This window comes from Salvelinus namaycush, chromosome 39, assembly GCF_016432855.1.
Source record: "Salvelinus namaycush isolate Seneca chromosome 39, SaNama_1.0, whole genome shotgun sequence".
Classification (NCBI taxonomy): Eukaryota; Metazoa; Chordata; class Actinopteri; order Salmoniformes; family Salmonidae; genus Salvelinus; species Salvelinus namaycush.
In genome coordinates, this window is record NC_052345.1 from 1,444,266 (window position 1) to 1,513,605 (window position 69,340).

The following is a 69,340-nucleotide window of genomic DNA, read 5'->3' on the forward strand; positions in this document are numbered from 1 at the left end:
CACTGTCACGGTCTCTGACTGACAACCACCCCACTGTCACGGTCTCTGATTGACATCCACCCCACTGTCACGGTCTCTGACTGACATCCAACCCACTGTCACGGTCTCTGGCTGACATCCACCCCACTGTCACGGTCTCTGGCTGACATCCACCCCACTGTCACGGTCTCTGACTGACATCCACCCACTGTCACGGTCTCTGATAGACATCCACTCCACTGTCACGGTCTCTGACTGACAACCACCCCACTGTCACGGTCTCTGACTGACATCCACCCCACTGTCACGGTCTCTGATTGACATCCACCCCACTGTCACGGTCTCTGACTGACATCCACCCCACTGTCACGGTCTCTGACATCCACCCCACTGTCACGGTCTCTGATTGACATCCACCCCACTGTCACGGTCTCTGACTGACATCCACCCCACTGTCACGGTCTCTGACATCCACCCCACTGTCACGGTCTCTGATTGACATCCACCCCACTGTCACGGTCTCTGACTGACATCCACCCCACTGTCACGGTCTCTGACTGACAACCACCCCACTGTCACGGTCTCTGATTGACATCCACCCCACTGTCACGGTCTCTGATTGACATCCACCCCACTGTCACGGTCTCTGATTGACATCCACCCCACTGTCACGGTCTCTGAGTGACAACCACCCCACTGTCACGGTCTCTGACTGACATCCACCCCACTGTCACGGTCTCTGATTGACATCCACCCCACTGTCACGGTCTCTGACTGACATCCACCCCACTGTCACGGTCTCTGACATCCACCCCACTGTCACGGTCTCTGATTGACATCCATCCCACTGTCACGGTCTCTGACTGACAACCACCCCACTGTCACGGTCTCTGATTGACATCCACCCCACTGTCACGGTCTCTGACTGACATCCACCCCACTGTCACGGTCTCTGACTGACAACCACCCCACTGTCACGGTCTCTGATTGACATCCACCCCACTGTCACGGTCTCTGATTGACATCCACCCCACTGTCACGGTCTCTGATTGACATCCACCCCACTGTCACGGTCTCTGACTGACAACCACCCCACTGTCACGGTCTCTGACATCCACCCCACTGTCACGGTCTCTGATTGACATCCACCCCACTGTCACGGTCTCTGACTGACATCCACCCCACTGTCACGGTCTCTGACATCCACCCCACTGTCACAGTCTCTGATTGACATCCACCCCACTGTCACGGTCTCTGGCTGACATCCACCCCACTGTCACGGTCTCTTACTGACATCCACCCCACTGTCATGGTCTCTGACTGACATCCACCCCACTGTCACGGTCTCTGATTGACATCCACCCCACTGTCACGGTCTCTGACATCCACCCCACTGTCACGGTCTCTGATTGACATCCACCCCACTGTCACGGTCTCTGACTGACATCCACCCCACTGTCACGGTCTCTGACATCCACCCCACTGTCACGGTCTCTGACTGACATCCACCCCACTGTCACGGTCTCTGATTGACATCCACCCCACTGTCACGGTCTCTGACTGACATCCACCCCACTGTCACGGTCTCTGACATCCACCCCACTGTCACGGTCTCTGACTGCACTGTCATTTAGGAATCAGTCACCCAACACTGCTGGCCTCTGACACACACCCAGGCACGCACACACACACACACTTAGGAACAGCGAAGAACTCAATGATATTAGCAGGAACCTTCATAACCTGTCTAACATTTTTGCATGAACGCTTGTAAAAGAGCTTGTATTGTTGCCAAGTCAATATGATTCTGTTTTAAACAGGCCATATAAAATATGTGCTTACAGGCCTTTTATACTTGCCAAGAGAAAATACATAAAGAGCTTGAAACAAATTAGCCAGAAAACTAAATGAACATGTTTCATAATTATGAATACTTTTATGATTTATTGTCATTTGTTAATTTTTTATGGAAAGATGGAGTGTAGAAAATGAAAGAGTGCAGCTTTATGGAATGATGCTGTCGGTTTTGTCTTTCATGAGGCTGGAAAAGTCACATGCATGTTTTTATGTATGGGAAACAGAGTGAATGGAAAAACAATGCCAACCAACCTACCATGACTACATCTTAATGATAGGCTGATAGTTTTAGCTCAACCAAACATAGTTGTCATCGTCTCCTAACCACACACCGGGTATCGACGTTGCCCTTTTAGGCACCGATCTAGGATCAGCTTACTCTTCCCCAATCCCAACCTTATCATTAGGACAACCACAAAACTGACCTTAGATCAGTGTCGGAACAACATCATCCTACTCCTTGTCCCACAGACCCACTCCGTATAGAAGTTCCCATAGACACAGATCTAGGATCAGTTTACCGACACTAAACCCAAACCATCAGGGAGAGAAGTCAAGCTGAACTGAGTATCTAGGGGCAACTTCATCCTCCTCTTATAACTCAAGCGGTAACCGCCCACGTTATGCCACACACACACCTGGCACACACACACACCTGGCACACACACACACCTGGCACACACACACCTGGCACACACACACACCTGGCACACACACACACACACCTGACACACACCTAACACACACACACACACACACCTGACACACACACACAAACACACACATCTGACACCTCCCACCCTTCATTTGTCCTCTGTCCCTCCCTGCAGGTGGAAGTGAACCCCTCGTTGGACATGGCTGAGTCAGACTTCCAGAACAACGTGATGCGTTGCCGCTGCAAGTACGATGGGGGACGCGTCTTCATGTTCGGCTGCCACGCAGGTGAGGGGGCTGCTTTACCCACACTGACCAACCACAGGACTTCCATCCCTCCTTCACTCCGTTACTTCTCACAATCAATTTCTACTTCATATCCACACAAAGATGTTATTCTTAAATATTTGTCGCGCTCCCTCTCTCTCACTCTCTCTTCCCTCCCTCTCCCTCCCTCCCTCCCTCCCTCTCCCTCTCTCTCTCTCTCTCTCTCTCTCTCTCTCTCTCAGGTGATGCATACAGTCCAGAGGTGGAGGATCTGTTTGAGCACCAGCGTCAGATCACCAACAACTTCCTCTAACCAACGGAACAACAGAATAACTAATGGGGGATCTCCATCCAACAGAACAACGAATGAGAGACTTCAGAACAACCAATCAACCAATGGGAGTTCTCAGGGCAGAGCTTCGGAACCACAGCTCATCTCAACTCACCCAATCAGGGGAGAGGAGCCGGAGGAGAACCAGGAAGCCGGGGTTGGAATGGACTGTGGGAGGGAGGGGGGAGGAAGGAAGAGGGGAGGGAGGGGGGGAATTGTTTCTGAAAAGGTCAAAGAAAGAATCACCTGAACGTCAAGCAATCATCGCACCTTCACCATCGCTAACCATATCTCTGAGAGAGTATGGACAAAGACGTATACAGGACTTATGGATAGTTGTGACACGTTTCTCAGTTGGAATCGGTCCGTATCAAGCTGTCACGTGTCACCATGGCAACATGGAGTTATTTACAGATTTGAAATGACGGAAAAACAACAAGGTAGTTCCCTAAGATTCAGACATACTATGGTTATGTAGCACAGGAGGCTGGTGGCATCTTAATTGGGGAGGATGGGCTGATAGTAATGGCTGCAACTGAATTAAATGGAACGGAATCAAACATATCAAACACGTGGTTTCCATGTGTTTAATACCATTCCATTCACTCCATTCCAGCCACTATTATGAGCCGTCCTCCCCTCACCAGCCTCCTGCGATACGTAGGAAGGTTACACTAAGGTAAATGAATGAGTATTACATGTATGTTCATCAAATCACAAACTGTGTATATTGTATAAGATGGTTGTACCTATTTAGTGACAATGGGGCAAAGCTACCTTGTTTAAAGGTACACTCAGTAAGATGGCATTGGCATATATTTTCATACAAAAAATTAGGACCTAAGGCTCTTTACCAAATGATACAACATAAATATACACATTAAACACAAAATATGTATACACACATTAGAATACAAGAACACAGTCATGGGAAGCACAAATAAAACATCACAAATCACCCAGAAAAACGGTTACATTCATCCACAAATAAAACCCCAATCAATACTTTCAATTGCCCGAACGGCACCAGAACATCAAGATGAAATGTATTTAGAATTTTGTTCCAGCAATACGGTGCATTAAAAACGAAAAGCCGATTTACCTAGCTTGCTGGAGACTCGAGGAACCTCAAGAGTTAACCAAGCCTGTGAACGGGTTAAATAACTCAGGTGTTAGATAAGACGGAAGTTTATGAAGTAGGGCCTTGTAAACAACAAGGGTGTCTTCCTGCTTGCAGACATTTTGAATTCTGTTTATATCTGTGTATGTGTATGTTATATGGCTGAGTCTACCTTTAAGTTGTCTATTGTCTTCTCAATCTCAGTCATGATCTTATAAGATAGTATAACAGAGGCATGGAAACGTATGACATTAGATTCGCATTTATGGTTGTCCGTTTTTGTCTGTCAAAAGTTCAACTCAAGTCAACTATTTTTGGAGGAGTTTTATACGCACAAAGGCCGTCATCTTGTACGTTTTCTTTCTAAAGACAATCATCTCGGTTGTCCATTTTCCATCAACGGGATGCCCTCCATTGAAAAACCATTGGCTCAAGCCATAGTTTTCTCACGCAAACTTTCTGTCTGGCCACAGCCTTAGTGATCAGGGCCCGGTTTCCCAAAAGCATCAAACCTTCCGTCTGGCCACAGCCTTAGTGATTGATCAGGGCCCGGTTTCCCAAAAGCAGTTTATCGTAGAACCGTAGGATCCTTGAGATGTTTTGGGGAAACCGGGCCTTGGTAGATTCTCTCGTCCTCTTGCCTGTTGTCCATCCATCATCAAATCAGATCACCTACTTCCTTTAAAAACTATCCTTCATGTGCTTTCATATATCTACTTCACAAATGCAGTATTTATGCAATACAAATGCAGTATTCGCTGTAAAAAAAAAAACGGTGTGTTTTTTGTTATATGGAAATTACATTGACAAGTATTTTTCATGGTGCTAACGTTTAGCCTTTAAAAAAAAATCTATATTGTAATGTTTTGCAAATGTTGTTTAAAATGACCTCTCTAGAGTATTGTCCTGTAGGTTTGTAATTTATACTTTAATATTATGTACTTTTGACTTCAAACGTTTTGTCCCTTTTGTAGTTGTGTTTTTCATAAGGTTGCAAAATTCTGGTAACTTTCCCACGAGTCCCAGGTTTTCCAGCAACCCCGGTTGGAAGATTCCTGGAATCAGCAGGAAATCTGGGAAATATAGGATTCCTACAACCGGGAATTTTGGAAAAGTTACCAGATTTTTTTATTTGTTTTTGCAACGCTAGTTTTGTATTGTTTATGTTTTATTACGATAAATCCTATAGTTGCTGTCATCAGTCTGTTTTAACACCAGTGAACCTCATCATACAGGTAGATATATTGGGACCATTGCACATAGGGCTCTGGTTAAAAGTAGTGCACTTTGTTTTGGGAATAGGGTGCCATTTGGAAGGCACAGTGGTTGTACCTAATAAGTAGTGCACCTGATACTTGGCAATGGTGGAGAACAATAAACATCAGATTTCCAAACGAAATGGCTCTTTTGGTACCTGGTCATTTGAGTGTATAACATTTGATGATTAATACTATCATTAGCTATATAAATGTACATTTAAACTCCTCATAATAAACCATGAGAAACCTTTCATTCATTCAAAAAGAGCCATGTGGATATAGAGCCCTGACCTCCATCCAGACCTAGGGAACATAGAGGCTTTACTGCCGTTTCCAACCTCAGACACACTGGGACATGTCCGCTTTTACTCAACCAATTAGGGCACGCACTCAATATGCTGCTTATTTTAGCTGCGGCATGCTGAGATGAGTGTGTTTAAGTTTTAGTCAGTGTCTAACTATAGCTGAAATGCTGTAGTCAGAAAAGGCTTATTTAGGCCATATTCAAATAAACAACCGCCAGAGGCTAAGAATACACATCAGGCCTCCCGTGTATTCAACAAGCCCCAGATCTGATTCATATTCATTCAGCGCCAAAACGGAAGAAAACAGACCGAAATAGTGAGGCGCAAACTGAACTTGTCCAATGAGGAATCTACATCGTTGATTTCCGTTGCAAAACGTTATGCACTAATGAATACGACCCTGGTCATTACATTAATTGGAGAAGCATCACAAAGGATATTGACTGGCAGAGCAACGTGAGTCCGATTCAACCTCCTCTCCTTCCTATTGCTTTCTCTTTCCCTCCTCCTATTCCCTCTCCTCCCAGTCTTCCTCTTCCCATCCCCCATCACCTCCTCCTCCTCCTATTCCCTCTCCTCCCAGTCTTCCTCTCCCGTCCCCCATCACCTCCTCCTCCTCCTATTCCCTCTCCTCCCAGTCTTCCTCTTCCCGTCCCCCATCACCTCCTCCTCCTCCTATTCCCTCTCCTCCCAGTCTTCCTCTTCCCGTCCCCATCACCTCCTCCTCCTCCTCCTATTCCCTCTCCTCCCAGTCTTCCTCTCCCGTCCCCCATCACCTCCTCCTATTCCCTCTCCTCCCAGTCTTCCTCTTCCCGTCCCCCATCACCTCCTCCTCCTCCTCCTATTCCCTCTCCTCCCAGTCTTCCTCTCCCGTCCCCCATCACCTCCCCCTATTCCCTCTCCTCCCAGTCTTCCTCTTCCCGTCCCCCATCACCTCCTCCTCCTCCCTCTCCTCCCAGTCTTCCTCTCCCCTCCCCCATCACCTCCTCCTATTCCCTCTCCTCCCAGTCTTCCTCTTCCCGTCCCCCATCACCTCCTCCTCCTCCTCCTATTCCCTCTCCTCCCAGTCTTCCTCTCCCGTCCCCCATCACCTCCTCCTATTCCCTCTCCTCCCAGTCTTCCTCTTCCCGTCCCCCATCACCTCCTCCTCCTCCTCCTATTCCCTCTCCTCCCAGTCTTCCTCTCCCATCCCCCATCACCTCCCCCTATTCCCTCTCCTCCCAGTCTTCCTCTTCCCGTCCCCCATCACCTCCTCCTCCTCCCTCTCCTCCCAGTCTTCCTCTTCCCGTCCCCCATCAGCTCCTCCTCCTCCTATTCCCTCTCCTTTTCTCTTCGAGGTGATTGATTAGGATCACCATGGCGACAGCTAGTCTTACTGGGGTCCGACACATAACGAAAAAAGACATTACAGATAAAATACATTACAATTTACATACATAAATCCTCATCTTAGCAGTATTAGGGATCTCTCACCAGAAACGCCATGACTCCGCGCACTACACTATATGGGCACTAGTCAAAGGTAGCGCACACCATAGGGAATAGGGTGACATTTGGGACTCAGTCGTCCTCTTCCTCCCTCCAGTCTTAAACACATGGTTGACACTGTGGTTAAACGGTTGCTTGGTAACTACTGTGTGTTCCAACCTACCAACCTCCACACCATGACACGTGGGCATTGGGTTGGCATGACAGCTGGCATCTCTCCCTATAAAGACCTCCACCACGTATGTGTGTGTGTCTGTGGTTCTCAAGACTGAAGATGAAAGTGTGGATTGGGACAAGCCCGAAGCAGCCCGGCTGGAGGGCCCGTTAGAGTGTGATTGCCAAGCTGGCAGCCCCGTGGCACGTTACCTCCTCATAAAGCCTAAAGCTCTGATATTACCATGGTCTGACCACAGATCTCACATCACGCTATGGCAGGGCAGGGCTGGGTGGGTGGGTGTCATAGTGGCTGTTTCCTTCAGTTCTATGTTTATTCTCTTGTTCCGTTTCCATAGTGTTTCTGGCTTACAGACGGACTCGGCATCACTGTCGAGGGTCCGTACGGGCCGGGATTCAATCCCATCGCGCTTTTTCATCTATGCACCTTTTAAAGGGCAATGTTCAACCAATGACAGGAGTTGACAGGAGTTGGAATGGAATTGCTCCCAACTCAAACAAAATATGCACAAACAGACAGGCAGCAAGGAGAGAGAGAGGGGCAGCAAGGAGAGAGAGAGAGGCAGCAAGGAGCAAGAGAGAGAGAGGCAGCAAGGAGCAAGAGAGAGAGAGGCAGCAAGGAGAGAGAGACAGCAAGGAGAGAGAGGCAGCAAGGAGCGAGAGAGGCAGCAAGGAGCAAGAGAGAGGCAGCAAGGAGAGAGAGAGAGGCAGCTAGGAGCGAGAGAGAGAGCGAGAGAGGCAGCAAGGAGCAAGAGAGAGGCAGCAAGGAGAGAGAGAGGCAGCAAGGAGAGAGAGAGAGAGAGAGAGAGGCAGCAAGGAGAGAGAGAGAGGCAGCAAGGAGAGAGAGAGAGGCAGCAAGGAGCGAGAGAGGCAGCAAGGAGCAAGAGAGAGGCAGCAAGGAGAGAGAGAGAGGCAGCTAGGAGCGAGAGAGAGCGAGAGAGGCAGCAAGGAGCAAGAGAGAGAGAGCGAGAGGCAGCAAGGAGCGAGAGAGAGAGAGAGAGAGCGAGAGGCAGCAAGGAGCGAGTAATATGGCCAAATGTATGACCATATTAGACACATATTTCCTTCAGATTACACAGATCCACAAAGAATTCAAAAACAAACCCAATTTTGATAAACTCCCATATCTACTGGGTGAAATACCATAGTAGCAAGATTTGTGACCTGTTGCCACAAGAAAAGGGCAACCAATGAAGAACAAACACCATTGCAAATACAACCCATATTTATGTTGATTCATTTTCCCTTTTGTACTTTAACTATTTGAAATGTCTTTATTGTTTTGGAACTTATGTGAGTGTAATGTTTACTGTTAATTTATTATTGTTAATTTCACTTTTGTTTATTATCTACTTCACTTGCTTTGCCAATGTTAACATGTTTCCCATGCCAATAAAGCCCCTTGAATTGAAATTGAGAGGCAACAAGCAGAGAGAGGCAGGACGGAGAGAGAGAGAGAGGCAGGGTGCAGAGAGAGAGAGAGGCAGGGCGGAGAGAGAGAGGCAGGGCGGAGAGGGAGAGGCAGGGCGGAGAGAGAGAGAGGCAGGGCACAGAGAGGGAGAGAGGCAGGGCGGAGAGGGAGAGAGAGGCAGGGCGGAGAGGGAGAGGCAGGGCGGAGAGAGAGAGAGAGGCAGGGCGGAGAGGGAGAGAGAGAGGCAGGGCGGAGAGGGAGAGAGAGAGGCAGGGCGGAGAGGGAGAGAGAGGGAGAGAGAGAGGCAGGGCGGAGAGGGAGAGAGAGAGAGAGAGAGAGAGAGGCAGGGCGCAGAGAGACAGAGAGGCAGGGCGGAGAGAGAGAGGCAGGGCGGAGAGAGAGAGGCAGGGCGGAGGGAGAGAGAGAGAGGCAGGGCGGAGAGAGAGAGAGAGAGGCAGGCGGAGAGAGAGAGAGAGAGGCAGGGCGGAGAGAGAGAGACGCAGGGCGGAGAGAGAGAGAGGGGCAGGGCGGAGAGAGAGAGAGGGGCAGGGCGGAGAGAGAGAGAGGGGCAGGGCGGAGAGAGAGAGAGGCAGGGCGGAGAGAGAGAGAGGGGCAGGGCGGAGAGAGAGAGAGGCAGGGCGGAGAGAGAGAGGCAGGGCGGAGAGAGAGAGGCAGGGCTGAGAGAGAGAGAGAGGCAGGGCGGAGAGCGAGAGAGGCAGGGCGGAGAGAGGCAGGGCGGAGAGAGGCAGGGCGGAGAGAGAGGCAGGGCGGAGAGAGAGGCAGGGCGGAGAGAGAGGCAGTGCGGAGAGGCAGGGCGGAGAGGCAGGGCGGAGAGAGGCAGGGCGGAGAGAGAGAGAGAGAGAGGCAGGGCGGAGAGAGGCAGGGCGGAGAGAGAGAGAGAGGCAGGACAAAGAGTTTAAAAATGATTTATTAAACCACCAATAAGAGAAAAACAGTGACAAACCCTGTTCACTGAACAATACAATAGGAAAAGAAAATACATTGTTTTTACAAAAACATTTTTACAAACGTTAGGGTGCAACGGAGACGTCATCATAATGTTATTTGGTGTATCGGTCCTCTCGTCATTATTAAGCCGTTAGATAGCTGGGCCCCGATGTCTCATTCGTCTCAGGGTAGAAGTGTTGATCTAGGATCAGTTTTGCCTTTTAGAACACAATGAATAAGATTATATGGACAGGTTGGGTCCTGGTCCTAGATCAGCTCTCCTACTCAGACGCTTGACACACTGCCCCTAAACAGTGTGCTTTAACACGAGCAGAAACTGGGGGAGGATGATTCAAGATACACTTCCTGACTGAGATTTTTTTTTTATAAGATTAATACATGTAACATAAATTAGGTCATAATTAGCTCCTCCCCATCAGCTGGTAATAAAACAATATAAAAAGTAAATAAAAACAGAATAGGATGGTATCAGGGTTGGGGTCAGTTTCATTTGAATTCCTGTCAATTCAGGAAGTACAGCGAAAATCCAATTCGACCTCTCCTCAATGCTTTTCAATGAGGATCATGTGGAATTGGAAAGCGATTCAGTTTCTGAACTGACTGGAATCTAAATGGGACTGACCCCAACCCTGGAGGGTACATCACCTTACTGTTTAACTGTCACTGTCTAGCATCCGCTGGTGGTTATGGACAACATCACGTCTTACACAGGGCCAACAGTGTGCCTTATGTGTGCAGGGTTTTGTTCCAGCCCACCACTAAAAAAAACAAATGAAACTATTCTTCATGAATTAGTTGAATCAGCACAGCAAGTGTTTTAGTGCTGGGCGGGTGCAAAACCCTGCAGCGCATCCCTGTACAATACGCTCATCCATAATAACCCTGGCTACTCTGCATGGGACCTCTCTGAACACATACTAGATTCTCCCCCCTTTACGTTGTATGATGGGAGCCTCTCTGAACACATACTAGATTCTCCCCCTTTACGTTGTATGGACCCGGGTTGTATTCATTAGTGCACACCGTAGCAAAACGTTTTGAAACGGAAATCCAAAACAAGCGTTCAGGTAGACCCCATATGACCACTAACCTCCATATGACCCCTTACCGCCATATGACCCCTAACCTCCATATGACCCCTAACCTCCATATGACCCCTAACCTCCATATGACCCCTAACCTCCATATGACCCCTAACCTCCATATGACTCTGTTATCAATATTAGTAGTGATGATTAATCTAAAGCTGACCAGGTTTCAAGAGAAAAACTTCTGCCAACAAACTCTGGGCTTTGGCTGAGTTCAGTTCTGTTCAGTCCAGTGTGGCTTCAGTACAGCTGCCCTGTGTAGGGGGGGGGGGGGGGACAGAGGTGTGTCTAGTCCCTACAGTGAAGGGAGGATGGGATGGAGGACAGAGGGAACAGAGGTGTGTCTAGTCCCTACGGTGAAGGGAGGATGGGATGGAGGGCAGAGGGAACAGAGGTGTGTCTAGTCCCTACGGTGAAGGGAGGATGGGATGGAGAACAGAGGGAACAGAGGTGTGTCTAGTCCCTACAGTGAAGGGAGGATGGGATGGAGGACAGAGGGAACAGAGGTGTGTCTAGTCCCTACGGTGAAGGGAGGATGGGATGGAGGACAGAGGAAACAGAGGTGTCTAGTCCCTACGGTGAAGGGAGGATGGGATGGAGGACAGAGGAAACAGAGGTGTGTCTAGTCCCTACGGTGAAGGGAGGATGGGATGGAGGGCAGAGGGAACAGAGGTGTGTCTAGTCCCTACGGTGAAGGGAGGATGGGATGGAGGACAGGGGGAACAGAGGTGTGTCTAGTCCCTACAGTGAAGGGAGGATGGGATGGAGGGCAGAGGGAACAGAGGTGTGTCTAGTCCCTACGGTGAAGGGGGGATGGGATGGAGGGCAGAGGGAACAGAGGTGTGTCTAGTCCCTACGGTGAAGGGAGGATGGGATGGAGGGCAGAGGGAACAGAGGTGTGTCTAGTCCCTACGGTGAAGGGAGGATGGGATGGAGGGCAGAGGGAACAGAGGTGTGTCTAGTCCCTACGGTGAAGGGAGGATGGGATGGAGGACAGAGGGAACAGAGGTGTGTCTAGTCCCTACGGTGAAGGGAGGATGGGATGGAGGGCAGAGGGAACAGAGGTGTGTCTAGTCCCTACGGTGAAGGGAGGATGGGATGGAGGGCAGAGGGAACAGAGGTGTGTCTAGTCCCTACGGTGAAGGGAGGATGGGATGGAGGACAGGGGGAACAGAGGTGTGTCTAGTCCCTACAGTGAAGGGAGGATGGGATGGAGGGCAGAGGGAACAGAGGTGTGTCCAGTCCCTACGGTGAAGGGGGGATGGGATGGAGGGCAGAGGGAACAGAGGTGTGTCTAGTCCCTACGGTGAAGGGAGGATGGGATGGAGGGCAGAGGGAACAGAGGTGTGTCTAGTCCCTACGGTGAAGGGAGGATGGGATGGAGGGCAGAGGGAACAGAGGTGTGTCTAGTCCCTACGGTGAAGGGAGGATGGGATGGAGGACAGAGGGAACAGAGGTGTGTCTAGTCCCTACGGTGAAGGGAGGATGGGATGGAGGGCAGAGGGAACAGAGGTGTGTCTAGTCCCTACGGTGAAGGGAGGATGGGATGGAGGACAGAGGGAACAGAGGTGTGTCTAGTCCCTACGGTGAAGGGAGGATGGGATGGAGGACAGAGGAAACAGAGGTGTGTCTAGTCCCTACGGTGAAGGGAGGATGGGATGGAGGGCAGAGGGAACAGAGGTGTGTCTAGTCCCTACGGTGAAGGGAGGATGGGATGGAGGGCAGAGGAAACAGAGGTGTGTCTAGTCCCTACGGTGAAGGGAGGATGGGATGGAGGGCAGAGGGAACAGAGGTGTGTCTAGTCCCTACGGTGAAGGGAGGATGGGATGGAGGACAGAGGAAACAGAGGTGTCTAGTCCCTACGGTGAAGGGAGGATGGGATGGAGGACAGAGGAAACAGAGGTGTGTCTAGTCCCTACGGTGAAGGGAGGATGGGATGGAGGGCAGAGGGAACAGAGGTGTGTCTAGTCCCTACGGTGAAGGGAGGATGGGATGGAGGACAGGGGGAACAGAGGTGTGTCTAGTCCCTACAGTGAAGGGAGGATGGGATGGAGGGCAGAGGGAACAGAGGTGTGTCTAGTCCCTACGGTGAAGGGGGGATGGGATGGAGGGCAGAGGGAACAGAGGTGTGTCTAGTCCCTACGGTGAAGGGAGGATGGGATGGAGGGCAGAGGGAACAGAGGTGTGTCTAGTCCCTACGGTGAAGGGAGGATGGGATGGAGGGCAGAGGGAACAGAGGTGTGTCTAGTCCCTACGGTGAAGGGAGGATGGGATGGAGGACAGAGGGAACAGAGGTGTGTCTAGTCCCTACGGTGAAGGGAGGATGGGATGGAGGGCAGAGGGAACAGAGGTGTGTCTAGTCCCTACGGTGAAGGGAGGATGGGATGGAGGGCAGAGGGAACAGAGGTGTGTCTAGTCCCTACGGTGAAGGGAGGATGGGATGGAGGACAGGGGGAACAGAGGTGTGTCTAGTCCCTACAGTGAAGGGAGGATGGGATGGAGGGCAGAGGGAACAGAGGTGTGTCTAGTCCCTACGGTGAAGGGGGGATGGGATGGAGGGCAGAGGGAACAGAGGTGTGTCTAGTCCCTACGGTGAAGGGAGGATGGGATGGAGGGCAGAGGGAACAGAGGTGTGTCTAGTCCCTACGGTGAAGGGAGGATGGGATGGAGGGCAGAGGGAACAGAGGTGTGTCTAGTCCCTACGGTGAAGGGAGGATGGGATGGAGGACAGAGGGAACAGAGGTGTGTCTAGTCCCTACGGTGAAGGGAGGATGGGATGGAGGGCAGAGGGAACAGAGGTGTGTCTAGTCCCTACGGTGAAGGGAGGATGGGATGGAGGACAGAGGGAACAGAGGTGTGTCTAGTCCCTACGGTGAAGGGAGGATGGGATGGAGGACAGAGGAAACAGAGGTGTGTCTAGTCCCTACGGTGAAGGGAGGATGGGATGGAGGGCAGAGGGAACAGAGGTGTGTCTAGTCCCTACGGTGAAGGGAGGATGGGATGGAGGGCAGAGGAAACAGAGGTGTGTCTAGTCCCTACGGTGAAGGGAGGATGGGATGGAGGGCAGAGGGAACAGAGGTGTGTCTAGTCCCTACGGTGAAGGGAGGATGGGATGGAGGGCAGAGGGAACAGAGGTGTGTCTAGTCCCTACGGTGAAGGGAGGATGGGATGGAGGACAGAGGAAACAGAGGTGTGTCTAGTCCCTACGGTGAAGGGAGGATGGGATGGAGGACAGAGGGAACAGAGGTGTGTCTAGTCCCTACGGTGAAGGGAGGATGGGATGGAGGACAGAGGGAACAGAGGTGTGTCTAGTCCCTACGGTGAAGGGAGGATGGGATGGAGGGCAGAGGGAACAGAGGTGTGTCTAGTCCCTACGGTGAAGGGAGGATGGGATGGAGGGCAGAGGGAACAGAGGTGTGTCTAGTCCCTACGGTGAAGGGAGGATGGGATGGAGGGCAGAGGGAACAGAGGTGTGTCTAGTCCCTACGGTGAAGGGAGGATGGGATGGAGGGCAGAGGGAACAGAGGTGTGTCTAGTCCCTACGGTGAAGGGAGGATGGGATGGAGGGCAGAGGGAACAGAGGTGTGTCTAGTCCCTACGGTGAAGGGAGGATGGGATGGAGGGCAGAGGGAACAGAGGTGTGTCTAGTCCCTACGGTGAAGGGAGGATGGGATGGAGGGCAGAGGGAACAGAGGTGTGTCTAGTCCCTACGGTGAAGGGAGGATGGGATGGAGGGCAGAGGGAACAGAGGTGTGTCTAGTCCCTACGGTGAAGGGAGGATGGAGGGCAGAGGGAACAGAGGTGTGTCTAGTCCCTACGGTGAAGGGAGGATGGGATGGAGGGCAGAAGCCAGGAAGTGGTTCCTCTCCGTCAGGCTTTCCCTTCCCAGGCGTCGTCTCTCTGTTTAGCTGCCAGACGCTTCTGCTCTGAAAGACAGGACAGACAGGTTGATAGGAGAGCAGATCAATACTACTAGTAGTAGTCAATACTATCATAAAGACAAAGACTAGTTCCACTTTAAAGGAGCAACATGTAATATATTAGCCATCGTTTCTTCACGGTTTTGTGAAAGACACTTAGAGAAGTCCCAAAAGGCTCAGCACTGCCTCTTCCCGTATCATTATCCAAAACACATCTGTCGCATGGACGTGAAGAAACGTATTACTCATGTTTTTGTCAACTTCTTGAAAAATAACTAATCTTAACACAGGAAGTTGTACAAAACAGCCAGACTGGCTAGTCGCGGTAAAAAAATATATCTAAATTCGCAAGCGTTGAAAAAGTATGTTTCTCTCTCGTGGAGTTGTATTCCTTTGCTGGTTCTGGTATGTCATGTTTCTCTCTCGTGGAGTTGTATTCCTTTGCTGGTTCTGGTATGTCATGTCTCTCGTGGAGTTGTATTCCTTTGCTGGTTCTGGTATGTCATGTTTCTCTCTCATGGAGTTGTATTCCTTTGCTGGTTCTGGTATGTCATGTTTCTCTCTCGTGGAGTTGTATTCCTTTGCTGGTTCTGGTATGTCATGTTTCTCTCTCGTGGAGTTGTATTCCTTTGCTGGTTCTGGTATGTCATGTCTCTCGTGGAGTTGTATTCCTTTGCTGGTTCTGGTATGTCATGTTTCTCTCTCGTGCACTTGTATTCCTTTGCTGGTTCTCTCTCGTGGAGTTGTATTCCTTTGCTGGTTCTGGTACGTCATGTTTCTCTCTCGTGGAGTTGTATTCCTTTGCTGGTACTGGTATGTCATGTCTCTCATGGAGTTGTATTCCTTTGCTGGTTCTGGTATGTCATGTCTCTCGTGGAGTTGTATTCCTTTGCTGGTTCTGGTATGTCATGTTTCTCTCTCGTGGAGTTGTATTCCTCTGCTGGTTCTGGTATGTCATGTTTCTCTCTCGTGGAGTTGTATTCCTTTGCTGGTTCTGGTATGTCATGTCTCTCGTGGAGTTGTATTCCTCTGCTGGTACTGGTATGTCATGTTTCTCGTGGAGTTGTATTCCTTTGCTGGTTCTGGTATGTCATGTTTCTCTCTCGTGGACTTGTATTCCTTTGCTGGTTCTGGTATGTCATGTTTCTCTCTCGTGGAGTTGTATTCCTCTGCTGGTTCTGGTATGTCATGTCTCTCGTGGAGTTGTATTCCTCTGCTGGTTCTGGTATGTCATGTCTCTCGTGGAGTTGTATTCCTCTGCTGGTTCTGGTATGTCATGTCTCTCGTGGAGTTGTATTCCTCTGCTGGTTCTGGTATGTCATGTCTCTCGTGGAGTTGTATTCCTCTGCTGGTACTGGTATGTCATGTCTCTCGTGGAGTTGTATTCCTTTGCTGGTTCTGGTATGTCATGTTTCTCGTGGAGTTGTATTCCTTTGCTGGTTCTGGTACGTCATGTTTCTCTCTCGTGGAGTTGTATTCCTCTGCTGGTTCTGGTATGTCATGTCTCTCGTGGAGTTGTATTCCTTTGCTGGTTCTGGTATGTCATGTTTCTCTCTCGTGGAGTTGTATTCCTCTGCTGGTTCTGGTATGTCATGTTTCTCTCTCGTGGAGTTGTATTCCTTTGCTGGTTCTGGTATGTCATGTTTCTCTCTCGTGGAGTTGGATTCCTTTGCTGGTTCTGGTATGTCATGTCTCTCGTGGAGTTGTATTTCTTTGCTGGTTCTGGTATGTCATGTTTCTCTCTCGTGGAGTTGTATTCCTTTGCTGGTTCTGGTATGTCATGTTTCTCTCTCGTGGACTTGTATTCCTTTGCTGGTTCTGGTATGTCATGTTTCTCTCTCGTGGAGTTGTATTCCTTTGCTGGTTCTGGTATGTCATGTCTCTCGTGGAGTTGTATTCCTCTGCTGGTTCTGGTATGCCATGTCTCTCGTGGAGTTGTATTCCTCTGCTGGTTCTGGTATGTCATGTCTCTCGTGGAGTTGTATTCCTCTGCTGGTACTGGTATGTCATGTCTCTCGTGGAGTTGTATTCCTTTGCTGGTTCTGGTATGTCATGTTTCTCTCTCGTGGAGTTGTATTCCTCTGCTGGTTCTGGTATGTCATGTTTCTCTCTCGTGGAGTTGTATTCCTTTGCTGGTTCTGGTACGTCATGTTTCTCTCTCGTGGAGTTGTATTCCTTTGCTGGTTCTGGTATGTCATGTTTCTCTCTCGTGGAGTTGTATTCCTTTGCTGGTTCTGGTATGTCATGTTTCTCTCTCGTGGAGTTGTATTCCTTTGCTGGTACTGGTATGTCATGTCTCTCATGGAGTTGTATTCCTTTGCTGGTTCTGGTATGTCATGTCTCTCGTGGAGTTGTATTCCTTTGCTGGTTCTGGTATGTCATGTTTCTCTCTCGTGGAGTTGTATTCCTTTGCTGGTTCTGGTATGTCATGTCTCTCGTGGAGTTGTATTCCTTTGCTGGTTCTGGTATGTCATGTCTCTCGTGGAGTTGTATTCCTTTGCTGGTTCTGGTATGTCATGTTTCTCTCCCGTGGAGTTGTATTCCTTTGCTGGTTCTGGTATGTCATGTTTCTCTCTCGTGGAGTTGTATTCCTTTGCTGGTTCTGGTATGTCATGTCTCTCGTGGAGTTGTATTCCTTTGCTGGTTCTGGTATGTCATGTCTCTCGTGGAGTTGTATTCCTTTGCTGGTTCTGGTATGTCATGTTTCTCTCTCGTGGAGTTGTATTCCTTTGCTGGTTCTGGTATGTCATGTCTCTCGTGGAGTTGTATTCCTTTGCTGGTTCTGGTATGTCATGTTTCTCTCTCGTGGAGTTGTATTCCTTTGCTGGTTCTGGTATGTCATGTCTCTCGTGGAGTTGTATTCCTTTGCTGGTTCTGGTATGTCATGTTTCTCTCTCGTGGAGTTGTATTCCTTTGCTGGTTCTGGTATGTCATGTCTCTCGTGGAGTTGTATTCCTTTGCTGGTTCTGGTATGTCATGTTTCTCTCTCGTGGAGTTGTATTCCTTTGCTGGTTCTGGTATGTCATGTCTCTCGTGGAGTTGTATTCCTTTGCTGGTTCTGGTATGTCATGTCTCTCGTGGAGTTGTATTCCTTTCCTTTGCTGGTTCTGGTATGTCATGTCTCTCGTGGAGTTGTATTCCTTTGCTGGTTCTGGTATGTCATGTTTCTCGTGGAGTTGTATTCCTTTGCTGGTTCTGGTATGTCATGTTTCTCTCTCGTGGAGTTGTATTCCTTTGCTGGTTCTGGTATGTCATGTCTCTCGTGGAGTTGTATTCCTTTGCTGGTTCTGGTATGTCATGTTTCTCTCTCGTGGAGTTGTATTCCTTTGCTGGTTCTGGTATGTCATGTCTCTCGTGGAGTTGTATTCCTTTGCTGGTTCTGGTATGTCATGTTTCTCTCTCGTGGAGTTGTATTCCTTTGCTGGTTCTGGTATGTCATGTCTCTCGTGGAGTTGTATTCCTTTGCTGGTTCTGGTATGTCATGTTTCTCTCTCGTGGAGTTGTATTCCTTTGCTGGTTCTGGTATGTCATGTCTCTCGTGGAGTTGTATTCCTTTGCTGGTTCTGGTATGTCATGTTTCTCTCTCGTGGAGTTGTATTCCTTTGCTGGTTCTGGTATGTCATGTCTCTCGTGGAGTTGTATTCCTTTGCTGGTTCTGGTATGTCATGTCTCTCGTGGAGTTGTATTCCTTTGCTGGTTCTGGTATGTCATGTCTCTCGTGGAGTTGTATTCCTTTGCTGGTTCTGGTATGTCATGTCTCTCGTGGAGTTGTATTCCTTTGCTGGTTCTGGTATGTCATGTTTCTCTCCCGTGGAGTTGTATTCCTTTGCTGGTTCTGGTATGTCATGTTTCTCTCTCGTGGAGTTGTATTCCTTTGCTGGTTCTGGTATGTCATGTTTCTCTCGTGGAGTTGTATTCCTCTGCTGGTTCTGGTATGTCATGTTTCTCTCTCGTGGAGTTGTATTCCTTTGCTGGTTCTGGTATGTCATGTCTCTCGTGGAGTTGTATTCCTTTGCTGGTTCTGGTATGTCATGTTTCTCTCCCGTGGAGTTGTATTCCTCTGCTGGTTCTGGTATGTCATGTCTCTCGTGGAGTTGTATTCCTTTGCTGGTTCTGGTATGTCATGTCTCTCGTGGAGTTGTATTCCTTTGCTGGTACTGGTATGTCATGTCTCTCGTGGAGTTGTATTCCTTTGCTGGTTCTGGTATGTCATGTTTCTCTCCCGTGGAGTTGTATTCCTTTGCTGGTTCTGGTATGTCATGTTTCTCTCCCGTGGAGTTGTATTCCTTTGCTGGTTCTGGTATGTCATGTCTCTCGTGGAGTTGTATTCCTTTGCTGGTTCTGGTATGTCATGTTTCTCTCTCGTGGACTTGTATTCCTTTGCTGGTTCTGGTATGTCATGTTTCTCTCTCGTGGACTTGTATTCCTTTGCTGGTTCTGGTATGTCATGTCTCTCGTGGAGTTGTATTCCTTTGCTGGTTCTGGTATGTCATGTTTCTCTCTCGTGGAGTTGTATTCCTTTGCTGGTTCTGGTATGTCATGTTTCTCTCTCGTGGAGTTGTATTCCTTTGCTGGTTCTGGTATGTCATGTTTCTCTCTCGTGGAGTTGTATTCCTCTGCTGGTTCTGGTATGTCATGTACATTTGGCGCTAGTTACAAGATGAAATGTTCCATGTATAACCTTTAAGTCAGCAGAGAGAACAGCTCCACGTCTCCATGGTAACACAGGTGTTTAACTGACAAACACACAGGACATGTTCATGTCTTTAAAATGTCAACTGTAAAGTCGTGTTTGGTCTGTAATGTATTTTTCATGATGTGTCCGACCCCAGTCAGACTAGTTGTCTCCATTGGTGTCGGCTAACGGGGATCCTAATCAATCTAATCACCACACTGAAGTACACATAGAATATACAACGTATATGGTGACGTCTACTGTATGAATCATAGAAGACTGTATATGATTACAGGATGTTACTGTATAGAAAACACATCCCACCTTATAATATCTTTTTGGGGTTGAAAATATGTTGAAAATATGTATTTTCTGGTTGAAAATATTGAAAATATGTATTTTATGGCTGAAAATATGTCTTCTTTGGTCAAAAATACGTATTTTTGGGGTTGAAAAGACATCTTTTCAATGTGTTGTGCTCACTGGGCACCAGGGGGAGGGAGCGCTAGTTGTCTAGAACAATCTAAACAGAGCTTCACACAGACACATAATGTCTATGATCACATATCGACCTGTTCACCTGAGAACAGTAGAGCACAACAGTTATCCAGGCCACAAAACAAAGTCAGTTCCATAAGCAGCCATCCGTCTGTCTCCCTCCCGACCAGGTGAATGTCTCCTCCCTTATTGGTGTCACTTGTTAAATCCACTTCAGTGTAGATGAAGGGGAGGAGACAGGTTACAGAAGGATTTCTAAGCTTTGAGACATGGATTGTGTTTGTGTGTCATTCAGAGGGTGAATGGGCAAGACAAAATATTTCAGTGCCTTTGGTAGTAGGTGCCAACTGCACCAGAGTGGACTGGTCCTCCCGGCTGAATGTGTCCACTTATAAATCCTCTGGGAGGGGAAATAACACCAGAGAGACTGGTCCTCCCGGCTGAATGTGTCCACTTATAAATCCTCTGGGAGGGGAAATAACACCAGAGAGACTGGTCCTCCTGGCTGAATGTGTCCACTTATAAATCCTCTGGGAGGGGAAATAACACCAGAGAGACTGGTCCTCCCGGCTGAATGTGTCCACTTATAAATCCTCTGGGAGGGGAAATAACACCAGAGAGACTGGTCCTCCCGGCTGAATGTGTCCACTTATAAATCCTCTGGGAGGGGAAATAACACCAGAGAGACTGGTCCTCCCGGCTGAATGTGTCCACTTATAAATCCTCTGGGAGGGGAAATAACACCAGAGACTGGTCCTCCTGACTGAATGTGTCCACTTATAAATCCTCTGGGAGGGGAAATAACACCAGAGAGACTGGTCCTCCTGGCTGAATGTGTCCACTTATAAATCCTCTGGGAGGGGAAATAACACCAGAGAGACTGGTCCTCCTGGCTGAATGTGTCCACTTATAAATCCTCTAGGAGGGGAAATAACACCAGAGAAATTATAGAGTAGAGGTTCTGCCCGGCAACACAGGGCGTGAGGAGAACTCAAGGAAACTTTTAGCCAGAGAGACGGGAGAGTGTGTGTGTCAGCTGTCTAACCAGAAACCAAACCTCTCAGGACTCTCTCACACACACACACACACACACACGTGTCTCCTCTCTCTCTCAGTGAAAGAAGAGGTCACCACCAGCAAACATCTATAGTTGTCAGTTCTTCCTGACAATCTGTTCTATATTTGTATCTCGTCAGGACACTACTTTCCCCCCAATAGCTGGTCTTTGGAAGCAAGGCTACACTTAAAACAACATGACTGGCAGCTATTTCCAGGACGACGTGCAGTGTGTGTGTGTGTGTTTATAGAACACTAGATGAGGGCATTGTCCTCAGTCTCTCTGAGGCTGAGACTCTTCTTCGGGTTCATGGTCCTGAAAAGACATCACTGATAGAACACCACCCCCTAGTGGTAGCAACACTCTACGACAGCTTACCTCAACCGTCTTACTAATGATGTATATAAACCCTGAATTGCTGACGCTATGTATTGGCTAATTACTTGCTTTGATGCCACCGGTCGGCCATGTTGGCACTTCCCAGAGGGATCAGTCCTCCATAGGAATGAATGAATTCTACAATATTTTAATTAAATGTTTCAAGGACAAAATTACATGTATTTAAATATTTTGTTGCTATATTAGGGACAGAAAGATTAGTACACTAATCTAAAAAACATTTTTATTCTATTATTTTTATGTTCCTGTTTGAATAATCTAATTTAAAAGTATGCATTAAGGTTTCTGTAATAGATTCTGCTTGTCAGAAACTAATGTAGACATTAATAAATGCATTTCCATAGCTTCCAATATATATATATTTTTACAATGCAGGAGTACCAAGACGGCTTTGCAGTGGCTTCCAAACAGCACCCCCTGTCAGTCACCCAGGGTTACCCCCTTCATTGGTCGTACCCCATCAAAACCCCTTATTCTAAAAGAGTTTAAATAAATAGATCTATAAATAACACCCCATAATTACAATGCATTTTTTTTTTACATTTTTGCAAATTGAATAAATTGCACATTTTTTGTTTTTATATATACACATTTTAGAAAAAGGCTGTAACGTAACAAAATGTTGAAAAAGTCAAGGGATCTGAATACTTTCTGAATGCACCGTAATGCTTCAAAATATGGTTAAAACGATCAGTCCGATGTCACGGATGGTTAAAACGATCAGTCCGATGTCACAGATGGTTAAAACGATCAGTCCGATGTCACGGATGGTTAAAACGATCAGTCTGATGTCATGGATGGACAGTCCTTGCATAAATAGCTGTCTATGAATTGGAGAGTGGTTACATTTCTCAAGCCCCATCCCTCAGCCGTTTACTAAAACAAGTGGCGGGGTCACCTCTGTTGTTATTATTTCCTGAATTCCAGATTGCCCCTTTAAATCACGTACCTTTGGCATCTTGCAGTTTTTTTCTCTCTGCTTCACGGTGCTCTTTGCTCTGGGGACTCTTGACGCCCAGCGCCCCCATCACCAGCCTGCGGGCCAACACTGCACTTGTCTGGGGACGCTCCTTAGTAGGGAGCAGGTAGTCTGGAGGAGAAGGGGAGAGTGTTGAGGGAATGAAAGAGAAAGGGGGGGGGGGGGGGGGGGCAAAGAAAGTAAAAGAAAGCAAGGAAGAAGGACAAAGAATACACAACAGGTGACAAGAAATCAAGGAAGAGAATGAAATGGGGTGAAGGAGAGAGAATACAGGAGAAATGAGAGAGAGAGAATACAGGAGATATGAGAGAGAGAGAGAATACAGGAGATATGAGAGAGAGAGAGAGAGAGAATACAGGAGAAATGAGAGAGAGAGAGAGAGAGAGAATACAGGAGAAATGAGAGAGAGAGAGAGAGAGAATACAGGAGAAATGAGAGAGAGAGAGAGAATACAGGAGAAATGAGAGAGAGAGAGAGAATACAGGAGAAATGAGAGAGAGAGAGAGAATACAGGAGAAATGAGAGAGAGAGAGAGAATACAGGAGAAATGAGAGAGAGAGAGAGAATACAGGAGAAATGAGAGAGAGAGAATACAGGAGAAATGAGAGAGAGAGAATACAGGAGAAATGAGAGAGAGAGAATACAGGAGAAATGAGAGAGAGAGAATACAGGAGAAATGAGAGAGAGCGAATACAGGAGAAATGAGAGAGAGCGAATACAGGAGAAATGAGAGAGAGCGAATACAGGAGAAATGAGAGAGCGAATACAGGAGAAATGAGAGAGCGAATACAGGAGAAATGAGAGAGAGAATACAGGAGAAATGAGAGAGAGAATACAGGAGAAATGAGAGAGAGAAGACAGACAGACAGACAGACAGACAGACAGACAGACAGACAGACAGACAGACAGACAGACAGACAGACAGACAGACAGACAGACAGACAGACAGAGACAGAGACAGAGACAGAGACAGAGACAGAGACAGAGACAGAGACAGAGACAGAGACAGACAGAGGAAGAGAGAACAGGTCAAAAATGAAGGAGTTCCAGAAATACTCAGAGTCAGATGATGGAGGATAAAGGAAAGGATGGACAGATGAATGAAAGACAGGATAGTCAGTACCTGAGCAGCTGCGAGCCTTGGCCCTGGTGGTGACGGAGGCTTTAGCCAGAGACCTGACCTTCAACAGCGGGTGCTTGGTCCTCAGAGCCTCCCGAGCTGACACACACGCGCGCACACACACACACACACACACACGTGCACAATAACCCACGTGCACAGACAGAAAGAGAGAGAGTTCAGTTGCTAAATGTTTAGCTCAGATGGTGACTTGAGTGTTGACTGAGAAGACAGCTAAGTCAGCTCCACTATTAAAACACGTTGACCACTACTTCATTTGACCATCCAAACATGTTCAGTAAAGTTTGACAGAAGAGAGACACGCGGTGTTTTTGATAAGGTATGAAACATGTTCAGCTGTATCCCTCCCCTGTGGTCAGGTGTAGCTCACCTGTGATGAGGTGTGTGAATAAATGATTGTGTCGGAGAGAGCTACCAGAGTCTATGGCTTTTCCTTTCCTTTATAAAAGCTGTGTGACTCACCTGCTATGGGGCTGTTGAAGAGAGCCAGGGCGTGTGTATCGTCCACAAACTGGATGTCGAAGCCTCTCTGCCTACACACACACACACACACACACAAAAACACCTTCAGCATCTCATCACCACCACATACTGTAGGCGGAGCTTCGGCTGCCCCTCGACGAGACGGAGCTTCGGCTGCCCCTCGACGAGACGGAGCTTCGGCTGCCCCTCGACGAGACGGAGCTTCGGCTGCCCCTCGACGAGACGGAGCTTCGGCTGCCCCTCGACGAGACGGAGCTTCGGCTGCCCCTCGACGAGACGGAGCTTCGGCTGCCCCTCGACGAGACGGAGCTTCGGCTGCCCCTCGACGAGACGGAGCTTCGGCTGCCCCTCGACGAGACGGAGCTTCGGCTGCCCCTCGACGAGACGGAGCTTCGGCTGCCCCTCGACGAGACGGAGCTTCGGCTGCCCCTCGACGAGACGGAGCTTCGGCTGCCCCTCGACGAGACGGAGCTTCGGCTGCCCCTCGACGAGACGGAGCTTCGGCTGCCCCTCGACGAGACGGAGCTTCGGCTACCCCTCGACGAGACGGATCATCGCTGTGTATTGATAGGAACTAGGGTGGAATGAGATTTGACTGAACCTCAGGACTCGTAAAAAGACAGTAAAGGCTGGTACGTACTGGTAGGCCTGGAAGGATTTGACCAGGTCTTCAGTCTTAAACTCTGTGGGGAAGTCGTAGATTTCTATGATGTTAGACAGCTCATCCTCCCTGAGCTCAGTGTCATCGTCCCCCTCTCTCTCCTGATCCAAGCTGTAGTAGTCAAACCTGGCCTCCTGCACCGGCCGCTTCTTCCTGCCCTGCTTTATGGCCAGCTGAGAGAAAGGGGGGCAGAGAGGTGAGCGAGAGAGAGAGAGAGAGAGAGAGAGAGAGAGAGGGTGAACGAGAGAGAGGGTGAGCGAGACAGAGGGTGAGCGAGACAGAGGGTGAGCGAGACAGAGGGTGAGCGAGACAGAGGGTGAGCGAGACAGAGGGTGAGCGAGACAGAGGGTGAGCGAGAGAGAGGGTGAGCGAGAGAGAGGGTGAGCGAGAGAGAGGGTGAGCGAGAGAGAGATAGGGTGAGCGAAAGAGAGGGTGAGCGAAAGAGAGGGTGAGGGTGAGAGAGAGAGTGAGAAAGTAATTTTGCTTACTAGTCTCCTAACGATTTCCAACTATAGACAGGACAGTAGATGTGTAAATAACAGCATTGCAGCGATAGTACCACTAATAAGTAGCAAACGTGTAGCAGACATACACTGAGTGTTATAGCAGTATTCTAGGGATGCAGACAGAGAGAGAGACTCACCTCCTGACAGACAGGGACAGACACAGGTAGACAGACTCACCTCCTCAAATAGACATACAGACAGGCAGCCTCACCTCCTCTAGCACATGGGAGTCCAAACACTCTCCTTCGTCATCAAAGAGAGCATCCCAGCTCTCCTCCTCCTCTTCCTGAGGGCCTGACTGTATCCCCTCCCGGGATCCCCCTTCTCTCTCAGACGGAGAACTCTTGCTCCCCGTCTCCAGTCGCGAACCCACATCTCCATCTCCTCCCTGGTTGGCTGTAGCAGCCTGTCCGTCATTCTGTGGCCCCGCGTCGCCTTCTCCTTCTTCTACCGTCTCCTCCAGTTTGGCCTCACCGTTTAGGACTCCATTCCCCTCTCCTCCCATCTTCCCTCCTTTGTCCTTCTTGTTCTTGGCATTCTTTCGGGCCTTGTCCGTGTAGCGAGGCCTGGGCTTTGGTTTGCCGTCTCCCTGGGTTTGGGCCTTATCTTTGGGGCCGTCCTGCTTCTTCTTGGGCTGGTAGAGGGGCTTGTCTAGCTTCTTGGAGCAGGACGCGGAGGGCTGGGGTTGGGCGCAGTCCTCTTGAGGTTGTTCCCCCTCCATCACCATACAACTGTCCTACATGGAAGAGAAAGGAGGAAGAACAAATCATTAAGGATTCATCCCAAATGGCACCCATTATACCTATGAAAGGTTCATTGAGTAGCTAGGCCCCTCTCTCCAATTCTCTTTAGTTAAGTCGCATAAGCACCCTCCGTAATTTAATAGCTAGCACGCATGCGCCATGGTACTTAGAACCATTCAAACTGTATGTACAAATCTTACACAACTATACTGTACTAAATTAAAAACAAGTCCAAACTGGTTAACTACATTCTCTGCTAATTCGTTGTCAGTAACGGGGTGTTTGAGTGATAATTTAGACTTGGCTGCGTTATGCAGCAGTATGCATCCAGTTTTAACTAGTAATAACCCGAATACACCTAACACATAATGCACTGTAGAGCAAGACATTCTATACAATTATTTCCTTAAAATCTTAAACGTATAAGCATTAGTAAAATACCTTAATCTGTAGTTTATCACTTGGCTAGATATCAACCGAACAACAAACCGCCGGATGTTTAGTTTAAGAAGGGGAAAAAACATACTGTCGCATGTATATGACGTAATACTAAAATCGCTGCTGGTAGTTGTAGTTCTGTTGAAAAAAGACAAGTCATTGGTCGAACCGCTGAATATTAAAAGTATTCGTTCCACCCTGATTGGATAACCACTTACACAAGTGCTTGCGTAAAGCCACAACATCGAAATTGTATAAGGCAATTTACACAACGATTAGAATACAGTATCCTTTTCTCATCCGAGTCCTTCCACAACTGGAGTCCTGCTGAAAACTGATATAAGGTAAGATTTATGTGCAGAGTTTGGATGTAATTATCTCTTCTTCTCCCAAATGAATAAACAGCAGCACACCCTCATACAGTAGTTCCATGTTCTGAAATAAGTGTTAATCTCAGGATTACAGTTGTAATTACAGTATTGCATAACTAACGACATAATAATAGTAGTATAATTAAAAATGTTGCAGGTGCATGCAAAACTCATGACGTAATCTTATGCAAGAGATATTCACTGCACGTATGGTTTTTCTCTATGATAGTCCATTGCATATTTATGGTAAGTCTTCCCTTTTGTACACTGGTACACACCATTTTCTATAGGTAATTGTCATATTAGGCTCTTTTGGATAGGGGTAAATAGGAATTTAGCAGTTTGAGGCTGTTGAGTCTATGATGTAATGATATAAATGATGCACTGTAGACTCGTTGTTGTTATTGTTCAGTGTGCTGCCTGCTATACCTGCTCTCACCAACCTATATTCTGCAGTAGCCTATGCTATGCATGCCCCATGATTCTAATGTTGATATCAAAATATGGTGTTTAAAACCATGTATTAACATAGTGGTTTAAGGTTACATATAAACACCCTGTCACTTTTTGAATATTTAACTAAAAGCCTGTTTGGTGTCTGTTGCAGAGTTGGGGAATTTGGATCAATTCCATTTCTATTCAGATTGTTGTGATGTTGCTGCGTTGGTGGGCGGGTCTTCCCATGCTCCTCCCCCTCCTGGTGCTGTGTGGGCGTGGTTTGGCCCAGAGTTCCGAGCCCATGTTTCGGTCTGTGACTGAGACAGTCCTACCTCCTGACAACCAGCACAACCCCACCCAGCTGAACTATGGGATGGCCGTTACTGATGTGGACGGAGACGGAGACCTGGAGGTGGTGGTGGCGGGGTGAGAGGGGAGGGGAGGGGAGGGGAGGGGAGGGGGGGTTAGATAAAGAGAGATCCACAGAGTTGGAGAGGGCATTCAAATGCCATCATTGAGTACAGTTTACTGGACCATAGGACTTTACAGGCTATGCATAAATTACCCAATATTCTCAACCTACACCCATTCTTGGGTACAACGGCCCTAACCTGGTCATGAAGTTGGGGCTCTGGTCAACGTAGTGCACTATCCAGGGAATAGGGTGCCATTTAGGACTACACCTACTAATGTTCTCCACTACACCTACTAATGTTCTCCACTACACCTACTAATGTTCTCCACTGCTCCTACTAATGTTCTCCACTGCACCTACTAATGTTCTCCACTGCACCTACTAATGTTCTCCACTACACCTACTAATGTTCTCCACTACACCTACTAATGTTCTCCACTACACCTACTAATGTTCTCCACTACTAATGTTCTCCACTACACCTACTAATGTTCTCCACTGCACCCACTAATGTTCTCCACTGCACCTACTGATGTTCTCCACTACAGCTACTAATGTTCTCCACTACACCTACTAATGTTCTCCACTACTAATGTTCTCCACTACACCTACTAATGTTCTCCACTGCACCTACTAATGTTCTCCACTGCACCCACTAATGTTCTCCACTGCACCTACTGATGTTCTCCACTGCACCTACTGACGTTCTCCACTACAGCTACTAATGTTCTCCACTACACCTACTCATGTTCTCCACTACACCTACTAATGTTCTCCACTACACCTACTAATGTTCTCCACTACTAATGTTCTCCACTACACCTACTAATGTTCTCCACTACACCTACTAATGTTCTCCACTGCACCTACTAATGTTCTCCACTGCTCCTACTAATGTTCTCCACTACTAATGTTCTCCACTACACCTACTAATGTTCTCCACTACTAATGTTCTCCACTGCACCTACTAATGTTCTCCACTGCTCCTACTAATGTTCTCCACTGCTCCTACTAATGTTCTCCACTACACCTACTAATGTTCTCCACTGCACCTACTAATGTTCTCCACTGCTCCTACTAATGTTCTCCACTACACCTACTAATGTTCTCCACTGCACCTACTAATGTTCTCCACTACACCTACTAATGTTCTCCACTTCCATTCTCAGGTACAACGGTCCTAACCTGGTCCTGAAGTATGACCGTGGTCAGCAGAGGCTGGTGAACATAGCGGTGGATGACCGCAGCTCTCCATTCTACGCCCTGAGAGACCCCCTGGGGAACGCCATCGGGGTGACTGCCTGCGACGTCGACGGGGACGGGCGGGAGGAGATCTACTTCCTCAATACAAACAACGCTTACTCTGGTAAATAACAATAATAACAGCAGGTAAACACAAACACCATCAACACTAACAACAATGCTTAAACAACAACAACAACAACGGTTACTCTGGTAGTCAGTAGCAATCTTCTTTTGGAAGGTCGGGCCACATACTCTGACAAGCTCTTTAAGTTCCGTAACGGACGCTTCGAGGACCTGCTGGGTGATGACATCAACGTGCGCCGAGGAGTAGCCAATCGGATGGCAGGACGCTCCGTGGCGTGTGTGGACAGAAAAGTATGTAAACCATCAGTCTATCCATCTGATTATCCATCAATCCATCCTCTCACTATTTTCTCTGTCCATCTGTGTGCGTGTCTGTCTGTCGTCTATATGTCTGTACCCCCCGCCCTCTCTAACCCCCCTCTTTCTCTCTACTGTAGGGTACAGGGCGTTATGCTGTGTATGTAGCTAACTATGCCAGTGGAAATATTGGTCCCCATGCCCTGATAGAGATGGATGAGGCAGCCAGTGACCTGGCCAAGGGCATCATCGCCCTGTCTGATGTTGCAGCACAGGCCGGTGTCAACAAGTACACAGGTACTGGACAAGAGTGAATGGAAGAAATGTGTGTGTGCGCTTACCCATCTCAAACTAATACCTACTATATTATGTATCTGTCTCCTCCCACCAGGTGGGCGTGGTGTAGTGGTTGGACCAATCGTGAGCCAGAGCAGCTCTGACGTGTTCTGTGACAATGAGAACGGACCTAACTTCCTGTTCCGGAACAATGGAGACGGAACCTTCACTGACATTGCTCAACAGGCAGGTGTGTCTAGGGTGGGGTGTGTGTCTAGGGTGTGGTGTGTCTAGGGTGGGTGTGTGGGAGGAAGGAGAGATAATTGGACCATAGCCATGATCTCTGCATAGTAGTTGTGATGACAGTGATGTGGCTCCCCCTGTAGGTGTGGAGGATGGCTACCAGCACGGCCGAGGCGTGGCGCTGGCAGACTTTAACGCTGACGGGAAGACTGACATCGTCTACGGAAACTGGAATGGCCAGCACAGACTGTACCTACAGGACAACAACCAGAGATTCAGGGTGAGAGAGGGGATGGAGGGAGAGAGGGAGGTTGGAGTGGGGGTTGAAGCAGGATGGAAGAGGGAGGTTAATGAAAGAGATCGAAGGGAAGTGGATGGAATGGGAGGGCGACTGGGGAGGGATGGAAACAAAAACATTAAACCTCTCTGTTCGCTCCCTCCTCAGGACATAGCCAGTGGGCCGTTCTCCTCTCCCTCTCCCGTGCGGACGGTCATTGCTGCTGACTTTGACAATGACCAGGAGCTGGACATCTTCTTCAACAACATCGCCTACAGAGGACACGCCCCCAACAGGCTCTTTAGGTACCTCTGACCCCTGACACCAACTTTGACTTGAACTGTGTGTGTGTGTGTGTGTGTGTGTGTGTGTGTGTGTGTGTGTGTGTGTGTGTGTGTGTGTGTGTGTGTGATAGAAAGAGTTTCTGATGTGTGTTGTCTGCCTGCTCCTCCAGGGTGGCCAGGAGGGCTGGTGCTGACCCCCAGATAGAGGAGCTAAACGTGGGGGAGGCAGCAGAGCCACAGGGCCGGGGTACAGGTAACCACACCATGCAGACTCATTATTTTGGTCCCTATACAACAGGGGAGTCAAACTCAATTCCCGGAGGACCGTGTATCAGCTGGTTTTGTTGTTTCCGTGTCTAATTAAGACCTTGACAACCAGGTGAGAGGAGATCCTAACTCGTCAATGACCTTCCTTTAATCAAGAAAACTAGGCGTGAAAATCTGTAGATACTCGGCACTCAAGAAATGGAGTTTGTTAGTCTTCTTAAACTAATGTATTCTGTTTTTGCTAAGTATTAGTTAAAAACATAAATTACAACACACCTGGTTCAGGTGGTTCCCCTGGTTTACTAGGGTTAAACAGGCCCTGTTTTTGATTGGCCGTTTGATGTGTTGACTCTGTGATTGACAGGTGCCACGGTAACAGACTTTGACGGGGACGGTCAGTTGGACCTGCTGGTGGCTCATGGGGAGAGTGCCTCTCAGCCCATCTCTGTCTTCAAGGTCACTCAGGTCAGTCACTAACATAGAGGTAGATAGACAGCATATCTTTGCATCTTTGCCATCATTTTTATTTTTTATTGAACCTTTATTTAACTAGGGCAAGTCAGTTAAGAACACATTCTTATTTACAATGACGGCCTACCAAAAGGCAAAAGACCTCCTGCGGGGACGGGGGCTGGGATTTAAAAAAATATATATATACAAAAAATTAAAATAACATATAAATATAGGACAAAACACACATCACAACAAGAGAGACAACACTACATAAAGAGAGACCTAAGACAACATAGCAAGGCAGCAACACATGACAACACAGCATGGTAGCAACTCAACATGACAACAACATGGTACAAACATTATTGGACACAGGCAAGAAGGTAGAGACAACAATACATCACGCAAAGGAGCAACAAATGTCAGTAAGAGTGTCCATGATTGAGTCTTTGAATGAAGAGATTGAGATAAAACTGTCCAGTTTGTTGCAGCTCGTTCCAGTCGCTAGCTGCAGCGAACTGAAAAGACAAGCGGCCCAGGGATGTGTGTACTTTGGGGACCTTTAACAGAATGTGACTGGCAGAACGGGTGTTGTATGGGGAGGATGAGGGCTGCAGTAGATATCGCGGGGGGGCCTAAGAGGGTTTTATAAATAAGCATCAACCAGTGAGTCTTGCGACGGGTATACAGAGATGATGAGTATAGAGTGCAGTGATGTGTCCTATAAGGAGCGTTGGTGGCAAATCTGATTGCCGAAAGGTAAAGAACATCTAGCTGCTAGAGAGCACCCTTACCTGCCGATCTATAAATTACGTCTCCGTAATCTAGCATGAGTAGGATGGTCATCTGAATCAGGGTTAGTTTGGCAGCTGGTGTGAAAGAGGAGCGATTACGATAGAGGAAACCAAGTCTAGATTTAACTTTAGCCAGCAGCTTTGAAATGTACTGAGAGAGGGACAGTGTACTATCTAGCCATACTGTATAGCCATAATGGCTCCTGTGACAGCATGGGCTTCCTCCATTTTAAAGTAGTCAATTTTCTTATTTTGGGTTAAAAAAAACAACAACCTCTATGCTAATATTGGTGATTGAACAGCAGTGCTGGAGTACTGATCCTGCTACAACGGGTTCTATCCATCCAGACCCCTTTTTCTCTCTATGGTCACGACCTCGTTACTGCCCCCTGGTGGAGAGTTACTGCAAGTGCATGATATTTCATTTAGATATTTTGATGCAAGACAATGATTACAAATCAATGTGTCTCCTTGTTTCTTATCATATTTATATGTCAGTAAGGAGGAGAGGATGAACAGGGCCCATGATATCACCCGACATATTCCTGACCCATCAGCTTTACCCTCTGACCTTTGACCCTGACAGGGCTCGTCCAATCACTGGCTGCGTGTAATCCCTCGCACGCGGTTCGGCTCCTTCGCCCGCGGGGCCCGGGTCACGGCCTACACCAATCAGAGCGGGGCTCTCATGCGCATCATCGACAGCGGCTCGGGGTACCTCTGTGAGATGGAGCCTGTCGCCCACTTTGGACTGGGTAACTTCCTGTTTACTTCCCATTTACGGCCTTATCCCAAATGGACCCCTAGACCCTATGCACTTGTAGAGATCTGAGAGGATTTAATAGGTGCAGTCAATATGATAATTGCTCCAATTTCCCCTCTGGCTAGGATGTGGAAGTTTCGCCATACTGCTTCTACCAATCAAATCCTCTCAGATCTCCACAAGTGCGTAGTGCACAGTGGAGGCTGCTGAGGGGAGGACGGCTCATAATAATGTCTGGAACGGAGCACATGGAATGGCATGTAACACTTTGAAATAATTTGATGTATTTGATACCATTCCGCTCCAGTCATTACCACACGCCCGTTCTCCCCAATTTAAGGTGCCACCAACCTCCTGTGCAGTAGACATCTTGTAGACATATTAGCTAGTAGTTCTGGATAGCTTGTGTATTTATCTTCCTTTCTTCACATTGGCTCACAGGCAAGGACGAGGTCACCGTGGTGGAGGTCTATTGGCCGGATGGCCGTTCCGTGACCCGCCCACTGCAGCCTGGTGACATGAACTCTGTGATGGAGATTGGCTACCCTAAAGAGGGGGAGGAGTCTGTGCTGACCCCTGATACCCAGGTACGCACCGCGGACTTACACCATGACATATGAACTATGACCCTTGGGTAAAAGTTTCAGCCAATCCATCACCAGCTACTACATTCTTACCCTATGACCACAGTAGTGTTTCTGTTTAATTACATTGTGTGGAGATTTCTAACTGTTACATGCTGACCGCACCGCTCACGTTCCAAAATAAATGGACACATACATGTTATTCAATCACTGCATCCACACTGCTCACGCGCGTCAATGAGTGTCTGCGTAGCCAGGCGCTAAAATAGACCTTGATTCTATTTGTGACGCTTGATGCGCTGCAAGTCCTGCTTCTCCCATCTCCTCATTGGCATATACCCACGTTGGTGATTGAAAGATGAACTGAGTTCCACAGTCCAGTTGGTGGTAATGCATCTTAAAGTTGTTTGCCAACCACCATATAAAGTCCAAAGAAGAAGCCTGAAGGAGGAGAGATTACTAGAAACAAACTCGATTTAGCCTTTTATCTGTATATTAATTGTCGGCTTAGAGGACCTTGTGCATTTCAGGTAAAATAACAACCCAATGTTTATATCCCAGGACAAATTAGCTAGCAACAGCAAGCTAGCTAAATAGGGCAAATTAGCTAGCAACAGCAAGCTAGCTAAATAGGGCAAATTAGCTAGCAACGGCAAGCTAGCTAAATAGGGCAAATTAGCTAGCAACAACAAGCTAGCTAAATTGCCATAAATGTTTAATGCTTTTCAACCTGTCTCCAAATGAATATAGTTGGTTCAGAGTTCGTTTTGATATTTCAACCTGCGTGTTCTGATTGCGTCTGGTGTGGGGGGACAAAATCAACACGCGGACACTCGGTGTAGTCAGCATGTTAGACTTTCTCCCAAGAGCATCAGATGAAATACAAGTGTAGTTGATAATTCAGTCATTCTGTTAGCATTCAAAATGGTGGAGCTGGAAATGTCTTTGAACTGACGTTCTGGTCTTTTTCAGTGTGGGGAAGGATTCTCTGTCAAGAATGGCCGCTGTGCAGGTATGTAGATCTGTCTTGTCTGGCAGAGAATAGATGGAATATAACAACATTTACAATATAGTAAAACATACAGATTAATAAATTAAGTTTCTCATTCTCTCTCCTCTCTGGCCCTCTCTATCTCTGCAGGTATATGAGGGCAGTGAATGAGATACCTTGAAGCAACATAAAAAAATATGCCTTGTCATCAAGATAATGTATACTGTCGAAGACCAATGACACTCCATATTGTTAGTCATTTGAACCAGTAGATTATCTCTGTCTTGCTTCCATCTTTCATAAGTGTCATCTTCTCTGAGTGTTACCTTTTTATTGTTCTACTTTTCTTTGTTTTTCTTGACAAGTCAAACTGTTCCCTTTTGCTATTTTATTTGTTTTAGAATAATTAACCATCCCTAATAAATCAATAAAACAACATTGATGGAATACAACAATCTTTTCACAGCACAAGATCTTATCCGTAATCAATTATTCCCATACCTTTTCCATCCCTCCATCTGCCCCTTCTCCCTCACTCTGCCCCCCAACCCCTCTATTCACCCTCCCCTTGTCTCACCACCCCCCCCCCCCCCCCCCCCCCTTCTCCCTCACCAACCACCCTGGCCCTCCCCTGCCCCGTGCCAGACAACAACTAGTGAATCAGACTCTCTTTCAAGAAAATATTTAGTTGATGAAAATATTTTATCAACCAAATGTTTGTTGGGGATGAAATCCTTAACACCCCCCTCCTTAACCCTCCCCCCAGACAACAATGAGTGTAAGCAACAGAGTGGGCCCCCAGTGTGCCCTAAGAGCCGTCCAGTCTGCATCAACACCTACGGCCACTATAACTGTGGCCCCAGGAAGACATGTGCCAGGGGCCACAAGCCCACTAAGGACGGGAAGGCATGTGTGGGTGAGTAGAGATGGCAGGAGGGATGGAGGGGACTGATGATATGCCTGGTGCTCTCCTACTTCTCTCCCTCGTTCCCTCTCCTTTTACCTACAAACACTACCCACTCATTACTACCCTCAGACGTACCCGAAGTACGTAGTCTGACCTGCTTTCTTTCTCCTCCCCTCCTCTTTCTCCATCTCTCTGCAGCTGTAGCTCCGTTCTTCCAGTTGGTCCGCTCTTCCTCATCCCCCCGGCCAGGGCCCCTCCTCTCTGGGCTCTCCCTCCTATTTCTACTGGCCTTCTCCATGGTCTGAATGGAGATATGAGGCTAAGGGCCTCTCAGTCACATGCCTCCATGGGGATTGCTTGACTGAGTCCCAAATGGTAGCCTGGTCAATCCCTATATAGTGCACTACTTTTGACCACAGTCCTGGTCAATCCCTATATAGTGCACTACTTTTGACCACAGCCCTCCCATGGACTCCAATGATGCTCCAGGAGTGTCAAGGTCCTACCGGATGAACTTTGACATGTATGCTGCTAGAGGGAGTGACCCTTGACACCTCAACTCTGGACAACTATGCACTTCCTTTTTAGGGGGGGGGGGGGGGGGGGGGGGGGTCGGCATGCTCAGTTGGACCAAATAATAAGACGTTTGGCAATCATTATCTGTGATGGTCTGGAGAATCAGAAAGTGAATGGGATGTTTAGGCATGTTGTCTGTAACAGTTTGAGAACTGTGTGATACTGAATGTAATCTCGGAAACCCAGATCTAAAATCTCACATAATTGCATCAGATGCTTGATTAGGTTCTGGGGAGAGAGAAGATACTTACGAGACTAGAGAAGTCAATTCAACGTCTATTCCACTGAGATTACATGGATTTCAAAACCAGTGGTGCCCAGTGGGTATTTTCCTTGACAGTGAAAAAGAATGACATTCATGTTAAAATGGAGCGATGGAAGAGCAGCAGTTATTTATTTATTTATTATTATTTAGTTCTTCTGATCATGAGTATCAAACAACAACAAGCATTATGAAGGTTCCAGTTCTCTACTTTTGCATAAACATGTCCCAGATTAAAATAAAAAGGCAGACACTTCACACCAGGAAATAATTACATTTTGGCAGTTTATGGTTCTTTGGAGGAGGGTTTGTGTAGCAAAAAAGGAAGGAAGTGTTTGTGCACGTGCAGGAAGAATTGTTCATTACTTTATTTTACAGAGTCCTGGTGCAGGCTTTTGTTCCAGACCAGCACTAAAACACCAGGACTGAAGAACACTGTTACAGGATGCTACATCGTCTATACAGGTAGCTGTGTATTTGCATAATCATGATCTAGGAGAGCTGGTGGTTCAAGACAAGAGGTTAGCTGGGTTGTGGAGTGTTTAATACCAAGCTGCATTATGACACTGACCAGTGGATGGTACCAGAGCCATTTATAGAGGCTAGAATATATGTCTCTGGATGGAACTAGCTACATTCATCTGTTTGCTACTTTCAGCCCATCCATGTGGTTCACATCTCCGCTGAGCTGTGTAGTGCTACATCCCAAATGGCTCCCTATTCCCTATTATAGTGCACTACTAGAACCCAGGTCAGAATTAGTGCACTATATAGGGAATAGGGTGCCATTTGGGCCGTACCCTAGATCTCCTACAGTACATGTCTGGGTCGTGGGCCTATTCACAAGACACCAAACGGCAGAAAACAAACTGGAACAGTAGAGGGACTACCTGAAACTTGTCCAATAAGAACTGTTTTCCCTGGTTAAAACGTTTCACTACGATGTGCACGAATGAATACAGGCAGGCAGGTAGGTGTGTAGTAGTCCATCATGGTTCCATGTCAACTGACAGCCTATTCCCTATCTCGTACACTACTATCCTCCATACAGTGCACTACTTTTAACCAGAGGCCCAAACTAGTGCACTATAGGAGAGTGTCCCAAATGGCTCCCTATTCCCAATATAGTGTCTTTTTTCTTTTTTTTTACCAGGGCCTGAAAAAGCTGCCATTTGGGACGTAACCAAAATGCAATTATAAATCATCAGTATTCCCAACGTTGATAGATTCGGCTTGATCTGCTCCGGGCCATGTGGTTCAGTTGCGATCGAGTGTTCGGTCGGTTAGCTCAAGTTTGTTGCGGTCAGGGCCGTTGTGGTTGCGGTAGGTGAGGCATACCCAGTCCAAAAAGCACTGCTGTCGGGGTGGTTCTCTAAGGGACCAGGGTTGTAGAGCTCCAGGGATCAGGGGGGTAGAGGTGCCGTGGACTCAGTCACCGAACACCGCGGTTGTGTGTAGCATTCCAGGGACCGGGGGGGGGGGTGAGGAGGTGACAAGTACCCGGTCACCGAGCACTGCTGCCGGACGTAGAGCTGGAGCCTGAGCAGGAGCCACTGGAGCCTCGGTCCTCATAGATCGAGATCTCTATCTGGACAAGATGGGGTTAAAGGAAGGAACACACCCCGATAGGGAGGGTCTATAGGGAGGGGCTGGGTCTATAGGGAGGGTCTGGGTCTATAAGGAGGGTCTGGGTCTATAAGGAGGGTCTGGGTCTATAGGGAGGGGCTGGGTCTATAGGGAGGGGCTGGGTCTATAAGGAGGGTCTGGGTCTATAGGGAGGGGCTGGGTCTATAGGGAGGGGCTGGGTCTATAAGGAGGGTCTGGGTCTATAAGGAGGGTCTGGGTCTATAGGGAGGGGCTGGGTCTATAGGGAGGGGCTGGGTCTATAGGGAGGGTCTGGGTCTATAAGGAGGGTCTGGGTCTATAAGGAGGGGCTGGGTCTATAGGGAGGGTCTGGGTCTATAAGGAGGGTCTGGGTCTATAGGGAGGGGCTGGGTCTATAGGGAGGGTCTGGGTCTATAGGGAGGGTCTGGGTCTATAAGGAGGGTCTGGGTCTATAAGGAGGGGCTGGGTCTATAGGGAGGGGCTGGGTCTATAGGGAGGGGCTGGGTCTACTAGGAGGGGCAGGGTCTACAAGGAGGGGCTGGGTCTATAGGGAGGGGCTGGGTCTATAGGGAGGAGCTGGGTCTACAAGGAGGGGCTGGGTCTACAAGGAGGGGCTGGGTCTATAGGGAGGGGCTGGGTCTATGGGGAGGGGCTGGGTCTATAAGGAGGGGCTGGGTTTATAGGGAGGGGCTGGGTATATGGGGAGGGGCTGGGTATATGGGGAGGGGCTGGGTCTATAAGGAGGGGCTGGGTCTATAGGGAGGGTCTGGGTCTATAAGGAGGGGCTGGGTCTATAAGGAGGGGCTGGGTCTATAGGGAGGGGCTGGGTCTATAAGGAGGGGCTGGGTCTATGGGGAGGGGCTGGGTCTATAAGGAGGGTCTGGGTCTATAAGGAGGGTCTGGGTCTATAAGGAGGGTCTGGGTCTATAGGGAGGGTCTGGGTCTATAAGGAGGGTCTGGGTCTATAGGGAGGGGTCTATAAGGAGGCGCTGGGTCTATAAGGAGGGCCTGGGTCTATAAGGAGGGTCTGGGTCTATAGGGAGGGGCTGGGTCTATAAGGAGGGTCTGGGTCTATAAGGAGGGTCTGGGTCTATCCAATACACACACACTGTACAAGATCCTTATTCTTGGGAGCCCACATGTGTTGACTCTTCATCTCTCTCGCTCCACCTCTTTCTCCCTCTCTTTAAATCTCCATACATGTGTACTGTTGACTCTTCATCTCTCTCGCTCCATCTCTTTCTCCCTCTCTTTAAATCTCCATACATGTGTACTGTTGACTCTACATCTCTCTCACTCCATCTCTTTCTCCCTCTTTAAATCTCCATACATGTGTACTGTTGACTCTCTCTCTGTCTATATTGTTTTTCTTCATCTCTGCCTTTTTCTTCATCTGTCTTTGTTTTTCTTTATCTGTCTCTCTCTCACACACACACACACAGAGCAGCAGTAGTAGCTGTAAGGATACGACCCTCATGCCCCTCTCGATGGGGTCAGTGATGAGTAGACCTCGGGGGGCGTAGATCTTCTCATTCTGCTCCTGGATGTACCCGCCTATCTTCTTCAACACCTGGGGGAGATTGAGAAAGAGGGGGGAGGAAAGGGGGAGAGGGAGAGAGAACAGAAAGAGGCGGAGAGAAAGAAATAACAAAAGAAGGGGACAGTATGACAGAAAGTAAGGAACATACACTACTGTTCAAAAGTTTGGGGTCACTTAGAAATGTCCTTGTTTTTGAAAGAAAAGCTCTTTTTTGTCCATTAAAATAACATCAAATTGATCAGAAATACAGTATAGACATTGTTAATGTTGTAAATGACTATTGTAGCTGGAAACGGCTGATTTTAATGGAATCTATCTACAGAGGAGTACAGAGGCCCATTATCAGCAACCATCACTCCTGTGTTCCAATGGCACGTTGTGTTAGCTAATCCAAGTTTATCATTTTAAAAGGCTAATTGATCATTAGAAAACCCTTTTGCAATTATGTTAGCACAGCTGAAAACGGTTCTGATTTAAAGAAGCAATAAAACTGGCATTCTTTAGACTAGTTGAGTATCTGGAGCATCAGCATTTGTGGGTTCAATTACAGGCTCAAAATGGGCAGAAACAAAGGACTTTCTTCTGAAACTTGTCAGTCTATTCTTGTTCTGAGAAATGAAGGGTATTCCATGCGAGAAATTGCCAAGAAACTGAAGATCTCGTACAACACTGTGTACTACTCCCTTCACAGAACAGCGCAAACTGGCTCTAACCAGAATAGAAAGAGTGGGAGGCCCCGGTGCACAACTGAGCAAGAGGACAGTACAGTTGTGGCCAAAAGTTTTGAGAATGACACAAATATTCATTTTCACAGTTTGCTGCCTCAGTTTGTATGATGGCAATTTGCATATACTCCAGAATGTTATGAAGAGTGATCAGATGAATTGCAATTAATTGCAAAGTCCCTCTTTGCCATGCAAATGAACTGAATCCCCCCAAAAAACATTTCCACTGCATTTCAGCCCTGCCATAAAAGGACCAGTTGACATCATGTCAGTGATTCTCTAGTTAACACAGGTGTGAGTGTTGACGAGGACAAGGCTGGAGATCACTCTGTCATGCTGATTGAGTTCGAATAACAGACTGGAAGCTTCAAAAGGAGGGTGGTGCTTGGAATCATTGTTCTTCCTCTGTCAACCATGGTTACCTGCAAGGAAACACGTGCCGTCATCCTTACTTTGCACAAAAAGGGCTTCACAGGCAAGGATATTGCTGCCAGTAAGATTGCACCTAAATCAATCATTTATCGGATCATCAAGAACTTCAAGGAGAGCGGTTCAATTGTTGTGAAGAAGGCTTCAGGGCGCCCAAGAAAGTCCAGCAAGCGCCAGGACCGTCTCCTAAAGTTGATTCAGCTGCGGGATCGGGGCACCACCAGTACAGAGCTTGCACAGGAATTGCAGCAGGCAGGTGTGAGTGCATCTGCACGCACTGTGAGGCAAAGACTTTTGGAGGATGGCCTGGTGTCAAGAAGGGCAGCAAAGAAGCCACTTCTCTCCAGGAAAAACATCAGGGACAGACTGATATTCTGCAAAGGGTACAGGGATTGGACTGCTGAGGACTGAGGTAAAGTCATTTTCTCTGATGAATCCCCTGTCCGATTGTTTGGGGCATCCGGAAAAAAGCTTGTCCGGAGAAGACAAGGTGAGCGCTACTGTGTCATGCCAACAGTAAAGCATCCTGAGACCATTCATGTGTGGGGTTGCTTCTCAGCCAAGGGAGTGGGCTGACTCACAATTTTGCCTAAGAACACAGCGATGAATAAAGAATGGTACCAACACATCCTCTGAGAGCAACTTCTCCCAACCATCCAGGAACAGTTTGGTGACGAACAATGCCGTTGCCAGCATGATGGAGCACCTTGCCATAAGGCAAAAGTGATAACTAAGTGGCTCGGGGAACAAAACGTATATATTTTGGGTCCATGGCCAGGAAACTCCCCAGACCTTAATCCCATTGAGAACTTGTGGTCAATCCTCAAGAGGCGGGTGGACAAACAAAAACGTACAAATTCTGATAAACTCCAAGCATTGATTATGCAAGAATGGGCTGCCATCAGTCAGGATGTGGCCCAGAAGTTAATTGACAGCCTGCCAGGGCGGATTGCAGAGGTCTTGAAAAAGAAGGGTCAACACTGCAAATATTGACTCTTTGCATCAACTTCATGTAATTGTCAATAAATGCCTTTGACACGTATGAAATGCTTGTAATTATACTTCAGTATTCCATAGTAACATCTGACAAAAATAACTAAAGACACTGAGGCAGCAGACTTTGTGAAAATGTATATTTGTGTCATTCTCAAAACTTTTGGCCACGACTGTACATTAGAGTGTCTAGTTTGAGAAACAGCTTCATTAAATAGTACCCGCAAAACACCAGTCTCAACGTTAACAGTGAAGAGGCGACTCCGGGATGCTGGCCTTCTAGGCAGAGTTCCTCTGTCCAGTGTCCGTGTTCTTTTGCCCATCTTAATCTTTTCTTTTTATTGGCCAATCTGAGATATGGCTTTTTCTTTACAACTCTGCCTAGAAGGCCAGACGTCTGGTGTCACCTCTTCACTGTTGACGTTGAGACTGGTGTTTTGGGCCTCAGGTTCTACTATGTGGTTCTACTGTGGTTGTAATATGTTTCTATTGTGTGGTGTTCTACTGTGGTGTTCTACGGTAGTGTTCTAGGGTTGTGTTCTAGTGTTGTGTTCTAGTGTTGTGTTCTAGTGTTGTGTTCTAGTGTTGTGTTCTACTGTAGTGTTCTAGTGTGGTGTTCTACTGTGGTGTTCTACTGTGGTGTTCTACGGTAGTGTTCGGTGTTCTACTGTGGTGTTCTACTGTGGTGTTCTACTGTAGTGTTCTACTGTAGTGTTCTACTGTAGTGTTCTACTGTAGTGTTCTAGTGTGGTGTTCTAGTGTGGTGTTCTACGGTGGTGTTCTACTGTAGTGTTCTACTGTTGTGTTCTAGTGTGGTGTTCTACTGTAGTGTTCTACTGTGGTGTTCTAGTGTGGTGTTCTAGTGTGGTGTTCTACTGTAGTGTTATACTGTGGTGTTATACTGTGGTGTTCTACTGTTGTGTTCTACGGTAGTGTTCGGTGTTCTACTGTAGTGTTCTAGTGTGGTGTTCTAGTGTGGTGTTATACTGTGGTGTTCTACGGTAGTGTTCTACGGTAGTGTTCGGTGTTCTACTGTAGTGTTCTAGTGTGGTGTTCTAGTGTGGTGTTCTACTGTAGTGTTCTAGTGTGGTGTTATACTGTGGTGTTCTACTGTTGTGTTCTACGGTAGTGTTCGGTGTTCTACTGTAGTGTTCTAGTGTGGTGTTCTAGTGTGGTGTTATACTGTGGTGTTCTACGGTAGTGTTCGGTGTTCTACTGTAGTGTTCTAGTGTGGTGTTCTACTGTTGTGTTCTACTGTTGTGTTCTACTGTAGTGTTCTACTGTGGTGTTCTACTGTGGTGTTCTAGTGTGGTGTTCTAGTGTGGTGTTCTACTGTGGTGTTCTAGTGTGGTGTTCTAGTGTAGTGGTTCTACTATGTGGTTCTACTGTGGTCGTAATGTTTCTACTATGTGGTTCTACTGTGGTTGTTTCTATTGTGTTGTGTTCTAGTGTGGTGGTTCTACTGTGTTTATATTGTGGTGGTTTAGCCCGGTCTCACCTTCTCATAGCGTGTCTCCATACAGAGGAAGATGAGGTAGGCTGTAGCGCAGGCCAGACATCCCTCCAGGTAGGACTGGCCTCCCATCTTCTCTGCCTCCGCATAGTAGATATTCAACCTCTTCACTGTGTCCTCAAACAACGGCCGCTCAATCTGACAGAGAGACACTCAGTTAGCTGTCTTTTCAGCCATTAGTGTGTGTATGTGTTAGACTACCCACCCTGCTCTCCAGCTCAGAAGGGAACTTGGTCTGGAAGCGGCAGGTGGTCCCTTCACTGTAGTCTCTCTGCAGGAACACCTTGTTGGCCAGAGATGCACTGTGCCTCAACTCTTGGAGGTTATGGAACTACAGGACACAAACACACATGCGAGCACGTGCGCACACACACCCACCCACCCATATTTGGGGGGAGAGAGAGGAGAGAGAGAAAGGAGTGTGAGGAAGAGAGGGGGAGCGAGAGAGAGATTGTGGATAGAATTCTAATATGGATTAACTTTCTGGTTCTGAGGAAGCAGTGTGTATGACTCACCATGAGAATAAAACTAAACTGCTCATTCGCTCTCTCTCTCACACACATACTCTCTGTTCAAGAGGTAATGTATACAAACAGTGGCTGATGTAGTCTTTAGAGGTATACGATGATAGAGGAGAGGTGTTCAATCAAAGTCTGTCTGGCGGTCCGTTGGATCACGGCCCAGACACAGTATCTCTCCTCTCTCTCTAACTGGTCTTCTCTCTCTGTAGCTCTCGTTTTCTCCTCTCCTTTCCCCTCTCTCTTCTCTCCCTTCCCCTCTCTCTCTCTCTCTCTCTCTCTCTCCTTTCTTCTCTCCCTACCCCTCTCTCTTCTCTCTCTCTCTCCCTTCCCCTCCTCTCTCGGTAGCTCTTCGTCTACCTCTCTCTCTCTCCTGACCATGCACTCTGCTACAGCAGCCGGATCATGGAAACGAGCCAAGAGAAGAAGGCCCAACATCACAGAACAGCTCACAACAAATCAATCTCTGTAAGAACAGGGTTAGAAGGCTCAATAGGCCAACGATGGCACCAAATGGTCGTTTCCCCCCCATAAAGAAGCTTGATGTCCATAGTTGTGGATTTATGTGTGGGGGAGGTGTGTGGGCCAGTCTAGTTTCTTGCTTTGGGAAACTAGTTTAGGCTATTATGGTTCGTCAAGCTTGTTTCCTCAATGTGTCGCTGAATGAAAGGCAGTTGGACCGAATAACGGAAATGAAAAGATCCGTGTAAACGCGGAGATTTTCTCTCCTTGACCTCAATGGGTTGCTGTCCACGGTGCTGATATCTCTTTAGTAGGTTTCAGCACTAGCACGGGCCAGCCTGCCTATACCGGATTAACGGCGGAACACTAGAGACAAAAAAATAAGAGCTCTGCTTTCACCAAAACAGCTTAACGGCACGAGGATTGCTTGTTTATCCCTGTTCTCGTGCACAAGTTGTAGCATAGGCTACACAGCCTGCCTTGGAAACGCTGTTTGTGATACAAAGAGAATTCCTCTAACGAACCTCTTCAGTCACGTAGCCTTCCTACGCCTTTTAATATGGCAATATAATGATATAGGGATTATATGATATTCACATACCATGTCGGTCAGGGTGACCGAAGAAGTGTTAACATTGACACGGCTTCCATTTCTAATCAAAGCAGACGATTTATTTGCCAAAATGAACCTGCCTCCCTGACCCGTTTGAGCAAATGTTATATTCGAAATTAACTTTTTATACGTAAATAAACAACTGTTGTGTTGATTTCTATCGTTGCTGGGTAACAGAGATTGAAATGATTGTATGCTACACAAACCTTTCTATCACAGGGCTAACCTTGCTGTTACTGACAAAGCCATTCAAACGGTTCAGAATATAGGTTACAACCCTCTCCACAAGGCTACCTGCTCATATGAAAGACAATACTGTATAACCATATGCCCATAGAGGTAAAGGGAAAGACATAGACTAACGAAGAGGATAGATTATTATATTCATTCTCACCTCTGTCGCCATGTTTCCATCTGACGGCGTAAGGCTACTAGGACGAGTCCCGGAGCTCAAAGCGCTTTACTGGGACACGGGGACGGGTTGGAGGGCGGGAGGAAGAGACGGAGGGGGAGGGCAGAGAGCGGCGGGGGTTGGGAGGACCTCACACGAGGGGGTAGGGCGCGGGGCGTGGTCTATATATCATCGCGTAGCACTAACAGTCGTGGCCAAAAGTTTTGAAAATGACACAAATATTAATTTCCACAAAGTTTGCTGCTTCAGTGTCTAGATATTTTTGTCAGATGTTACTTTGGAATACTGAAGTATAATTACAAGCATTTCATAAGTGTCACAGGCTTTTATTGTCAATTACATGACGTTGATGCAAAGAGTCAATATTTGCAGTGTTGACCCCTTTTCAAGACCTCTGCAATCCGCCCTGGCAGGCTGTCAATTAACTTCTGGGCCACATCCTGACTGATGGCAGCCCATTCTTGCATAATCAATGCTTGGAGTTTGTCAGAATTTGTGGGTTTTTGTTTGTCCACCCGCCTCTTGAGGATTGACCACAAGTTCTCAATGGGATAAGGTCTGGGGAGTTTCCTGGCCCTGGACCCAAAATATATATGTTTTGTTCCCCGAGCCACTTAGTTATCACTTTTGCCTTATGGCAAGGTGCTCCATCATGCTGGAAAAGGCATTGTTCGTCACCAAACTGTTCCTGGATGTTGGGAGAAGTTGCTCTCGGAGGATGTGCTGGTGCCATTCTTTATTCATCGCTGTGTTCTTAGGCAAAATTGTGAGTCAGCCCACTCCCTTGGCTGAGAAGCAACCCCACACATGAATGGTCTCAGAATGCTTTACTGTTGGCATGACACAGTAGCGCTCACCTTGTCTTCTCCGGACAAGCTTTTTTCCGGATGCCCCAAACAATCGGAAAGGGGATTCATCAGAGAAAATGACTTCACCCCAGTCCTCAGCAGTCCAATCCCTGTACCTTTTGGAGAATATCAGTCTGTCCCTGATGTTTTTCCTGGAGAGAAGTGGCTTCTTTGCTGCCCTTCTTGACACCAGGCCATCCTCCAAAAATCTTCACCTCACAGTGCGTGCAGATGCACTCACACCTGCCTGCTGCCATTCCTGAGCAAGCTCTGTACTGGTGGTGCCCCGATCCCGCAGCTGAATCAACTTTAGGAGACGGTCCTGGCACTTGCTGGACTTTCTTGGGCGCCCTGAAGCCTTCTTCACAACAATTGAACCGCTCTCCTTGAAGTGCCTGATGATCCGATAAATGGTTGATTTAGATGCAATCTTACTGGCAGCAATAACCTTGCCTGTGAAGCCATTTTTGTGCAAAGTAATGACGGCACATGTTTCCTTGCAGGTAACCATGGATGACAGAGGAAGAACAATGATTCCAAGCACCACCCTCCTTTTGAAGCTTCCAGTCTGTTATTCGAACTCAATCAGCATGACAGAGTGATCTCCAGCCTTGTCCTCGTCAACACTCACAGCTGTGTTAACGAGAGAATCACTGACATGTCAGCTGGTCCTTTTGTGGCAGGGCTGAAATGCAGTGGAAATGTTTTTGGGGGGGATTCAGTTCATTTGCATGGCAAAGAGGGACTTTGCAATTAATTGCAATTCATCTGATCACTCTTCATAACATTCTGGAGTATATGCAAATTGCCATCATACAAACTGAGGCAGCAGACTTTGTGAAAATTAATATTTGTGTCATTCTCAAAACTTTTGGCCACGACTGTACATTCCTTTCCTTGTTTCCTTTCCTTCTGGTAATACAAACTGATTTGAGGAGATAGGAAAGGTGGGAACAATATGGAGGAAGACAGGTTAAAGTAAGGAAGACAACAAAGTAAGGAAAGGAAACAAGGAAAGTAAGGAAGCTACTTCAGACTATTGAGATTCACCCTGGGTTGTGAGGAGGGGATTGGAAAGGAACCTGGAGCCTTCTGGCATGTGGTGGATTTGGGTTGTGAGGAGAGGAACCTGGAGCCTTCTGGCATGTGGTGGATTTGGGTTGAGTAGTGCCCAAAAGCGTGTTTTAGCATGGGCAGCGCCATTGAGGACCATTCTGAAGTAGTCAACTGGGTGTGACTTCCTATGGGTTAAGGAAGGATCACGAGTCCATCCAGGTCACCACGAGGGATCAGCTGATGAATTATACTCCTGAGCAAGCACTCCATAACTGCAGGTGGCAGTAAATCACCAACCTTGGCTTATTACCTGTTCAAACAACACAATGCAAGTGGCAGTGTGCACCCTTTCAGTTTGTTTACCAACTCATAGAAGTAGTAGATGAAGAATGGACTACTTCAAAATGGAGATGACCTCTATGGCACTGCTTAGCTCTCACAGACGCCATAATGGGACAGATACAATGTCTACGGTAGTGAAATGCCAACAGATGCACCAAACCTGCAGGGCACGCTCTCTTTTTAAATGTTTTATTTTTTTTAAAAACAGAGCTCTCTACAACTAGGCTGAAAAAAGGCAGGAAAAATATGCCATAAGTTAATTTCAAACATTCAAAATCACATTAGTTTATTGAAGCAATGAAGAGTAAACAAAATCCTCCATTCTGTCAAGATAATCAAATGAATGAATCAATAAATTGGATAAATATAAACTTTCAGTGGATTGAATATAGGTGATCACAATGGTAAAAGTGTAACATGTACATTCTTATGTGTCAATCTAAAACCTGTGCTGTGTTCAAATACTCATACCAACATCCTGTATACTACATACTTAATGAGTATATACTACATACTATTAGTTCATTTTAGAATACTGTAAACTAAGGGTATCCTTTCAGTTGAGTACTAGCACTTTGCCTGTCTACCAGAAATTGATGATGTTGCTATGCAACCTCTTGCTAGCTTGTTAGCATAACAAATGACTAGCTAGACATTTTAATTTTTCGGCTGTGTCCGTAAATTCAATATGGGGTGCGTTCGTAAATTCACCCATGGAGTGCAAGAGAGCGCTCAGAATGCGCTCTGGGCGTTCGTAAATCCAGAGTTGTCAGATTGTCCGTTCGTAAATTCAGAGCGTTTCGGTCTCGGAGCCCAGACTAGACACTCTGGCCAAGGAGTAGGGTTGATCCGAGCGTTCTGTCCTCACAATGGCAGTCAAGCTCCCAAGCTAACTGGCTAGCTACCTCCATTCACAAATGAGAAACCCTCACTCTGACCATTTTACTTGCCCTAGCAGAGCTGGTTAGGCAGTCAAGCACCCAAGCTAACTGGCTAGCTACCTCCATTCACAAATGAGAAACCCTCACTCTGACCATTTTACTTGCCCTAGCAGAGCTGGTTAGGCAGTCAAGCACCCAAGCTAACTGGCTAGCTACCTCCATTCACAAATGAGAAACCCTCACTCTGACCATTTTACTCGCCCTAGCAGAGCTGGTTAGGCTGTTTTCATTTTTTGCAGAGTGTTGGTGACTAACTGTGCTGCAGGCAACAATTTAATTACTTTTTTTTTTTTTTGCCAACGCTTACTGACACCGGCCATATTCAACCGTTTTATTCAGCTATTCTGTGCACTGGCACACAGATGAGAGATGCTCTGAAATCAGAGTAGATAGCCAGAATTAACAATGTCCATTGAGAACGCACAACGACTCTACCACTTAGCTAAGAATGATGTGAATAATCAAGTCAATATACATTGGGTGGTTAGCTAGATAGTTAATATACTGCCTGGCAAGTTCAATGTATTAGTAGCCAACTAACGTTAGGTAGCTAGCTAACAGACCGGTACATACTGCTGCGGTTCGTAAGGACAGCGTAGCTAATAAATTGTCAGCCAACATAACGTTTAACTTATTTGAAAAGTCATTACTTTATTACATTGCTCAACATTTTCTTAAAGCAATTCATTTGTATCTGCTCTCGTCGGCCATTTTCCTCAAATCTGAAAATGTTGGTGAAGCCACGCCCATTTTCTGAAGAATCGCATTATGGTTCCTAAAAGCACAGAAATAGTGTCCACTGCTTGTATACTTCGTATTTTGGTGAATTTAGTACGACATCCAGGAACTTTTGGCATACTATGACCAATAAGTATACTACATACTAAATTTACATCACAAATAGTACAGCTAGTATGAGTATTTGAACACAGCTCTGGGTTCCCTCTGGAAATCACTCCATGGGGTTAGGTTATGCTCCATGGGGATTAGGGTATGCCATTTAGCATCCTGTCTTTACATCCATTAAATTAACATTAGGACCAACATATAAAACCATTACATAATGGATAAGTTATAACAGGGTCAATCTATAGCATATCTTATACAATCCAAATACGCAGCCACGCACACACACACACACACACACACACACACACACACACACACACACACACACACACACACACACACACCTCAGCATTCTCAGGACCTCCATGACAGTACAGGATAAATCTCAATGCAACACAAGCTGATGGGAGTCTGGGGGAGCGTCCAAAATGACACCCTATATAGTCCACTACTGTAGACCAGAGCCTATAGGGAATCCCATAGGGCTCTGGGCAAAAGCAGTGTAATTTATAGGGAATAGGTTGCCATTTGGGACTGGTTCATCTTAATAACCCTTGTCACCTGGGCTAGAGCCAGAGAACCAGACAACCTGGGGTTTTGAACCACCCCCAGGGGGGGCTAGAGGCTGATCTGCCGCGGGCTCTACCCAGCCAAGGAGCTTCGAATCCTGGGTAGGAGGGGCAGTACCATCCCTGGGTCTCCATGAGTGGGTAGGAGGGGGTAGTCATTTCTCACTTGCTGAGGGTGGAGTTGCAGACAGCACAAACAAACACTGTCTCTCTCTGGGCATCTGGAGCTGGGAGGGAGGTAAAGAGACATTACATGAGAAAGGGGGATGCAGAGAGTGATGGGGAATGAGAGAAGGTGTAAAATAGAAGAGATAGAAATTTGTTTTTAAAATCAACTGATGTCTTCGGAGACCTTATTTATCATTTCAGTATAGAAATACCATAATAGCATGTTGTGTGTGTGTGTGTGTGTGTGTGTTTCTCTCACCTGTAACACCCATGCAGGCCTTGAGGACCTTGTAGGAGCAGCATCTGGAGCAGAAGCTGTTGCCACAGTTACTACAGCTCCGCTGAAACAGCAGAGGTCACAGAGGTCACGATGACATCATCATCTTTGTTATGTCCCAAACTGAACCCTATTCCAGGGTTGGGGCCAATTTGAAATGAAGTGGGTGAATTCAGGAAGTAAAGTGAAACTCTAACCCCAACCCTGTCCTCTTCCCTACATAGTTCACTACTTGTGACCAGGGCCCATAGGACTCTGTTCTAAAGTGGTAGATTATATAGCGAATAGGATGCCATTTGTGACCCACCCCAGGTTCCACACAGAGTTATTAAACAACCTACAGTATTACTTATGATTGTATTTATTGGTGGTTTAAAAACAGGTGTAAAGCTCTTACCCTTCTCTTCACCACTGAGAAGACAGCACTGCAGCTGGAACAGTTACCTTTGGGATGAGAGAGCAGGAAGGGGGGAGAGAGAGAGAGGGGGGATATTTAATTTCTATCTGAAGACTAGATACTAAACCCACCTCTTAAGTAGGGCTGAGGTGAGGAAGAAGATGATGAGGGATGAAGGGTAGACTGACCTGTGTTGTTGGTGGGGTAGCGTTTGCGTAGCTTCTCCGTCAGTTTGGACACCTTACTGCGGATTGGCTCGTTGCGACTCAGCAGACCGTTGTCTGAGGTGATGGAGATGGTGTCTAAATCTGACGTTGTGTCATCATCCTCCTGTAGGGGGGTAGAGAAGGTTTAAGCTCTTGTCTGAGGTGATGGAGATGGTGTCTAAATCTGACGTTGTGTCATCACCCTCCTGTAGGGGGGGAGAGAAGGTTTAAGCTCTTGTCTGAGGTGATGGAGATGGTGTCTAAATCTGACGTTGTGTCATCATCCTCCTGTAGGGGGGGAGAGAAGGTTTAAGCTCTTGTCTGAGGTGATGGAGATGGTGTCTAAATCTGACGTTGTGTCATCACCCTCCTGTAGGGGGGGAGAGAAGGTTTAAGCTCTTGTCTGAGGTGATGGAGATGGTGTCTAAATCTGACGTTGTGTCATCATCCTCCTGTAGGGGGGGAGAGAAGGTTTAAGCTCTTGTCTGAGGTGATGGAGATGGTGTCTAAATCTGACGTTGTGTCATCACCCTCCTGTAGGGGGGGAGAGAAGGTTTAAGCTCTTGTCTGAGGTGATGGAGATGGTGTCTAAATCTGACGTTGTGTCATCATCCTCCTGTAGGGGGGGGGAGAGAAGGTTTAAGCTCTTGTCTGAGGTGATGGAGATGGTGTCCAAATCTGACGTTGTGTCATCATCCTCCTGTAGGGGGGGGGGGGGAGAGAAGGTTTAAGCTCTTGTCTGAGGTGATGGAGATGGTGTCCAAATCTGACGTTGTGTCATCATCCTCCTGTAGGGGGGGGGAGAGAAGGTTTAAGCTCTTGTCTGAGGTGATGGAGATGGTGTCTAAATCTGACGTTGTGTCATCACCCTCCTGTAGGGGGGGGGAGAGAAGGTTTAAGCTCTTGTCTGAGGTGATGGAGATGGTGTCCAAATCTGACGTTGTGTCATCATCCTCCTGTAGGGGGGGGGAGAGAAGGTTTAAGTTCTTGTCTGAGGTGATGGAGATGGTGTCCAAATCTGACGTTGTGTCATCATCCTCCTGTAGGGGGGGGGAGAGAAGGTTTAAGCTCTTGTCTGAGGTGATGGAGATGGTGTCCAAATCTGACGTTGTGTCATCATCCTCCTGTAGGGGGAGAGAGAAGGTTTAAGCTCTTGTCTGAGGTGATGGAGATGGTGTCCAAATCTGACGTTGTGTCATCATCCTCCTGTAGGGGGGGGGAGAGAAGGTTTAAGCTCTTGTCTGAGGTGATGGAGATGGTGTCCAAATCTGACGTTGTGTCATCATCCTCCTGTAGGGGGAGAGAGAAGGTTTAAGCTCTTGTCTGAGGTGATGGAGATGGTGTCCAAATCTGACGTAGTGTCATCATCCTCCTGTAGGGGGGGGGGGGAGAAGGTTTAAGTTCTTGTCTGAGTTGATGGAGATGGTGTCCAAATCTGACGTAGTGTCATCATCCTCCTGTAGGGGGGGGAGAAGGTTTAAGTTACTAAAGAGCAGTTAAAGGATGCAGCTTTGTGGGAACTACCAACCATAGCCCCTGCTCCCTGCTCCTCCAACACCAACCCCTCTCTTTCATGGTTTAGGTGGATGTGTTTCTCAACGTCAACAGCAGGGGGAGTCGAGAGCACACAGGCAGCAAAACCCCACTAACATAAAACCACACATCCTCCAAGGCAGGGGTGTCCAACTCCTTCCATGGAGGGCCCAGAGTCTGTTTGTTTTGGGGGTTTTCCTGTCCAATTAAGACCTACACAACCAGGTGAGGCCAGTTCCTAACTAACCAATGAGCTCAATTCATCAATCAAGTCAAAGGAAGGAGTGAAAACCTGCAGCCTTGGACCTCTGTGGAATGAGTTTGAAACGTGCTACCAGACATGCTCCAGATCAGTTGTACAGTTCACACCCTTATGGTTAAGGTTAGTGTTAGATGAGGCTAAGCTGATCCTAGATCTGTGCCTATATATTGCCCTGAAAGACGAGGGCTGGTACACCTCAGGCAAGAAACGTATTGGGAAGGGGCGGGGCACCTTAAGCTCCGCCCTCAGACATCATTGCACCTGTCTCCGTAGATGGGCTGGAAGCCAATCAGCAAAAGACCTCACCTGTATTCATAACAGTCGCAATCACACCCTATTTCCATATAATATAGTGCACTACTTTATACCCATGTCCCTATAAAATAGTGCACTACTTTATACCCTAGTCCCTAAAATATAGTGCACTACTTTAGACCCTAGTCCCTATAGTATAGTGCACTACTTTATACCCTAGTCCCTATAATATAGTGCACTACTTTAGACCCTAGTCCCTATAGTATAGTGCACTACTTTTATGAAATCAAAATTGCAAGATTGTTATAATACTGTAATTGCATCAAATGGTTGTTTTATGCAACAGAATAGAGGGTTCTTATAATATTGTGTCTGTGTGAACTGAAAGTGGGCCTCTGGGAGATTTAACACTAACAGGAGATTTATGTCTTTTGGGTGATAAAACCTAAAGAGACCGCATTCCAGAGCATCAGTTAATGTTTCTGTTCTCTATGGTACCAGGGAGAGATGACCCCAGGGCCAGACCCTGGTCTGTACACAATGAGAGATGACCCCAGGGCCAGACCCTGGTCTGTACACAATGAGAGATGACCCCAGGGCCAGACCCTGGTCTGTACACAATGAGAGATGACCCCAGGGCCAGACCCTGGTCTCTACACAATGAGAGATGACCCCAGGGCCAGACCCTGGTCTCTACACAATGAGAGATGATTATCACATCCGGCCGGTGATTGGGAGTCCCGTAGGGCGTTGCACAATTGGCCCAGCGTCGAGCGGGTTTGGCCGGGGTAAGCCGTCTTAGTGCACTACTTTTGACCAGAGCCCAACGTAGCATGGGATGGATGTGTCCTATTTGCATCCTTACAGTGAAGTGCACAACCATGCTAGAAACACACATCACACAATACACACACATTACAACACCACCCTTGGGTGTGTACTTAGGTGCAGTGACCAGCTCAGAGCATGCTTATCCAATGGTTTGCTGGAATAATGCAGAGACGCCCAGACTACATTGAGAATGAGGCCTATTGTATGAATGATGATTAGTGCTTTAAAAAGGTTTGCAAAATTCAATTAACTTTCCCAAAAATCCTGGTTAGAAGATTTGCAGAATCAGGAGGTAATAAGCAGGAAATCCAGGAATCCTTGAACCAGGAATTCTGGAAAACCTGGTTATCTGTGCTATGATATTAGTGCTATATATCATGATATTAGTGCTATATATCATGACATTAGCGCTATATATCATGACATTAGTGCTATATATCATGACATTAGCGCTATATATCATGACATTAGTGCTATATATCATGACATTAGCGCTATATATCATGACATTAGTGCTATATATCATGACATTAGTGCTATATATATATATAATGACATTAGTGCTATATATATATAATGACATTAGTGCTATATATATATAATGACAATAGTGGTATATATAATGATATTAGTGCTACATATAATGACATTAGTCCTATATGTAATGATATTAGTGGTATATGTATTGACATTGGTGGTATATGTGTATTGACAGTGGTGTATATATATGTAATGATATTAGTGGTATATGTAATGACATTAGTGGTATAGATGTGAAGTTATAGTCCTGATGTCATAATGGTAACATAACCAGTGATGGTAACAACAGCCCTAAGGTGTATAGACATTCCACTACCCATGCAGACAGGACCCAACCGAGGTGTGTACCCTATACGCCCCCCCTCCCTCTCACCACAAACAGGGTAAGGGAAGGGGGTGAACTAGACTTACCACTAAAGCCAAGGGAGTCTCCTTGTTAGGATGGAGAGGAACACACACACACACAGGAGCAGATTACACACACAACCCCCCCCATATCTATCTAACACAACCATTTTTAACACAAACACACCGCATCTATCTAACATGAACACGGCAGAAACACACTGTGCTGTCTGAGATAGTAATATTGAACTGGCCAGCTACACTAGATGCATAACGTCTGCAGAGCACGAGACGCTTCACCTCCATGAAACCTGGTGGTCTATTTCTATTGTGTCGATGTGAACGTGCAGCTCACTGAACAATATGATGAGGTGGTTAGAGCTCTGCTCACGTCAACGTTACGCTTCCAGTGTAGCAGCTAATAACAACTAGGGTTCTCTCCACGTCCTCGTGTAGCTCCTGTGCAACACACACCACTGCAATACACACACACACACACACACTTACAGGTCTTTGACCACGGTCATGACGTCGTGTAACACTGAACTGTCTGAGATAGTCCTAAATATTCAATTCAAATCACAATTTATTGGTCACGTACACATATTTAGCAGATGTTAATGCAGGTGTAGCGAAATGCTTGTAACACACACACACACAACTTAGTAACTAGGCTGAGTAGTTGAACTGTCACAGAACTTTATCATACATAAAAACAAAAATGATTTGTCGCAATTGTTAATGTGTCCTGTTTCTAATGCTGTAATACCACAGCCCGACAGACAGGGGGAGCCACTCACCTGCAGGGAGATAGGGGGCTCCTGAGTCAACTGAGAGGGGAGGTAGGTAGAAACAGAAAAGGAAATGAATCATCAGAAGGACAGGAAGTTGTCAGCCAGCGACAGAAGGAAGAAGGATAAGAAGCTGTGTTCCAACACAATCTTTTTCCTTCTGATTTGACAATGACATGGACAGGTCAAAGGAAGGTGGGCCTAGTGGACTCCTTGGTTTCTCCCATCCTACCATGTTAGATCTGTGAAAACTTAGTGGATGGAATGGAGGCAGTGTTCAAACAGGGCCGGAGGGAGAGTGGTGCAATTGCCAATAAAGTTATATCAAATCAAAAATACATGGCCTAAGACCTGGCCAAAGAGAGAGGTCAGGATGAAAAACCAGTCAGATAACAAGACAAAGGAATAAAGTCGAGATAACGGATGATTTAGTTTTTACCTCGATGGCATCTTTGAACTCATCATCAGGCTCTGCCTCCTCAGCCTCCTCTACGCTGCCCGGGGACAGGTCCTACACACCACACAATAATGATATACATGTACGTTACATAAGAGGATTATTGCATAACACTGATCTGTAATGTTTTAATGTACACCATTAATCCAAATATACACACTATACATATACATCCACCCCTTCCTCTCTCTCTCTCTCCCTACCCCTGTTTCTCTCTCCCTCCCTCCCTCCCCCCATTTCTCTTCCCCCACCACTTCTCTCTCTCTCCCTACCCGTTTCTCTCCCCCCACCACTTCTCTCTCTGTCCTTACCTCCAAGCTGCTAGCAGTGGGAGTCCGGTCCAGGCTGCCGCAGTCCGGTTCTGTGTGGTCCATCTCTCCTTCTGAGGATGGGTTCTGGCCAGACTGGACCACCTCCCTTAGGTCCAACACAACTACACACACAGAGGGAGTGGAACCAGGCTGTTAGAACACAGAACCAACACTTGAGTGTGTGTCTGCATGTACAGTACCAGTCAAAAGTTTGGACACACCTACTCATTCCAGGGTTTTTCTTTATTTTTACTATTTTCTACATTGTAGAATAATAGTGAAGACATCAAAACTATGAAATAACACATATGGAATCATGTAGTAACCAAAAAAAGTGATAAACAAATCTAAATATATTTGAGATTCTTCAAAAAAGCTGTCATCAAGGCAAAGGGTGGCTACTTTGAATAATGATTCCATATGTGTTATTTCATAGTTTTGATGTCTTCACTATTATAATACAACGTAGAAAATAGTAAAAAAATCAAGAAAAACCATTGAATGAGTAGGTGTGTCCAAACTTTTGACTGGTACTGTATGTGTGTGTACTAACCCCTGCAGAAGTCTCGGTTCCACAGGAAGAGGGCAGTAGTGAGACAGGCCAGCACCCAGCACACAGGAACAGAATACAGCAGCATCAATACAGCTAACAGGCCACCATAGAACCTGAGAGACAGAGAAGAGAGACGGAAGAGAGGGATAGAGAGACAGAGAAGAGAGACGGAAGAGAGGGATAGAGAGACAGAGAAGAGAGACGGAAGAGAGAGATAGAGAGACAGAGAGAGGAGAGACGGAAGAGAGAGATAGAGAGACAGAGAAGAGAGACGGAAGAGAGAGATAGAGACACTCAGGCACACACAAACAACCCTAACCAGTCTGTCGGGCGCTTTGTAAGTACAGATAAGATGTGTGATGATATCTATGGTGAATGTAGAGTGGCTGAGTTACTGTCCTGGAGAACAAGGACACACACACAGTGTTGCTGACCTGGAGGACTCAGAGTGGCTCTCCCAGTACAGGAGCTTGTAGACAGACTCAGCAGACAGGCAGGCATGAGACAACAGGTCATCTAGCTGCTTTAACCTGTGGACACACACACACACACACACACACACACACACACACACACACACACACACACAGAGGGAGACACCCGGACACGCACATGCGTGCACGCAAACAGGCACACACACAGGGATAGTAAATAAATTAACTTGGTTTTATAAAGTGGAGGGCCAAACTCACACACACACACACTCACTCACTCACAGGTCCTTGACTTCCAGCATGGCGTCCTGTCTGGTGAGCTGAACGTTCTGCAGGTCCTTACGATGCACCGCGTGGCACCGCCTCTTCTGTTGCTCCGCATCCGAAGCCCCGCCCCCACACCTGTCCTGCAGGTAACCCAGGGCAGCCGGGGCAGACACCCCCAGAACACACACAGAGAACCACCCCACTGGAGGGCAGGAGAGAAACTGACTGTCACATGTGATATATATCACATTATTATACACACTCAGTTGTATGTGGTAGTAGTTCATATAGCAGTGTGTGTGTTAACCAGCATTAGCTCACCTTCACTCAGAGTGAGGAAGAGGATGTTGAGCAGTACACAGACCAGTAGTGAGCACAGAGGCATCCTCCACCTGCAATACACCACACAGTCATACTGACCTAGGATCAGTTTAGCGTCCTCAAGTCCTATCCTCAACCATTAGGGTGGAGGAACTAAAAACTGACCTCCGATCAGTGTCTAGGGTAAACACTGACTCACCCCAGTAGGTAGCAGGCTGTACAAATCACACACTGACTCATGGCTATACAGTAAACCAAATAAGATGGCATGTATCTACAACTACACCCATTAGAGCAGGGCTGGAGCAAAAGCCTCACCTGCAGACCAGCTCCACAGCCCAGATCTAGGAGCAGCATACCCTCCCTTCATTAGCCAAGTAGGTAGCATGCCAGCTCCACAGACCAGATCTAGGATCAGTCTACCCTCCCTACATTAGCCCAGTAGGTAGCATGCCAGCTTCACAGCCCAGATCTAGGATCAGTCTACCCTCCCTTCATTAGCCCAGTAGGTAGCATGCCAGCTCCACAGACCAGATCTAGGATCAGTCTACCCTCCCTACATTAGCCCAGTAGGTAGCGTGCCAGCTTCACAGCCCAGATCTAGGATCAGTCTACCCTCCCTACATTAGCCCAGTAGGTAGCATGCCAGCTCCACAGCCCAGATCTAGGATCAGTCTACCCTCTCTACATTAGCCCAGTAGGTAGCGTGCCAGCTCCACAGCCCAGATCTAGGATCAGTCTACCCTCCCTACATTAGCCCAGTAGGTAGCGTGCCAGCTCCACAGACCAGATCTAGGATCAGTCTACCCTCCCTTCATTAACCCAGTAAGTAGCATGCCAACTCCACAGCCCAGATCTAGGATCAGAGCTTCATTAGCCCAGTAGGTAGAGTGCCAGCTTCACAGTCCAGATCTAGGATCAGGGCTTCATTAGCCCAGTAGGTAGAGTGCCAGCTTCACAGCCCAGATCTAGGATCAGCATACCCTCCCTGGAACCATTAGGGTGAAGAAACTCAAATCTGACAGGTCAGTGTCTAGGCCCATAGGAAACCTCATCCTACTCCCTTCACTAGCCCAGTAGGTAGCGTGAATCAGTCTACTCTCCCAAGTCCTATCCGTTATCACCATTGGAGAAACTAAAAACCGATCTTGGATCAGTGTGTAAATGTATCCTCTCACCCCAGTAGGTAGCGGGCCAGCTCCAACGTATCAGTGAGCGGCTCCAGAAACAGCGCCATCCTCTTGTAAGACACCACCATCTTGAGCAGGTCAAAGGTCGCGACCTGGCGGGGGCCAGGGCTTCCCAACTCTGAGGGTGACCCTGTGGGGGAGCCGGGGGTGTCTTTAGGGGGCAGAGACACCAGGGTGTCGTCCCCCCTGTCACCCACCCCCGGACCACCCTGACAGGGGTCCTGACATGCCCCTACTCCAGGCTTCATCCCGACTAGAGGGGAGAAGGGGAGGGTGGGAGAAAGGGGGACAGAAACAGAGGGGGTAGATAAAGGGAGTGAGAGACACAGACAGACAGAGAGATTATTTATCTTGCTCCTTTGCACCCCAGTATCTCTACTTGCACATTCATCTTCTGCACATCTACCATTCCAGTGTTTAATTGCTATATTGTAATTACTTCGCCACTATGGCCTATTTATTGCCTTAACTCCCTTATCTTACTTCATTTGCACTCACTGTATATAGATTTTTGTTTTTTCTACTGTATTATTGACTATGTTTTGTTTATTCCATGTGTAGCTCTGTGTTGTTGTATGTGTCGAATTGCTATTCTTTATCTTGGCCAGGTCGCAGTTGCAAATGAGAACTTGTTTTCAACTAGCCTACCTGGCTAAATAAAGGTGAAATAAAATAAAAAAGACAGAGAGAAACACAGAGAGACAAGATAAGATGTTAAGATTTTATTTTCATGTCCGTCTTTTGCTCTAGCTAGCATTTCCTGAATATGTTACGCTGTGCAAACACTCACTCACTAACTAGCTATCAGTGGAAAGAGGAAGGGGGCAATCACGAACCTGGACGATCAAAGTAAATCTACCATACCTGATTTAAGGACGATTTAATCATTGATCGTCTAATGCTACTGAGAAACGACTTGTGTTTGGCTGACATGAAATGGGTGGGTCATGAAACAATATGACTGCAACAGGCCACACACTACGTTGTTAAATATGGGTTCTATATCGCATGTTGATGAAGATACATTGTTGTCACACATAGCTAGTGTTTTCTAACGTTAGTGTCTAACGTTACACAACAACAGCTGTCATCCAAATCGCATGTAGCCACCTGGCGAAATTGTAACTTAAACTAACCAGCTAGTGATTGACATAACATTAACATGTAATATTTGCAACAATCAATATATATGACTAATAAGACAAGAAATGCAACATTACCTGACTAGCAGGCAAAGTGTCAAAACCCGTAGTTAGCGACTGTGAAAGCAATCCTTGATCGTCAACACGATAGGATCTGAATGTAGGAAGAGACGCGTCACACACACCCGTTTAGACAGTTTTCGCAGTCTTCTTGTTATGAAGTCAATCAATTGTTTTCGCTTCTCAAGTCGATGTTATTGAGTTGACGATGTTTTGTACTGTATAAATATTTGCGAAAGTATTTGTTTTAAGCAAATAATGCCTGCCTGCTAGCTGCGAGAGAAAAGTAATCGCTTCCGCAATAAAATCCGACTGGCTAATAGAACGCAGAGCGAACCGATGAGGGAGAGAGTAGATTAAAGAAAATATCGTAGCTGTCAAATCACGACAATCTGAGGTCCATTTGTTGGGGAAATTATGAGCTACATCACTCATTTCTCTCTAAATGAAATATTTTACTAAGATACTCACCCAAAACGGTGTTATGAAAAATATAATAGTATTGACAAAAAGAGTGACTAGTTGTGAAAATTCGAATCAATAATGAGGAGAAAGAAGGTCAATCACCAATCACAATATGCATTTATTCACAACTTATTAGTAAGGGAGCATGTCACACCAAACACACATGAATGCAGTGAGTGCTCACTGAGTGGAGTGAGCCTCTAGGTTATATACTCTCTCAGGATAGGTCAGGATAGGTGCGACCTCAGAGATGAAGTACAATGGTTCCAGACACTAACCCCACACATCCTGTGTCAGACTTTAGGTCCCAAATACAAGGAACTTGTTGTTTTGTTCAGTACTAAGAACTTAAAAGGACATTTGTTGTTACTTAGTGTCACTTTGCTAGGAGAGGGTGACTGACGCACAGACATTGTGGTGACAAGTGATTGGTTGTCATTACTCACGCCATCCCTTCACATGGGTTGCAAAAGGTAAAGACACATTCACATATGGAAACAAAGTTTCCTTCTGACCTCCTTTGCCATATTCCCTTTCTGATATTCTGCATAGCATCAGGGACATGTGATAGACAAGCCTGACTTCTCCTCTCTCTGGACCCCAGATGGCTTGAGGCCCATATGAGGGAGGAAGTGCAGCTGCCAACACCAGACTCCGAAAGGAGACATTCTAATAACAAGAGTTTCAACAGTTCAATCATATAAGCATATTCTGCAGATAAGACATCTTAATTATCTATATTATTTAGCTAATGTCTCCATTCGGAGTCTGGTGTTGGCAGCTGCACTTCCTCCCACTAGGCTATATGGGGCGGCAGGTAGCCTAGTGGTTAGAGTGTTGGACTAGTAACTTAAAGGTTGCAAGATCGAATCTCAAATATGTCGTTCTGCGCCTGAACAAGGCAGTTAACCCACTGTTCCTAGGCCGTCATTGAAAATAAGAATTTGTTCTTAACTGACCTGGCCTAGTTAAAAATGTTACTGTGGGTGTAGCGAAATGCTTCTAGCTCTGATAGTGCAGTAATATCTAACAAATTACACAACATATACACACATCTAAGTAGGAATGAATTAAGACTATATACATATGGACAAAAGATGTCAGAGTGGGACGGACTAAGATACCATAGAATAGTATAGAATACAGTGTATACATATGAGATGAGTAATGCAAGATATGTAAACATTAAGTGACTAAGATAGTATAGAATACAGTATATACATATGAGATGAGTAATGCCAGATATGTAAACATTATTAAAGTGACTAGTGTTCCATTCCTTTAAAGTGGCCAGTGATTCTCTAGTCTATGCCTATAGGCAGCAACCTCTAATGTGCAAATGATGGGTGTTTAACAGTCTGATGGCCTTGAGATAGAAGCTGTTTTTCAGTCTCTCGGTCCCAGCTTTGATGCACCTGTACTGACCTCGCCTTCTGGATGATAGCGTTGTGAACAGGCAGTGGCTCGAGTGGTTGATGTCCTTGATGATCTTTTTGGTCTTCCTGTGACATCGGGTGCGGTAGGTGTCCTGGAGGACAGGTAATTTGTCCCCGGTAATGCGTTGGGCAGACCGCACCACCATCTTGGAGAGTCTTGCGGTTGCGGGCAGTGCAGTTGCCGTACCAGGCGGTGATACAGCCCGACAGGATGCTTTCAATTGTGCATCTGTAAAAGTTTCTGAGGGTTTTAGATGTCAAGCCACATTTAGCCTCCTGAGGTTGAAGAGGCTCTGTTGTGCCTTCTTCACCACACTGTCTGTGTGGGTGGTCCATTGCAAGGAACAAGCCTGACTTCTCCCCTCTCTGGGCCCCAGGTGACAGGCCCATATTTTATTTTATTTTTATTTAACTAGGCAAGTCAGTTTAGAATAAATTCTTATTTTCAATGACGGCCTAGGAACAGTGGGTTAACTGCCTTGTTCAGAGGCAGAACGACAGATTTTTACCTTGGCAGCTCAGGGGTTCGATCTTGCAACCTTTCGGTTACTAGTCCAACCACTAGGCTACGCTGCCGCCCGAAACATCTGCTAATCACGTGTATGTGACCAATAAAAACGTATTTGATTTTAATTCTGATTTCTCCACCACACTAGCCTGCATTATTCTAATTATAATATGTAGGCTATGACAATTGCATGTGTTCTCAAATATTTTAGAAATTGATGGTGTTCAGAAATTCCTAATGGATTAACTAGAGCACAATCAGTCAACAACATTGGGCCTATAAGTTAAATCCATTGTCCATCCAAGTCGTGCTTGTGATAGGTCCTATGTGCGCCGTTGTTACGTTCCCCAGTTTCTGTGTTGTAGTCTGTGTATTTGAGTGTGTGTGTTTCAGGAGATGGCTTCCTGAATTCTCCCCAAGCAGCTGATTGATCAGCCCCATTGATGATTGGAGCTGACCCCGCCCCCTCGTCAAGTTACAGCTGTATCCGATTAGACTCCTTCTGAAGCTATATAAAAGCCAGTGTTCTATTCAAAAGAATACTGAGAGAGAGGAGGCTGATATACTGAGAGAGAGGAGGCTGATATACTGAGAGAGAGGAGGCTGATATACTGAGAGAGAGGAGGCTGATATACTGTGTTGGTTGTTCTCAGAGGGAGATGATTAGTGTGTCCTGTATTGGTTGAGTGGTTATGTATTTTGTGTCAATAGAACGCAGTGTTTTGATTATTGAAATTGTTTAGATAATTCTGTTTCATTTGTTCCCAGGGGGGAAGGGGAAGGCACCTAGGGAGTGCTTAGGCAAGAGGCCCGCGGGCATACATATACCTGTAGTATATTCACTGTCTAGGCACACTAGGTAAGACCTGGGCGGACCATCCCCTGTATTTTGGTTAGCGCACCAGGTGGTGTTAGTTAGGTAAGTAGTGGGTAGGCAGGTAAGGTAGGAGAGGGGGCTTTGATATTTACTTTCTTTGCTTTGGTTCCGTCCAGACCCTTCTCCCCAAAATTACCGTGTGAAGGAATAAATTCCTTGTAAACGATACACCTCTCTCTGCCTTTGTCATCCTTACTTGCACCTACAGTCCATACCTCTTTCGGTTCACGGGGAGTTGAGTTGTAGCAGGGTGTTGCGTTCCCTTTTCATAGAGGTGTGCGTAACAGCCATGCACGTTGGTTTGTCTTTCAGAACCATGGTCAGCTACAGCCCACCCAAGACCCTAGCAGAGTACATCTGTACACATACACACACACCGAGAAAGAGACCGACAGACATGGAGAGTGAGAAGATAGATAACTATTTTATTCCCTTCAACCTGTCTCCTCTAGTCTGAGTTGTATCCCCTCTTCCCTCTAGTCTGAGTTGTATCCCCTCTACCCTCTAGTCTGTTGTATCCCCTCTACCCTCTAGTCTGAGTTGTATCCCCTCTACCCTCTAGTCTGAGTTGTATCCCCTCTTCCCTCTAGTCTGAGATGTATCCCCTCTTCCCTCTAGTCTGTGTTGTATCCCCTCTTCCCTCTAGTCTGAGTTGTATCCCCTCTTCCCTCTAGTCTGAGTTGTATCCCCTCTTCCCTCTAGTCTGAGTTGTATCCCCTCTTCCCTCTAGTCTGAGATGTATCCCCTCTTCCCTCTAGTCTGAGTTGTATCCCCTCTTCCCTCTAGTCTGAGTTGTATCCCATCTTCCCTCTAGTCTGAGTTGTATCCCCTCTACCCTCTAGTCTGAGTTGTATCCCCTCTACCCTCTAGTCTGAGTTGTATCCCCTCTTCCCTCTAGTCTGAGTTGTATCCCCTCTTCCCTCTAGTCTGAGATGTATCCCCTCTTCCCTCTAGTCTGAGTTGTATCCCCTCTTCCCTCTAGTCTGAGTTGTATCCCCTCTTCCCTCTAGTCTGAGATGTATCCCCTCTTCCCTCTAGTCTGTTGTATCCCCTCTATCCTCTAGTCTGTTGTATCCCCTCTAGTCTGAGTTGTATTCCCTCTACCCTCTAGTCTGAGATGTATCCCCTCTTCCCTCTAGTCTGAGTTGTATCCCCTCTACCCTCTAGTCTGAGTTGTATCCCCTCTACCCTCTAGTCTGTGTTGTATTCCCTCTTCCCTCTAGTCTGAGTTGTATCCCCTCTTCCCTCTAGTCTGAGTTGTATCCCCTCTTCCCTCTAGTCTGAGTTGTATCCCCTCTTCCCTCTAGTCTGAGATGTATCCCCTCTTCCCTCTAGTCTGAGATGTATCCCCTCTAGTCTGAGTTGTATCCCCTCTTCCCTCTAGTCTGAGTTGTATCCCCTCTACCCTCTAGTCTGAGTTGTATCCCCTCTTCCCTCTAGTCTGTTGTATCCCCTCTACCCTCTAGTCTGAGTTGTATCCCCTCTACCCTCTAGTCTGTTGTATCCCCTCTTCCCTCTAGTCTGAGTTGTATCCCCTCTTCCCTCTAGTCTGAGATGTATCCCCTCTACCCTCTAGTCTGTTGTATCCCCTCTACCCTCTAGTCTGAGTTGTATCCCCTCTACCCTCTAGTCTGTTGTATCCCCTCTTCCCTCTAGTCTGAGTTGTATCCCCTCTTCTCTCTAGTCTGAGTTGTATCCCCTCTTCCCTCTAGTCTGATATGTATCCCCTCTACCCTCTAGTCTGTTGTATCCCCTCTACCCTCTAGTCTGAGTTGTATCCCCTCTACCCTCTAGTCTGAGTTGTATCCCCTCTTCCCTCTAGTCTGAGATGTATCCCCTCTTCCCTCTAGTCTGTGTTGTATCCCCTCTTCCCTCTAGTCTGAGTTGTATCCCCTCTTCCCTCTAGTCTGAGATGTATCCCCTCTTCCCTCTAGTCTGAGATGTATCCCCTCTACCCTCTAGTCTGAGATGTATCCCCTCTACCCTCTAGTCTGAGATGTATCCCCTCTACCCTCTAGTCTGTTGTATCCCCTCTACCCTCTAGTCTGAGTTGTATCCCCTCTTCCCTCTAGTCTGAGTTGTATCCCCTCTTCCCTCTAGTCTGAGATGTATCCCCTCTACCCTCTAGTCTGTTGTATCCCCTCTACCCTCTAGTCTGAGATGTATCCCCTCTTCTCTCTAGTCTGAGTTGTATCCCCTCTTCCCTCTAGTCTGAGTTGTATCCCCTCTTCCCTCTAGTCTGAGTTGTATCCCCTCTTCCCTCTAGTCTGAGTTGTATCCCCTCTTCCCTCTAGTCTGAGTTGTATCCCCTCTTCCCTCTAGTCTGAGTTGTATCCCCTCTTCCCTCTAGTCTGAGTTGTATCCCCTCTTCCCTCTAGTCTGAGTTGTATCCCCTCTTCCCTCTAGTCTGAGATGTATCCCCTCTACCCTCTAGTCTGTTGTATCCCCTCTACCCTCTAGTCTGAGTTGTATCCCCTCTACCCTCTAGTCTGTTGTATCCCCTCTTCCCTCTAGTCTGAGTTGTATCCCCTCTTCCCTCTAGTCTGAGATGTATCCCCTCTACCCTCTAGTCTGTTGTATCCCCTCTACCCTCTAGTCTGAGTTGTATCCCCTCTACCCTCTAGTCTGTTGTATCCCCTCTTCCCTCTAGTCTGAGTTGTATCCCCTCTTCTCTCTAGTCTGAGTTGTATCCCCTCTTCCCTCTAGTCTGATATGTATCCCCTCTACCCTCTAGTCTGATATGTATCCCCTCTACCCTCTAGTCTGTTGTATCCCCTCTACCCTCTAGTCTGAGTTGTATCCCCTCTACCCTCTAGTCTGAGTTGTATCCCCTCTTCCCTCTAGTCTGAGATGTATCCCCTCTTCCCTCTAGTCTGAGTTGTATCCCCTCTTCCCTCTAGTCTGAGATGTATCCCCTCTTCCCTCTAGTCTGAGTTGTATCCCCTCTTCCCTCTAGTCTGTTGTATCCCCTCTACCCTCTAGTCTGTTGTATCCCCTCTACCCTCTAGTCTGAGTTGTATCCCCTCTACCCTCTAGTCTGAGTTGTATCCCCTCTTCCCTCTAGTCTGAGATGTATCCCCTCTTCCCTCTAGTCTGAGTTGTATCCCCTCTTCCCTCTAGTCTGAGTTGTATCCCCTCTACCCTCTAGTCTGAGTTGTATCCCCTCTACCCTCTAGTCTGTGTTGTATTCCCTCTTCCCTCTAGTCTGAGTTGTATCCCCTCTTCCCTCTAGTCTGAGTTGTATCCCCTCTTCCCTCTAGTCTGAGATGTATCCCCTCTTCCCTCTGACTCTTGATGTCAGAGGAGAGAGAGACCTAGAGAGAGAGACCTAGAGAGAGACCTAGAGAGAGAGAGACCTAGAGAGAGAGAGACCTAGAGAGAGAGACCTAGAGAGAGAGAGACCTAGAGAGAGAGACCTAGAGAGAGAGAGACTTAGAGAGAGACTGCAAGGAGTTTAGAATGTAAGAACGTTTAACACCCATCAGAGGGAAGACTGGGATTTGTCTCCTGTTTTGGGGCGGTGTTCTGCATGAAGTGCTCGAGTTCGCATAACTATCTCGGGTGAATCTTCATCAAATTCAGTCTGAAAGTCCTCTTTCTCAGCAAGACAAAAGCAGCAACAATATCTGGCACTGAATGATTCAACTAAGCCAAATAAACAGTGAAGACCAAGGTTGTCACCTGTAACTTGGACAATAGTTCCATACACTGGTTGATCATACAAGGGGACCATAATTCCATCCCTCTCAAGTAATTTAATATCCTGCACAACTGGATCAAGTATTTTAGAAAGTCTGAGATGTTTTAACGTCTTGGGCATGACATAAAGCAACCAAATGAATATTAAGCAGAAATGAGCTGAACTTTGGAGAACAATTCCGTAAGGTGAAATAGATTGCTCCTAATTAATATATTCAACGTTTTGATCCAAGAGGATTTGCAGTTTTAGAATCATAGAGAAGCTGAATCTGAATTGCTTCTGTTTTGAAGATGGAGCATGGCGCTTGAACAGATCTCCATCACATCAGTCATAAAGTTCTCTTGAACTGGAATCAGTCTGCATCATCTCCTTTATATTCAGGGTGTTTGTACATAAACTGTCATGTTCTCAAAATTGGGATATAAACAAATGTATCAGTAACAACAATTTGATCATAGCCTCCAGTAGTCCGACTGCGTTGTGTATAAAATCTAGTACGAAGAACGTATTCACTGGGTCTACCCTTCCCCACTTTTCTGTAAAATACTGCCATCTCTTACTTTCAGAATTTAATACACCAGAAGGATTTTCAATTTTTTTCAAAACACTGATCAATTGTACACTCAATGTCACTTTTAATAGGCTCCTGTATAGACAGACACGTCTTCACAGATTCTTTAGCGTGAATATGAATATCATCAACTATCTCTTCCATGGAAATGACCAGAGTTAATGGTGGTTTCACCTACACCTGCCACTTTCAGTTCAGCTACGGTTGCAGCGCAGATGTCTACAAGACTCTTATTGACAAGGACTGAGTCAGAAGGGGAACTTGTTGATGGCAAGTCATCATCTTGGAGAGTCTTGCGGTTGCGGGCAGTGCAGTTGCCGTACCAGGCGGTGATACAGCCCGACAGGATGCTTTCAATTGTGCATCTGTAAAAGTTTCTGAGGGTTTTAGATGTCAAGCCACATTTAGCCTCCTGAGGTTGAAGAGGCTCTGTTGTGCCTTCTTCACCACACTGTCTGTGTGGGTGGTCCATTGCAAGGAACAAGCCTGACTTCTCCCCTCTCTGGGCCCCAGGTGACAGGCCCATATTTTATTTTATTTTTATTTAACTAGGCAAGTCAGTTTAGAATAAATTCTTATTTTCAATGACGGCCTAGGAACAGTGGGTTAACTGCCTTGTTCAGAGGCAGAACGACAGATTTTTACCTTGGCAGCTCAGGGGTTCGATCTTGCAACCTTTCGGTTACTAGTCCAACCACTAGGCTACGCTGCCGCCCGAAACATCTGCTAATCACGTGTATGTGACCAATAAAAACGTATTTGATTTTAATTCTGATTTCTCCACCACACTAGCCTGCATTATTCTAATTATAATATGTAGGCTATGACAATTGCATGTGTTCTCAAATATTTTAGAAATTGATGGTGTTCAGAAATTCCTAATGGATTAACTAGAGCACAATCAGTCAACAACATTGGGCCTATAAGTTAAATCCATTGTCCATCCAAGTCGTGCTTGTGATAGGTCCTATGTGCGCCGTTGTTACGTTCCCCAGTTTCTGTGTTGTAGTCTGTGTATTTGAGTGTGTGTGTTTCAGGAGATGGCTTCCTGAATTCTCCCCAAGCAGCTGATTGATCAGCCCCATTGATGATTGGAGCTGACCCCGCCCCCTCGTCAAGTTACAGCTGTATCCGATTAGACTCCTTCTGAAGCTATATAAAAGCCAGTGTTCTATTCAAAAGAATACTGAGAGAGAGGAGGCTGATATACTGAGAGAGAGGAGGCTGATATACTGAGAGAGAGGAGGCTGATATACTGAGAGAGGAGGCTGATATACTGAGAGAGAGGAGGCTGATATACTGTGTTGGTTGTTCTCAGAGGGAGATGATTAGTGTGTCCTGTATTGGTTGAGTGGTTATGTATTTTGTGTCAATAGAACGCAGTGTTTTGATTATTGAAATTGTTTAGATAATTCTGTTTCATTTGTTCCCAGGGGGGAAGGGGAAGGCACCTAGGGAGTGCTTAGGCAAGAGGCCCGCGGGCATACATATACCTGTAGTATATTCACTGTCTAGGCACACTAGGTAAGACCTGGGCGGACCATCCCCTGTATTTTGGTTAGCGCACCAGGTGGTGTTAGTTAGGTAAGTAGTGGGTAGGCAGGTAAGGTAGGAGAGGGGGCTTTGATATTTACTTTCTTTGCTTTGGTTCCGTCCAGACCCTTCTCCCCAAAATTACCGTGTGAAGGAATAAATTCCTTGTAAACGATACACCTCTCTCTGCCTTTGTCATCCTTACTTGCACCTACAGTCCATACCTCTTTCGGTTCACGGGGAGTTGAGTTGTAGCAGGGTGTTGCGTTCCCTTTTCATAGAGGTGTGCGTAACAGCCATGCACGTTGGTTTGTCTTTCAGAACCATGGTCAGCTACAGCCCACCCAAGACCCTAGCAGAGTACATCTGTACACATACACACACACCGAGAAAGAGACCGACAAACATGGAGAGTGAGAAGATAGATAACTATTTTATTCCCTTCAACCTGTCTCCTCTAGTCTGAGTTGTATCCCCTCTTCCCTCTAGTCTGAGTTGTATCCCCTCTTCCCTCTAGTCTGAGATGTATCCCCTCTTCTCTCTAGTCTGAGTTGTATCCCCTCTTC

At 46.9% G+C, this 69,340-nt stretch overlaps 5 protein-coding genes across 8 annotated transcripts in view; 2 read left to right on the forward strand and 3 right to left on the reverse strand.

Annotated features, from left to right (window-relative positions):
• LOC120032447 (TGF-beta-activated kinase 1 and MAP3K7-binding protein 1-like) overlaps positions 1-2,676 on the forward strand; it is a 35,874-nt gene extending 33,198 nt beyond the window's left edge. The window contains exon 11 of the mRNA XM_038978552.1: positions 2,667-2,676. Within this exon, the coding sequence (XP_038834480.1) occupies positions 2,667-2,676 (10 nt within the window). The remainder of the gene's footprint in view (positions 1-2,666) is intronic.
• Positions 2,677-14,705: 12,029 nt separating this feature from the next.
• Positions 14,706-26,493, reverse strand: LOC120032908 (coiled-coil domain-containing protein R3HCC1L-like). Of its 3 annotated transcripts, none has more exons than XM_038979166.1 (7): positions 26,406-26,481; positions 25,433-25,952; positions 24,695-24,888; positions 24,034-24,104; positions 23,554-23,649; positions 22,401-22,541; positions 14,706-14,828 (listed from the first exon to the last, which is right to left on the reverse strand). In XM_038979166.1, exons 2-7 carry the CDS (start codon positions 25,946-25,948, stop codon positions 14,773-14,775), a joined length of 1,074 nt encoding a protein of 357 aa, XP_038835094.1. In that variant the 5' UTR covers positions 25,949-25,952; positions 26,406-26,481; the 3' UTR covers positions 14,706-14,772. The 3 variants fall into 3 exon arrangements, with proteins under 3 accessions (XP_038835094.1, XP_038835093.1, XP_038835095.1); XM_038979165.1 differs by having other exon boundaries at positions 14,708-14,828; positions 25,433-25,957; positions 26,406-26,493; XM_038979167.1 differs by having other exon boundaries at positions 14,744-14,823; positions 25,433-25,957; positions 26,406-26,493.
• A 148-nt stretch (positions 26,494-26,641) lies between these two features.
• Positions 26,642-35,108, forward strand: LOC120032645 (cartilage acidic protein 1-like). 2 transcript variants are annotated; one of them, XM_038978830.1, is made up of 14 exons: positions 26,642-26,746; positions 27,381-27,637; positions 28,796-28,992; positions 29,110-29,246; positions 29,393-29,549; positions 29,644-29,778; positions 29,915-30,051; positions 30,217-30,353; positions 30,503-30,585; positions 30,964-31,064; positions 32,433-32,601; positions 33,051-33,196; positions 34,166-34,205; positions 34,951-35,108. In XM_038978830.1, the coding sequence occupies exons 2-14, from the start codon at positions 27,426-27,428 to the stop codon at positions 35,106-35,108; spliced, it is 1,809 nt and encodes a 602-aa protein (XP_038834758.1). In that variant the 5' UTR covers positions 26,642-26,746; positions 27,381-27,425. The 2 variants fall into 2 exon arrangements, with proteins under 2 accessions (XP_038834758.1, XP_038834759.1); XM_038978831.1 differs by lacking the exon at positions 34,951-35,108 and adding an exon at positions 34,335-34,568.
• A 2,325-nt stretch (positions 35,109-37,433) lies between these two features.
• Positions 37,434-44,733, reverse strand: LOC120032448 (golgin subfamily A member 7B-like). The gene is made up of 5 exons (XM_038978553.1): positions 44,722-44,733; positions 42,940-43,065; positions 42,720-42,872; positions 39,003-39,104; positions 37,434-37,517 (listed from the first exon to the last, which is right to left on the reverse strand). The coding sequence occupies exons 1-5, from the start codon at positions 44,731-44,733 to the stop codon at positions 37,434-37,436; spliced, it is 477 nt and encodes a 158-aa protein (XP_038834481.1).
• Positions 44,734-48,551: 3,818 nt separating this feature from the next.
• Positions 48,552-59,994, reverse strand: LOC120032834 (protrudin-like). Its single transcript, XM_038979037.1, has 12 exons — positions 59,703-59,994; positions 58,471-58,735; positions 57,293-57,363; positions 56,987-57,173; positions 56,705-56,800; positions 56,271-56,383; positions 55,718-55,839; positions 55,389-55,460; positions 50,375-50,516; positions 50,187-50,233; positions 49,772-49,853; positions 48,552-49,571 (listed from the first exon to the last, which is right to left on the reverse strand). Exons 2-12 carry the CDS (start codon positions 58,728-58,730, stop codon positions 49,507-49,509), a joined length of 1,257 nt encoding a protein of 418 aa, XP_038834965.1. The 5' UTR covers positions 58,731-58,735; positions 59,703-59,994; the 3' UTR covers positions 48,552-49,506.
• Between the last annotated feature and the right edge of the window lie 9,346 nt (positions 59,995-69,340).

What these genes read in the sequence shown, in the direction of transcription:
- LOC120032448 (XM_038978553.1), bottom strand. An exon ending in CTTCTGAGCTGGAGAGCAGG is followed by an intron (nt 42,873 to 42,939) that starts GTGGGTAGTCTA and finishes TCTCTCTGTCAG; the next exon opens with ATTGAGCGGCCGTTGTTTGA. An exon ending in TCGAGAGGGGCATGAGGGTC is followed by an intron (nt 37,518 to 39,002) that starts GTATCCTTACAG and finishes CATCTTGTCCAG; the next exon opens with ATAGAGATCTCGATCTATGA.
- LOC120032908 (XM_038979166.1), bottom strand. Translation starts at nt 25,948, where the DNA reads ATGGTGATGGAGGGGGAACAACCTCAAGAGGACTGCGCCCAACCCCAG. An exon ending in CAAGGCTCGCAGCTGCTCAG is followed by an intron (nt 22,542 to 23,553) that starts GTACTGACTATC and finishes CTTCTCCTCCAG; the next exon opens with ACTACCTGCTCCCTACTAAG. An exon ending in AAAACTGCAAGATGCCAAAG is followed by an intron (nt 14,829 to 22,400) that starts GTACGTGATTTA and finishes CCTGTCTTTCAG; the next exon opens with AGCAGAAGCGTCTGGCAGCT.
- LOC120032645 (XM_038978830.1), top strand. Translation starts at nt 27,426, where the DNA reads ATGTTGCTGCGTTGGTGGGCGGGTCTTCCCATGCTCCTCCCCCTCCTG. An exon ending in CGGTGTCAACAAGTACACAG is followed by an intron (nt 29,550 to 29,643) that starts GTACTGGACAAG and finishes TCCTCCCACCAG; the next exon opens with GTGGGCGTGGTGTAGTGGTT. An exon ending in ACAACAACCAGAGATTCAGG is followed by an intron (nt 30,052 to 30,216) that starts GTGAGAGAGGGG and finishes CTCCCTCCTCAG; the next exon opens with GACATAGCCAGTGGGCCGTT.
- LOC120032834 (XM_038979037.1), bottom strand. Translation starts at nt 58,730, where the DNA reads ATGAAGCCTGGAGTAGGGGCATGTCAGGACCCCTGTCAGGGTGGTCCG. An exon ending in CTTCCTCACTCTGAGTGAAG is followed by an intron (nt 57,174 to 57,292) that starts GTGAGCTAATGC and finishes CCTGCCCTCCAG; the next exon opens with TGGGGTGGTTCTCTGTGTGT. An exon ending in ATGCTGGAAGTCAAGGACCT is followed by an intron (nt 56,801 to 56,986) that starts GTGAGTGAGTGA and finishes GTGTGTCCACAG; the next exon opens with GTTAAAGCAGCTAGATGACC.